Source organism: Betta splendens, chromosome 15 (assembly GCF_900634795.4).
Source record: "Betta splendens chromosome 15, fBetSpl5.4, whole genome shotgun sequence".
Taxonomy (NCBI): Eukaryota; Metazoa; Chordata; class Actinopteri; order Anabantiformes; family Osphronemidae; genus Betta; species Betta splendens.
In genome coordinates this window covers 17,052,551-17,113,498 of record NC_040895.2, presented here as the reverse complement: position 1 = coordinate 17,113,498, position 60,948 = coordinate 17,052,551, and the positions used below count along the sequence as shown (strand labels likewise).

The window sequence follows — 60,948 nt, the reverse complement described above, 5'->3', positions numbered from 1 at the left end:
ACACACACACACACACACACACACACACACACACACACATAAAATGCAAAATAAAAACATTCAAACATTTATACACACAAAAACCTTATTATTATCATTAATATTATTATTATCATTATCAATATTATTATTATTTCGTAAGAAGCCATTGTTTATATTTGTTGTGAGTATTTTTCTCATTGATCAGTCACATTCAATCTCAGGTCGTCGCTGTTCATTGGCCGCAGGCTGCACAAACGCGTCAGTAACAGAAAACGAAACGTTCTTTGCTACCTGAGCGAGTCATGGCCTAAAGTCTGTGAACACAGAGCTTGTATTTAATGATTTTATTACATGATTACGTATTGAACAATTTGAAATCTTAAAATGAATTCGTATTTTTATCTGAGCTCTCTGGGTTCAGTCAACCTGGAGCTTTCTTGTTGACGCTTATTTCCAATATTATTTTTTAGCCTCTTGGTTTGTCTGAGATAAAACAGAGAAATGGGTTCTACACAGTAAGACTTTGAAAAACGGCTCATGTCTGATGGAGTAAAACAAGCAAACTGTTTCTGTGTGGGTGTTTTTATCCAGACGCACAATTCACCTTACATCAGTGTAACGTTACAGATATGTAGAGCAGTGTGAAAAACACAATGGTAATTAAAAAAGGGTTAAATCAAAAAATGAAATGACAAACACACGCCTCTACGTTGAAGGCGGATTTATGTTTCATCGTGCGTGTTTGTGTGGAGCGAAGAACGATGTGGTAAAGCTTTCTCTCCTCTTGAGCGCAGCTGCCACAAATTCCAATATCTGCCTCTTCCACACACACACACACACACACACACACACACACACACACACACACACACACACACACACACACACACACACACACACACACGGGCCATAAAGCGGTTTTATGGGCCGGTGCCGCTCGCCATTGGCCGCTAACGTGTCATGTGTGCGCGCTCAGTGCAGCCTCACCCCGCGCGCTCTCGATGGAAGGACCGCTGCTCGGTACCCGCGCCTCCACCGACGGTAAACATATTTCTCTATGCGTTGCATGTATGATTAAGTTATATATTTCCATGCAAATGCAGATTGAAACATGATTTAGTCGTGCAATGTTTAAATGGAGTTGTAAAAATGTAGCAGGCCTCAAAATCCGCCTTTGACAGATGAGGCTTGAAAAAGAAGCAGCAGTCGTCACATTTTCTCCTTTGAATCTTAACTACATTTTCATTTTTTCCTGCTTCATCTGCTGTTGGTTCTGTTTCGTTCTTAGGGCTCAGCAGAGGGAAAGTGGAGCCTGCAGCCTGCTGCTCACACCAGGTACAACACTGACACGTAGCATCAAACCACAGACGTTACTAAGTGTTCCATGATTGTACATTATATAGACTGGGTTGATGAAATGGATGAGCTCTGATTGCAAACTGAGATTTACAGTGGAAACAGCACAAAAGGATGAATATGAAACCAGGATTTAGCTCCTTGCACAGGAACAGAACTGTTAATAGGAAATGACCTGAGCCGTTACAGTAGGACAAGACGGTGTTTCCACATGATCTGAGCAGAAAGAGCCACTAGAAGTGATGTAATGAGGGACAGCGTCATACGTCATTTAGCTGGAAGAGGCAGATGCCTTTGGTGACACAGGCCCCGTGCAGCAGACTCCATTTCAATGTCCATCCCACCTAATACCCTCAGTACATGTCTTAAACGCTGCGTTTGTAGCGTATGACATCACTTCGTCCTGTGAAGTCCGTTTGAGCTGGTTACATGGTTACACGGTGACACAGCGTGTCCAATTTGTCATGTGATATGAAAAACTAAATGAGTCTTTCCAGTGTAAACTAATCCCTGTAAACGGATCAACAAACAGGATCCGTCTCCTTCGCTCCTCTTTGCGTTTATACCTAAACATTGGAGGCCTGTGTGCAAAGACACACGTTCTCTTTCGTCCTCCATAAAACGTAGTGGCACAGATGGACGGAGCAGACAGAAGGAATCCTTTCTTCAGGGGTTTTGTTGTCAATGACATTCTTTTTTTACGAGGGCAGCCTGAGTGCCAGAGGGACAAAGACACTGAAAGACAGTGTATTCCCCCTTTTTGAATTTTATGATTTTTTTTCTAAGGGCAGCAGGCGGAGTGTGGGAGATAGAGAGAAACAAAGACAGTATTTCAGTCAAGCTCAGGTGGCACTGAGTATTTACAACCTACTGCAATGCGGCAGCGAATGTGTGTGTGTGTGTGTGTGTGTGTGTGTGTGTGTGTGTGTGTGTGTGTGTGTGTGTGTGTGTGAGGGGGAGAAGAACAAAGAAAAGCGCGATAGTGAAGACAGCGAGGCACAGAATGAGACAAACATTAAAGCCTGAGAGCGGCGGACGCACACACAGCCGTGTCCCGTGCTGCTTTATTCCACACACGTTGTCTCTGCAGGACGGAGCTCAGATCTCAGCTGGATGCTTACGAAGGAGACGGCAGCCCGCAGGTTCGTCCCGAGAGCACCATTTCACCGTTTGTATCAGATTCTGCACTGAACAAACATCAGCAGTGCAGATTTACAGCTACAAAATAAAAGTCCATAACGTGTAACTAGTGATGCACTGTTTGGGGCAACTGTGTCAATGCTGCAGGTGTTTCACATTTTTCATCCGTAATTCGTGTGTTTGACTTGTTATTGTTTCTTTCTCAGGATTGACTCAACAGGCCGCAGTCATCTACCACAGGTAAGAAAAAAGATTTGATTAATAGAAATATAAAAGATTTGATTCAATTATTATTGACTGTAAACTTCAAAGTGGTTAGGATCAGATTAAACACGCAGCTGGTGTCACACAGACACATTTAGATCGTCTGGCTTTGAATGGCTTTGCTTAAATTGTTAATGGACGTGGATTCGAGGCTGTGCCAGGATGCTATTGATTTTCCGAGCCGCCAGGGGGAGTAACAGCCAGGACACATGGGAAGATTCACAAGGAAAATGCGTCCATGACAGTGGCGCAGTTCTACAAATGGGGTGGTTAGATTGTTAAAAGAATTTAAAATCATTCATTTATTAGCTGCACTGTAATTCTGCTGTGCACGGTAACACACATAGCAATGAACCATAATGGAAAAAAAATTCAATTCAGTGTCATTGTCAAAATGCTAAAATCCCCCAACACTGCTGAAATGCATCTTATTCACTATAATCTACTGAGGCCACTGCACCAATCCGAACGCGTCTTCTTCCAGATCAGCGCTGCCGTTGTTTAGCCTGATTTCAACACTAGATGGCGCTGCAGACCAGAGAACTTTATTCTCAAACAACAGCGTCAGCACAGATTCCACTTCTGTGCATTTCATCAATATCAGTTCAGGTTTGGGTAACAACATCAACCCAAAATTGGAGGTGATGGGAAATTCCTTTCTCCCAGTTACCTTGAATGCACCTCAGACACAGCTGTCCCGGGACGTGTTCCTCAGCTCTGGATGCGGTTTTTATGTTACAGCAACTCGAGGCATTATTAGGCCCAGTCAGGGCTATAAATCACCGATTCAAGTGGGCCGCGGTTTAAAAACGGCAGTGATACAACGCAGTTGCTGAACACTGAAAAACGAGACCGCAGCAACCGAAGTATATAATGGGTCAAAACTAAAAGATGCAAAAAGACAAAATGTTGTTTAAATAAAAAAAATATCTGAACAATCAATATTAAACCTTAGTTTACATTTACTTTGGGCCTGATTGTGTCTTATGAAACCGATTAATTATTATTAGGACGTTTATTCCTAGCGTTTTTAACATGTGCAGTGTGAAGTCTTCGGCCAGAGCTGCTAAAGCAAGCAAAGCGGCGTCCAGTTTGACACAGACCCGCAGTGTGTTTTCACAGAGCCCGTTTATGGTTTTATTGCTCCCCATTTACGGAAATCAAAGCAGGAAACAAATGCTCCAAACAGCATTCCAGAAACATCCGGAAAAACAGCGTTAAGTCTCGGCTCGTTTGGGACGAAAGGAACGAACACAAGGGGCTTTTACGCACACGGTGTCGTTTTTACGCACGACTTTACGCAACCAAACGGCCACAAATCGATTGGAGAAAGTCACAAATTCTATTAAAATGTTGATGCAAACTATGAACATCACGTGTTTAGGCGTGAATTAGAATTAGAAGAAAAACGCACTAAAGAATGTGCTAGATAAAAAGTGTGCAAAGAGCAGCCTCTCCGTCCTCGTATTTAAGCTAAATGCGCCGAGGCAGCACAACCTCCCCCCAGAGATTAAAGGGGTTTTCTCTTCCTTTGGCGCCATTATCGAATAAAGTGGCTCTTGGTGCAGGGCCTAATAATTTATGAACCCGCGTGGGAGCAGAGGAAAAAAACTGAGCACGTGACGGTAATAAAGTGTGTTTTATTGCCCGCGGTTTGACAAGCCCCAAAATATAACTCAGAGAGAATAGCCGACAGGCGGCCAGATGGGATTGGGGGCCGATATTTGTCCGAAATCAACAGAATGCGCTTTGTGTCGCACAGAGAAACAAGGGAGACGAATCCAAACACCTTCGATCAGCTCCAATGGGATTTTACAGTAATGAATGCGCGTGTTTTAACGCGAGATCGGAACAGAACAAGTAAGTGTGTCTTGATTTCATAATTGGCACAGATATGAAGTTATGACTGTAACAGGAGGGGGCGGACAGAGGCACAGACCTGGGGGAGTGTTCCCTAAATTAAAACACTGGTCCGGGGCCCTCCAAGGGTCGCTGGCGGAGTAATCAGACGGCCCATATCCACCTGTAGTTCAGATTTATATAATCTAATTGACTCGCTCAAATTCTCTTTTACATTTGTAACTCAAACAAAATCATCTCCAAGGCATTAGTTCGACAGAGACCTAGTGAGGAGCATCACTGTTTACTGGCTGTCAGAGATCTTTATCTGGTCCTCTTTGTTTCTTAATCCTGGGGGAAAAATAATTTGTAAAATGCAGCTATTGGAGGTCAACGTGCAGAATTCGGGTATAATTTAAATTCTATTTTAGGATGTGACAATTTTATTTTTGTTTTATTACAAACTAAAAATGTAACATTACTTTTTAAGTTGTTAATGCTTTTCAAGGCGGTTTTATATACTTGAGACTGTCTACACTCACCTCAATGATATGAGAGATTTGTGACTGATTTGAGATTCTGTAAAGTATTTTATGCGTGTGTGCAGTCAGTCTGCAGCACGGTCAAAAACCTTATCCCATATGTGCAGGATTATCAGGCTCATGTAGAGGATTGTGACAGCATATTATTGATTTTAACGGTTGAATAATAATACAAGAAATAATACTACAAGTAATAATAATAATAACAATAGTAATATTAATAATAATATTTTTTAAATGAGGGATAGTATTTGTTTTGCCGTAGCAACAGTTGAACGTTTGTCTCTGGTTCTGTTAATTCATCATAAAAACGGCCACATCTTTACTTTAAAATAATTAATATTCAAAGCTGCAGTTTGTTGGTGGGAAGACATTCAACGTTATGCGCAAATGTGTGTTTCCTCCCCAAAATATATTGTGGTTGTGTGTGTGTTTTTAAAATAATTTAAACTGTTCTAAGTTTGGGCTTAAAACTGAGCCTACAGTAGTAATCTAATAAACAACAACAGTTATAGTTGCACATCATTTATATTCGTCCAGGACATTCAATACTTTTTTTAATTCCAGGTATAAATATGCAGGCTGACATAAAATATGTTAAAATATGTTACACTTGGAACTCTTATTAATATGCAAAGTCTTAGTTAACAAAACATAAAATAAAATCTTAGACTTTTTATATTTTTCTTTTATTATATTTTGGTTATACAAGTTCTTAGATCAAACGTAATATAAAATTAATTGTGAAAATTAGCTTTGGATATAGCAATTTCCACCATATCTGCAGCTGTGACTATTGGCTTCAGCGTTGTCCGCACTGGTCAGTTACAGTCCGAGAAGGTGCATGCGGGTTCCCATGCGGGGCTAGAGGTCGCAGTTAATGTCTAAACCGGGTTAAAGCTGCGCTCAGCTCGGCTTTGACCCGGCAGAGGGCCGGGGGCGGAGGGGTGAGCCGGCGGTCAGCCTGTCTAAGATGAAAAAGTGAAACGACCCCGAAAGAAAAGCCACATCTGAATGGCTCATAGCGCAGAACCAACCCGAACCGGGGCGAGAGCGGCCATTTCAGCATAAATGCAATAAAACGCTCATGTAAGATTGCGGTCGCGAGTCGCACATGGACGCGGGATTCATGGGAGGCGTGACGTGCGCGCAAAAAATAAAAACACACGGAGATGAAAAGCAAATGCCCGCAGCGCGAGCGCGCAGGTAGAGCTGGGCTGACGGTTCCAGTGGGAGCCGTCTAATGGACCTGGATGGAGGAGAAGATTCAATCACTGCCTTCGCGTAACGACCGCAGCGCTCGTTTTCTCACGTTAACCCTTTGATTACGCACTCGGTTTGTTTTCGCACAACAATAATCCACAGAGAGACAGTGAGAGGGAGCGCCCGTGGAACAATGGCCGCGTGAACTCTGGATGGTCCCCCGCCCGGGCCCCTGCGTGGCCCTGTCCAGCGCGGGGACTGATGAAACGGTGAACACGCGGTCAACGATTCCGAGTGACCCTCGGGCGACCTGACGGCAGCTAGGCTACACTCCCGCAGAAGAATGCCCTTTCAACAGCGGAGCATCGCTCGCCGTTGTTGTTCAGAGCTGCTCCATTCAGACTCCAGCTTCAAGCCTCTTTTAGCAAACCTCTTTGGAACGTGGGCTGGAATAATTGTGAGAAATGAAAGTTTTAGGTCAAAGTCCTTTTTACCGCAGGTCTGGGTTAATAGTCGCAGCTGAATGGATTTCTGACCGTTAGAGCGGCTCTAAACGCAGCAGTTTCATTTTTCAACCAAATCAATCTGAACTGTTAAGAATCAATAGATTCTCACTGTTTAATGTGAAACCAATCTTGCTTTATGTAAAGTTTAGCTTTGCCTCCCACTCCACGCAAGCCAGTCTTTTTGCTGTAGCAACAAATGGTTCAGGGCAGACTTTTCACCAAGCACTCACTCAAACGGACATGGGAATTTAGTAAATGTAAACAGCACAAAGGGCCGTCTGCCAGAGCTCAGGATATCGCCCGAGGCAATAATGGGAAACAGAAAATCTCTATGGTGCTTTGACCACAATTTACAGTACGTGCACTTGCACAACTTGAACACGTTGCAAGTAAAAGTAATCAATATCATTTCTGTGCACAAATAAAGGGATGTGTAATGTTGCCTTCAGTGATAAATAGGCCTGGATAACAATCAATGCATAATCTATAAATATTTAACAATAACGTCACAAATACCGATGGCTCCGTTTGAACTCATTTAAAGTCAAACATCGTAGCAGCGCGTGACGCCTCCGCTGAGCAGGAGCAGGAGCCCCGTGATAAATGCCGGGTGTCGGACGTGTTCCTGCCCCGGGGCTCCGACCCTCCTGCTGTTGTGATCTCCAACCTCTGGTCCAGGCCAAGTTCGGAAGCCGCCGTGGCCGCAGCTCGTTCGCCACCTTCATCCAGTGAGCTGTGACCTGGCCGCTCGTTGCACCCACTAAAAGGCCACGCTTAAAACGTCAACCAGCGCCGATACGTACGTGCAGCACCAGCAAAATGGAACGCGGCCCGACGCAGAATCGCAGCCATAACTGAGCGTGGGAGACATTGTGTGTGACGGCGTGATGCTGTCAGACAGATATTAAATCAGCTGTGTGTTTACTGTAGAGCCTGTAGTTTACAGCTGAGCCGCACTGTGTTGACACGCTCCAACCATTTACAAGCACGAGTGGAAGAACATTAGAGAGACGTTTCAAAGTAACACAGTCCAGTGCAAAACATATTTTGACATCAATAATGGACACACGGCTCCCAGTCTGCGTCAGAGTGAAGAGGGGCCTGAAGCGGCGCAGTGGATTTATGGCTCGCCCCGTCCCACGTGAACTAAAACACTCCTGCCCTCGTGCTGATGATGTAAAGTCACGTGTTCAGGTATCGGTGACGCGGTGAGACTCAGGTGAAGGTGACGCCTCTGATTCACAGCAGTTGGACTTTTCCAGCAGAGAAGCTGGATTTCCTGCTATTTTCTTTGTTGTGGGACACGTTCCATTTCCACGCGGTTCACGCGCATCGCTGGGGTCGCCAGGCTTCTCGACCGCGGTCTCGCTTGCTTACAGTGGCCTAATTACGCACATGTATCAAAATTAACATGCTACGCCCATAATGACTTATTGATGTTAGAAAGCTGCACGCTACAGCGGCATTAATGGTTCCAATAAATTATACCGTGACACTGATACATCACGCAGGAACATGCACCGGTTGGGCCCACTGCAATTACTTGTGTGTGCGCAGTGTTAGCGGATTCATTGTCTTCACAGTCAGAACATGTCAAGAACAAAACAAAGTCGTCAGCAGCCGGCTGTGGAGCAGACTTTGCCTATATATACCCTGTAGAACCGAATGTGTGTGGAGCTGCCTCAGTCACAGATTGGGTTCTAGGGGAGTCTATGGGCGACGACTAACCATCAGCCGAACTCCACGGAGGACAGGGAGGAACTGGCGAGCGTTCACTTTGCCAAAGGTGCATGTTCTTCCTTTCAGGTTCTGTTGAGGAGGTGGATAATGTTTGTACAGTGAGCCAGAAGTGACATCATCACGTCAGATATTTGCTGCGTGTGTCCAAGCATCTGATGCAGCAGCGAGGTGACGTCAGATTGGGGCCCTGGTCACTTAGTTGTCATTAAGAAATTTAAAGTACAGACTCACACGCTGAAGGTCAGTTACAACCTCCTCGACCTGGGCCCCGACGTAAATACTCATTAATGACTTGCTGCAAAGCTACTGGTGCAGAGTCGCGCTGTTGAGCCATGAAATATGACAGTGCAGCAACTAAGGAGAAAAGAGCATTTTCTAAAAAAATAAAAATAAAAAAAAATCACTAAATGGTTTAAGTTAACTCATCGAGCAACTCATTTTCAGGGTAATGCATGTTATCTGCATTACAAATATTTAATCTAATACATTTCAATTGATTAATTTAAAGCATCAATATGTTATAATGTTTTGGATGAGTCCGTTTTCTCTTCACATGGAGACACTGCATAGTTGAAGTGAGAACATTAGCAGTATTTTCGTTAGTTTTTATGATAGAATTCATAGAAATGTGTGCACTTTGTGAACAAATGACTGGCGAGACAAACGGTAAATCCTTCGTTGACCTGGACCTCTGCTTAACTCGTTAACTCTATTAGAGGCTCCGCAGCTGTGTCACTGACCCGTCCAGGAAACTACGTTTTCTTCTTCTTGTCTCTATTAGAGCGCTGCTACAGGCACAAGACAAGCATCAGAACCGCAGCCAGTGAAAAACTACTCGTGAAATCCTATAACGCTGATTTATTGTCCATTCCTCGGTGCAAAGGTGATTTTTTAAGAACTTGGCGTTTGTAATTTAGCACGTTTGACAGTGACGAGTTCGTTTTAGAAAGATAACATATTTACGCATGCGTGCGCAGGTCACTCTATATCTGTTCTTCGTGTGAGGGCTCACGTTTAGCATATTCTCACTTATCTCTTTCACCTTTTTCGATTTTGCATCCAGCATAATTCACTTTCCTTTCTTTCAGCTGTGACGCGTTTTTCTCTCGTGCAGCATCATTTTTTTAAGCAGCGCATTTTTCCTCCTCCTTTAAAAAGCCGAGCTGGTGAACGGGACACCTCGGGCTGACCTCGGTCCAACAAAGCCAACTACTAGTCACTGTCTGGGAACCTTTTATCCCATTCTTTTATTGGAGACCTCTCTGACCGGTCACGTTTTGTTGTCTCCCCTTTGACTCGCCACAAGGCCAAATATGTCCCCACCGTCCCCCAATATGGGCCAGATTAATTTTTCAGCTCCGGCCATCTGGGTGGGGGTAAGAGCCGGTCAGCGAAAAGTCATAAATCTACTGTCCGTGCGGCGATTTCAATGGGTGCAAGAGGGGGTGGGGGGAGGACCGATGAGGAGACAGGATGGGATGGATGGATGGATGGATGGATGGATGGATAGATAGATAGATAGATAGATAGATAGATAGATAGATAGATAGATAGATAGATAGATAGATAGATAGATAGATAGATAGATAGATAGATGGATAGATGGATAGATGGATAGATGGATAGATGGATAGATAGATGGATAGATGGATAGATAGAAAGATATAGATATTTACATCAGTGGCTTTCTGGATTGGTGTCGTTATTTTTTAAAGTCCACAAACACCTCGTCTTAACAATTTCCCCCTCGCCACCAAATCCTCATTAGCCTTATAATGAGCCCCCCCTTCAAATTACCCCATTACGTCTGACATAAACAAAACAACGTGCCGCCTCCCATTGGTTGGCCGCAGGGTCACGTGTCCCGCGTGGCCGTCCGTCTATTTGACAGCCGCAGGATGGCTTGATGCCAGAGGGGGAAAAAGAGACAGAGAGAGGGGAGAGAAAGAAAAATTAGTATTCTCCTACCAGCCTCGCTATAAATCAATCATGGAATCGTACGTGGTGAGCTGTAAATACGCTGAGCCGCAGTTCCCGCCTTGTGAAGAAGATTACAGTAATTTTAGTGACCAAGGGGGGTATTACAACAGCCCTCCGGACAGTGGCAGCTACGCAGGGGGCTTCCAGCAGCCCATGCAGCCCATGCAGCCCCATCCGCCTCCGTACGCACCCCCACAAACCTGCTACCCGCACTCGTTGCAGGGGCACCCCCGGGAGGACGCGGACGTGCACCCGCAGCGCCAGGGCGAGCCGTACCCCGGCTACAGGGAGGCGGACGCCGCCGGCAAGGAGCGCTTCCAGTGCCAGGCCTGGCTGACCTGCGCGAAGCCGCCTCAGGTGCAGAGGAAGGCGGCGTGCCAGGCCAGAGACAAGCCGCCCATCGTGGTCTACCCGTGGATGAAGAAGGTGCACGTCGCTCACGGTAAGACGACGAGGAGACGGGATTTACGTCCTTGCCTCTGCTCCACACTCTCCATTTACCTCTCCATCACTGCAGCTCGTCCACTTTCAGTGTGTAGAATTTGTGGCTCCCAGGCGCGTTGTCTTTCTGTCTTTCTTTTTTCTGTCTCTCTCTCTGTTTCTTTCTGTCTGTCTTCTTTTCCAGTGTTTTTCTCATCCATTGACACCGTTTTTGTTGTGGAGTTATTTATGAGCTCAGTGAGAGTCAGAGAGAATTACAGCCCCTATAAAGTTTTATGGCCCTGTCACAGTGTGTGTGTGTGTGTGTGTGTGTGTGTGTGTGTGTGTGTGTGTGTGTGCAGGCTAGTGTTAGCTGTGTTGCAGTATTTTAGCTGGTGTGCAACGCTGGCATGTTAAAATAAAAACCGATCGGTTACCAGTGAACCACAATTAAATATTGTATTTTGAGACACCACATGACAATGATAGTAAAATTATGATTTTTATTTAAATGCTTAGTGAATCTCTTGTTGATGAGCTATAGTTATTTAGAGTATCAATAATTGAAATATTAATATATTTACCGTTACAGACAATATAACAGACAAATGAACACTAATTAAATGCAATTCAGATGTTCCTAATCGCGCAGGTGTTTAATTGTTCTTTCTGCTTATCTGTAGTTAACCCGAACCACGTGGGTCCGGAGCCGAAGCGGTTGCGGACAGCCTACACTCGCCAGCAGGTTCTGGAGCTGGAGAAGGAGTTCCACTTCAGCCGGTACCTGACGCGCCGCCGCCGCGTGGAGGTGGCGCACACGCTGTGCCTGTCCGAGCGCCAGGTAAAGGTGTGGTTCCAGAACCGGCGCATGCGCTGGAAAAAGGACAACAAGCTGCCGAACACCAAGGGACGGAGCAAAAACAAGAAGGCGACGGACAACAACAACAACAGCAGCAGCAACAGCACCGAAAACACCGTGAAGGCGGTAATAACGGTCTGAAAACGTGGCGGCGGCGGCGGGTTGTCCTTCTGGCGCCACGTGCGCCTTTACTCTAAAACTGATCGGTTCATCGGGGAGACTGCGGCCCTGAAACTTCTTTAAACTGCTTTACAAACTTCTATTTACAGGCTTTAAGAACCCTGTGTATTTAAATTGCTTTTGAATATTTATGTTTATAACAGTTCCGTTCATTCCTGAAAATCTTTTACGTTTAGGGCTGCAACGACCAATTATTTCCGATTATTATTGAAAAATAATAGGAAGGACAGAACAATTTCTACACAGCATCTCAGATGAGTCCAACATGGGACATTCAAATAATTATTTTCTCCAACCAACAAACAAGCTTTATTTGATGTTTTCAACAGAATGATGTTTACAGCAACACTCTTATGACATTTTTTTGCATTAAAATTAACAATATTTTGCAGGTTATTGCTTTACTTTGGACGCAGATTTTCTATTTTATGTTGTTATACACGTACATTTCAGCACTGTGGATCTTTTTTCATCTCTTAGGAAATTAATCACATCCGATATTAAATGCGCAAAGGCGCGCTGGTTGTTGGGGTGAACGAGGAGAGACTGTGTGTTTTGGAGGAAACAGGGTTTTATTTCTACAGGGTAAACATAAAACAGGGTTTGATAGTAGCTACCTATAGGGTGAAATTCAGTAATTTATGAATATGCACATTACCAAAATGTCATTTCCATAAACTGGCGCTTAAAGGGAGAAAGACAAAGCTGCTCAGCTGTCGTCCTGCAGGACGGTCGGACTAATGACGTTTCAGCTTTTTATTTGTACACAGTGACGCATCCAAAAACCAATGATGACTTAGTAGGATGAGTAGCCATATTGTGCAGATATGTGATCTCTAAAAATGAATTAAACTTTCACTACTTCAGTGAAAGTGACACATTTTCACGCACGAGGAAATTAATTCCACACATTTCCTCGAGGTTACAGGGTTTTCAAGAAAAAAGTGTTTTTAGAGAGTTGAAATGGTCCTCTCCTAAACAGCGTGATGGTGCATTTTAATGTGTTTTCTCTTTGCTTCCAGTTTAATATGCTATTGATTTGTATTACAGCCTCGCCAGTACTTATTTGTATTTGTATCATTTAGAAACATATTTTATCCTTTGTAGCAGGAATCATCTCTGTTCTTTTGTAATAAACTGAAAGACTTGACTGTCAGATTTTTATATGTTGATGTGTTTTGATAAAATACTTAGATAACACCAATAAAAAAAAGTTTAAAACGTCAGCCTTTGTTTTCCTTAAACACACACACACACACACACACACACACACACACACACACACACACACACACACACACACACACACACACACACACACACACACACACACACAGATGAATGACAGATTCTGTTTTAGCTCAAAAGCTTCTTACATGTGGCGAGTTTCTCCCGTGGGAGGATTTAAAATGTGCTCTGAATTATTCTGCAGATCATCGGTAATCCTTAGTGTTTCCTTGACTGTAGTGGCGTAAAAGTCCCCGTGTTGGACGCAGATGTTTGTAACCTTCACCGAAAAGCTGATATTTAAAAATGTAAAAAATTTCTAAGTTGCTAAAATGTTACTAGTTTTTAGTATCACCTGATACTATTCTGGACTGTAAATACAGTCTATATTACACACAAGTGAACTTATTTTAAGATAAAAAGCATTAGCTTTTTGGAAAATCTGCGATCTTGTAGCCGCTCTGCGCTTTTACGCACAGTTTCCGCGGCGCACAGAAATACAGAAATGATCTGTCTGACTTTGCAAGGCCATTGAAACACAGGGGAAACGAGCTTAGAGGGACATTAATTGGTGGCTTCCGGTCGAGACGCAGTAAATGCAGGAAAGCGAGGCTCATGGATCAACCTGAAATATCAATCACATGCACATGAGCCGAGCACTTGAATGACACGCTTGCAGTGTGTGCGTGTTCTCACACAGACACTGAGAATTTATTCACTAACCCACAATGAAAACGGATTTATGCATTTTAGAATAGTCAAAAAAATAAACCCTTTTATAAATAAACTTTACCTTTTACAACACATTTGATTTTAAGATTGTGATATACTTTTTCTAATGAATGAGAGACTTTTTCTAATGAATGTAGTTTAGACTAAACTAGAAAGTAGTCTCCTTCTGAACTAAATAAATCACAATCTTTCTTATAGTGCCCGATATATATGTGTTTGTGCTTGGTTTACTTCATGTTTGCAAAATTACACCAACCTGCTTGAAATCTGCAGCTTCGGTTGTGGTGAAGCAGGGTCGCCACCTTGTGGTCAAAGTAGACACTGCAACCTGAGTGAAATAAGACTGGATGATGGCTGGACTGTGGTAACACAAACAAACGTGATGAAAACGACAAGATGAACACCGAATTTGTATGAGAAAGTGATGAATTAAACATCACACACTCATTTAGGGAAGGAGGATATTTTTAGGACACACAAATATTGTTAAGTATAACTGTTCAAATAAACAAATGCCAATGACATGTTTTAAGTAATTTTTTTTACAAGTTATAAGTTATTTATAACTTATCTGGAATCAAATGTGGTCATAAATACTGAATTAATGAAAAATAAAAAATCTTTGATTTGGAAGAAAAATAACGTGTCACCATTCATCAGACATTATGTTGTTTTTGTGTGCCTATGTGAACTGTATGTTTGTATATAAATGAGTGTTTTGTATCATGGTATTTTTACTTTAATACTTTAGTGTTTAGTGTGCGTGCATATGTTTGTATTGGTATAATACGGTGGCGTATTAAGACGGAATTTATTTAGACAGAGCGGAACTGACATTAACAGGACATTTACGCCCTCGGACAGTAATTACAGGCGGACCAGTTGGTGACAGTAGAACAAGTCCTTGCCCTTACGCCTCTTTGCAGTAGATTTGACCACAGTACGCTTATAAATTGCTACTTAATTACACGGTTATCATCACATCAACATGTCTCTTGCGGCAGAAGCTTTCGTGTCGCAGATGGCAGGTAATATGTTAACTTGTGTTTCTGTTTATTTTTGCTATCATTAGCTTGTTAGCTAACGCCTGCAACGTAGCAGTATCTTAACATCCGGCAATTTTATATTATTACCAACGGTTATTTAACGCAGTGTATTTGACCTTACCTGTAACCGTGGCCTTTTCGTCTACGTCTTCTTGTGTCAGGGAGGCTTCACTGTCACCAGCGACATGTCCTGGACAGGCACATAGACTTTAGAGAACATTTTACCAATACAACACTAATAAAGTTGGTTATCAGAAAAATAGAAAAAATCCAAATATACGAAATGAGAGCCAATAAAATCTCGCACGGTTCCGGATCGTTCCAGTCAATGAAAGTCGTGTGTGGAGTTAAAAAACGCGACTTATTTAACGAACAGCTACTAAAATAATTTAAGGAGAGATCAAAGATGGCGAATCACGTCTTGCTCGGCGTCTTTCTTGTCTTGAGCGCAGACCGGTGCAATGTGCTCCGTGCTGCCACTAGTGGCCACAGATTGTACTGCACCTACGAGATTATTATTTTACATTATTTTTTTACACTTTTGTGTGTCATTAAATTAGATTAGCGGAATTAATTATATTTAAATTCAATTCAATTTTGATTCATTGCACTTCTCAGCTGCAGAGCCATGGCCTGAAAATGCAACTTTGTACCAACCACTGAAGGGTAAGTCCGAGCTGGACAGTCTGATTAATCACCTGGTTTTCAGTGTAGTTGCTCACATCAGTTTGGTCTGTCTTTACAGAAGATCAGATTTTGCTGTCAGACTGTGCATCGTCTCTCGCTGTTCAGGTGAAGTCATGTGTGCTTTCAGAATGACTCTGATGGTTGGAGGTCACGCCATCTGGTTGTTTTGGATTTGTTGTTGTGCTGCAGAAACAATTCAGAGCTGATCAGAAGCCTGTGATAACTGAAGCGGTTAACGTAAAGTTCTTGTCCCATGTGCAGGCGTACCTCAGGATGTGCGGTTTACCGGTGCAGGTTGTTTGCAGAGCTAATGCTGAATACATGTCACCTTCTGGTGAGCGTCGCACTATAAATACGATAACTGTATGAGAGGCATGTCACATTTTTCATATTATTTTGTTGGAAGTGATTGAAATAATCTTTTCTTGCTTGTCTCATTGTAGGGAAGATTCCCTTTATTCATGTTGGGAACCAGGTAGTGTCAGAACTTGGGCCGATTGTGCAGTTCACCAAAGCAAAGGTGACTTAACACACGTTACTGCCCATTTAAAAATTGTCTAATGTCTTGTGAGTGTGTTTTTGTTTGCTAGACATTTTATTTATTTAAGATGATTGTGTTTTTGGGCTAAAGGGCCACTCACTGAGTGATGGCTTAGATGATGTTCAAAGAGCTGAAATGAAAGCTTACATGGAGCTGGTCAACAACATGCTGCTTACTGCTGAGGTTCGTACACAAGCAAATAACACCTACATTAAATAATATGAGAACTAGTGTAAGTAATACATCACCATTCATGTTTCCTCTTCTCTCTACAGTTGTATATCCAGTGGTGCGATGAAGCTACAGCTGCAGAGGTGTGAATACATGTCTTCAGTTTAAAAACTCCTCAGTGATTGATCTTTGCTTTCTAATCATTTGAATGTGTTCCTTTAGATCTCACGTCCCAGATACAGCAGTCCTTACTCGTGGCCTCTCAGCAGAATCCTATCCTATCAGAAGCAGTGGGAAGTTCGCAGGAAGATTAACGCTATCGGCTGGGGAGGAAAAACCTTGGAGCAGGTTGAAAACCACCAACCAGATTGTCTCATGCAACAAGTTCTACAGTATCAACATGATTCTAAATGTTGTCACCTCTCAAAAATATGATTTCAGATTTTTGTCTTTGTGTTCCAGGTTTATGAAGACGTGAGTCAGTGCTGCCAGGCGCTCTCCCAGAGACTAGGAACACAACCGTATTTCTTCAATAAGCAGTATGTATTCTGTCTGTGCTGGTCTTTAGTTAGGATCACATTGCTATTTAAACCAGAGAAAAATGATTAGTGGAGGCAATCAGCACAATGTTGAATTTTCCACCAGTAACAATGCTGTTTGTGTTTGTGTGCCTTTGTGTAGGCCTACGGAGTTGGATGCTTTGGTGTTCGGTCACCTCTTCACTATACTGACAACCAGACTGACAAACAGTGAGCTGGCAGAGAGGATCAAGAGCTACAGCAACCTGCTGTCTTTCTGCAGACGCATCGAACAGACCTACTTTGAAGATAAGAGCTCCTGAAGGACTGACTGTGCCATCGTCTTGTACATTCTGTCTTTCCGTCTCTCATTCCCTCTCTGTATCACTGCAGGAAGCCTGGTTCTGCCTTTCTCCCCTCTCTTTCTGCTTGTACATTGTTGCGTGCTCATATCTGCTGCTTTACAAAAGGCAAATGTTAAACTGAACATCAGGTATTCCGGAAAGGGTTTTTTTGTTTATACCGATCTGGGTAGTGTCAAAGTAGCTCAAAATCCAATAAATGATTATTTTTTTGTTTAACATTATCTATATTCCACAAACTTAAACCATTTACTATAAAACCCATTTTCCACTATTAAAGGCATTCAGTACTAAGGATGATAATGTAAATTTATTCTCTAAATACCCAAGCTACTGTCTGACTGAAGGACACCAGGAGGCTTAAGTTCAACATTTCTCCTAAACCGTAATTTTTTCTTTTTTTCTTTTCGTAAATTTTTCATTTCTGTTATTGTATTTACAAATAACCACAGATTCTGTAGTTTAGGGTGTGGATTTCACAGCAAAATGTAACATTCAAAAGATATATAAAAATACAAAAATATGCACCAAAAATACCATGTTATTTGTTCCTGGATGTGACTGTGTGAACTGTGCCTACAGTTCAATTCAACACAGTTTTGTTTTATTAAAAAGTTTGTTTTGTCTACATTTCTGATGTGGTTAAATGTGTTAATATTAAAAATGTGGTTCTTTTCAAGGCCACAGCAGTAAATATATTGACCAGATTCTACACTCACTGGATCACTAGAACTGGATTGACTGTAAATGTACAGGTGAACCTAATAAAGTGTCAGTAACAATTTAAAACAACAGGTAAAATGTGGGGAAAAAAGAGACTATCTTCACTTCCTGATGGAACTCTATTTGAGGATCTTCATTAGATGTCTCACTCCATTTCTGCCTCCTGGCCTCAGACGAGCGCAGTGGTCACATCTGATCGCCTCCTAACGCCCTCGGGTTCAGAAGTTTCCACGTCTGTCTCTCTGGTTTCCTGTGAGGTCACGGTTTGACCTTTGAACTTGTGAGCTGTGACATCATGAGTGATGACCTGCAGACTCGCAGGGGTCATGAGACAGACAGGCAGACAAGATAAATAAACAGAAAGTACATCTCCTTAGTGAAGATGTGGAGTGGATGTCTAGTTGACCTGAGGTCAACAAGGACCATGTGACCATGTGCTGACGTCAACAGAGCCAGGGTCAATGCTAGAAACAGACACATGATAACTGAAACAAGTGGTATAGAAAACCCCTGTTAATGCAAATAGGAAGATAAAAGCCAAATTTAAGAAGATTTTACAATGCAAAACTTCAAGACCTGTTTGAGGACCAGTCGGATCCGATGAGCAGAAATTCTCTGACCTGCTCATGTTCCACCATACACCTAAACACATTCATTGGAACAATCGAGAGTCAGCAGCTCGTATTTGCATACTGGATGCAAACTGGAATGACTGAAGCGCAGATTAACCAGCGTCAGGTCCACGTGTTGTAATGGAAGCCCTGCTCCAGGAGGGGGCAGTATGAGGCCAGTAAAGGATCACGACGTCAGCTGGTGATGGCGCTGTTGGTAAATAGTTACAAAACCGAAACAAATACAATAATGCATTTACATGGAAATAAAACATAACGCTTAATATATTAGCTTTTTCTTTCAACACTAGCAGGTTACAGTTGAGATGTCCTAAATGCAGGAAAGGCAGGAAGGCTTTTGTTTGCAACCACCTCTGACCATCTCAGATGCTGTCCTACTTATCAGGATTCCTGTTCATGATGCAACAAAATCATTATCCTATGATATTTCCTATGAAACTGACACGGCGGCAGGTGTTTCAACAAGTAATGACGACCAGGCGTAAATCTGGATGTGTCATTTTTTGCTCGGTGGGGAACTGACAGCCTTGGAAAAGAGCTGTAGACGGGCACCAAGCTGTTAGAGGTTACAAAGGAATTCAGAGCCTGGACTCCACTCCACTGTTGAACACATTGACAACAAATGGAAAACATTCAACACCATTGTTCTCCTCCCCAGGATCAGTCCACGGAGCGAGATCACACCCTGAGCAGCATGTGCAGAGTCTGGGAGGTCTCTCGTGCAGTGTCTGATATCAAAGATCATGTGTCCACCATCAGGAGGACTTTTAACAATGATGCTGAGCAGAGCCAAGAGGAGGAAACCAACTGCAAATTCATTTCTGCCACAAACATGCAAAACATTAGAAAAAATGACTCTAAAATAAGTCCTGATGTTAAAAGAATAAATACTGTGGAAGTCGAAAGCAGCTCAGAAAGTGACCAACATCCTGATTCTGTGAGGACGAACTGGCTGAAAGCATCATAAAGTGCAGGTCTAATGGTGTTATGTGGTTCGTATTGAGTGAGTGGGTGTTAACGTGTGTGTTCACCAGTGTTAGTGTGTGTTTGTATGTGTGTTGACAGATTAGACAATATGACCAGAGGCTGATAATTACACAGCTTGATTATCAGTGACTCACGATATAATCTGGACTTCCAGAGAGGAAACGCTGGGTCCTCTCTCTGGTGAGTGTGGGTGCGGAGGTTTAGGTGCATGTGTTCTGCACGTCTTCATCTGAACGGACCCGCGCCTCAGCTGCTTCGACCCGTTGGTGTAACCAGGATCAGCCTGACGTCCCTCTGTGGGTGTGTGTGAACTGGACAGATGTGCTTTAACGTGACTAAATGTGTGGACGCTGGGAGCTGCTCGCGTTAGGAACCGAGGCCGCTGCTTCCAGTGTCTGCACACGTCCCTTAAACCCTGCGAACGCGTGTTGTGGCGCTGGTTGCGGCCTGAGAAAACAGCCTGGTGATTTAATTAGGAAAGCAGCGATGCTATCGGTGGTTCGCTGTGCATTAAGGGGAATATGTGATCCAGAGGTTTCGGAGCTTTGCATGTACAGAGCAATAAAATGGCTCCATATCTGACAGTCCATCTGGTCTAAGTGCCATAACATGGAGGCTCTGCTGAAAGCCGCACTCCAACCTCTGAGTGAGGAGCTGGTGTTTACACAGAAGACGTGAGGTCTGAGCAGTTAACAGGTCAAAGATGTGTGAAAACATTCTGATGCTTGAATTAGCTTGAATTAACTGACTGCAGTGAAACCTCCACTAAGAACAGATCCGATGCTTTCAAACTTTAAGCGGTGTCTCTGTCGTGTGGGAAGACGAGCGCACGCACTTGTGTTTTTCTTTTTGAGGCGATGTAGATTTAAGTGGAATAACGAGATTAGCAGCGTGTCGATAATCCCCTCCTCTCCTCACAGTCCATCCTCTGCACTTCACGATTTAACTCACTCTCTCAGCTTCATTTTCGTGTCCCACCTAAATAAAGATGATGCTCAGCCTCATCCTTCGCTTTTTACTTTTATGCTGATGAACTTGTGACTTTATGTTGAAAATCAGTCTGATGTGTCTCAGGAAATGTTGCTGTTCACTTTAATAGGCTTAAACAATGGAAGGTCTCAGACTCTTAGTGTGAGCTTTATATGTTTACTGCTTAAACAAATCATGTAAAGGTAAAGTAATTCCTCTCAGAGCTCATGAATGTGTTAAGCCGGGGTTCCACCTCGTCGAGTCACACACAGGAAGAAATGTGAGCGTTTAGACTTCTTTAAACATAAAGAGTCAAACTGGTCCAGGCTGCATGTGGCGTCTCTCATTTATTATTTAAAAAATGCGTGTGTACAAATAAGTGAGACACGCTAACAAAGCCAAAAGTATTGGAATGGAGCCCAGAGTTGGTTTTGGACTTCTTCCATTAGCGCTAAAAGGCTTCTTTCCAAAATACTTACAAAATCCACTTTGGAAGTCGGTTATCTGATGATTCTCTGCCAGTTTGTTTGAGTTTTTAAACTCTAATTCCTGTTTTGTAATTCAGCCAGTAACTACACTGATGATTTATGATGAGTTTTGTGGTCAAGAAAGCAATTATGTTCCCTGTTTCCAAGAAGAATGGTGGTGTCATTCAGAGCATTGACTATGGCCCATTTACGTCTGTCTCTGCAGCGTTTACAGCTCAATCAGAGGCCGAGCTCCGGAGCGAGCGGGGAAAATGAGACGCAATTCTGGCAGAAGTACGAGTGGATGGAGCAGCTCATCGACCGACAGACTGAAACGCTGGATCCCTGCTGGAGCAGGAAACCAAATACACGGGAAACACAAGAAGTGGGAATCTGTGTGGAAGCAAAGACAAAGGAGCCGACGAAGGACCCAACCACTACAACTAAGAAACCAGGGCAGGTGATAAGACACTAACGCGTTGACCGGACGAGTCCTCAGAGCGCCGCTGGACTCACATTTCCTTCAACAGCTGCTCATTCAGACCAGCTCCACCACCGTCCTCCTGAACGCTGCCGTCGCTGCTTTGGAGCAGACGCCTTTCATGCTGGAGCTGACAATGAGGCGCCGCAGACAGCGCTGTGCTTTTAAAGCATCCGTTCTGGTGGGAACCGCTGTTGTTATGTTGGGTGAAAAACAGCCGGTAAAGACTAACTACATGCGTGAGCCGCTGTGCTTGAGACTCGATTTTAATATTAAACAGCAGCAGATGGCTCTTTTTTGGGGAAGAAGAAAAACGCCTTGATATCTGCCTCAGTGTCGAGTGTTGACGCGTGTGTGCGAAGTCTAACAGGAAGAATGTGAAGGAGAGGAGGAAAATGCGATGGGTGCCAATAATAGGAACAAAAACTGCGGCGCGTTCCCACAGAGCGCGGTTCCACTGACGGCCTCACACACAGACCCAGGTTTCAGTCAGAGGCGTGTGTGACAGGACGCGTGGTCAGAGGAGCTCGACCCTGTGGCTCCACTCGTCACAGTCTGACCTCCACCCGCTCCTGCAATCAGAGCCGTGCAGTGGGTTCAGGGTGGTGGGCGGCTCGACAAAGCCCAGGGCTGCGACACATGAGCTGCTTCTCCCAGGGTTGTTTGGGTTGGAGGACTTGTTGATTAGTTAATGTTGTTTAGCTGTAATCTGAGGTGTGTTTCATTTCCTGAAGCTGTCACTCTTTCTGCCATGACCTCACCCTGTGTGTGTGTGTGTGTGTGTGTGTGTGTGTGTGTGTGTGTGTGTGTGTGTGTGTGTGTGTGTGTGTGTGTGTGTGTGTGTGTGTGTGTGGGACCGAGCCTTAGTGGCCTCAGATCCAAGCACCATGTAATCGCACATACACACACACGTGCCTTGAAATTTAATGATCATGTGAAACATGTGTGTGCAGACTAAACACGGAGCTCTGCTGCTATTTTTACTGATTAGAGGTGGTTCATAATTACACCTATTAACACCACACACACACACCCACACACACACACACACACGCGCGCTGGTCTTTGGGCACCTCGGGATCTGTCTGCAGACTCCAGAACGCGCTCTTTGTCTGATAAGGCTGCTGCGGTTTCTTCCAAAGGTGAGTTTGTTCTGATTTTCTCAGCTGAATGTATTTGTTGTGTGTTCAAATATCTGATTTCCTTTTGCTTTGTCTGCTCAGCTCTCTGCTCCTCATTCATTCAGTCTCTCTGCTTTTAAGAAACGTGCCTGCACATAAATGTTCATTTCCCACTCTGGGTTTTTCTCGTGTTCCAGAGGAAATTAATGCGGCTCCTTTTGTGCGTTTGTGCTGTGAGTGTTGGTCTTTGTTGCTCCGGCCCGGCTGCATTCACCACAGCTGGAGCTGCAGCACACAACTGTGTGTGTGACAAACACATGTTTGCTGGAAGTCAAAGCGTATGTGGACGAGTCGCGTTCGTACGCTGTCGCCTGCTTTTTGGTGTGAGGAGCTTTTCACACAGAAACACAGTGAAGGTGGGCCATACTGGAGAAGTCAGGTCCAGTGTGGTTCAGTGAGGTCCGGTCAGTTCCAGTCAGGTCCAGTGAGGTCCAGTCAGGTCCAGTCAGGTCCAGCTTGGTGCAGTCAGTCTGTCCAAATGGACCTGTCATAAGCTCTGACGTTTACCCCCAGAAATCCCCAAACAAGCAAGGCAGGTAACCAGAACCAGAACAGTCCGACTGTGAGTGTGAACGTTGCTCTGACTGGTAGATGAGGTCCAGCTGCGCAGGCAGGTGACGCTCAGGTTACTGCGAAAAAGGAACGGGCCTGGTCCCAAACAACTGACAACACCCTGGTTCAAAGCCTCACACACAGAGGGGGCAGCGCTGTAGTAAAACCCACTGATGCTGATTACCTCCATCCTCTTAATGATGCTAATGTCATTATTTGTATGGAGGATTAATGAGCGCTATTTATAGCTCATTAATCCATAATGAGTAGGACTGTGGATTAATTTGTTAATCGCACATCAAAACACACAGGGGCCCTGGCAGCTCAGGCAGATTGGACACTTGTGGCTCAGCAGATTGGGCCGTGGCCGCTCCAGCAGATCGGGCCGTGGCCGCTCCAGCAGATCGGGTCGTGGCCGCTCCAGCAGATCGGGTCCTTTTGGCTCCAGCAGATCAGGCCGTGGCCGCTCCAGCAGATCGGGCCGTGGCCGCTCCAGCAGATTGGGTCCTTTTGGCTCCAGCAGATCGGGCCACGGCTCAATCTACTGGAGCGGCCACGGCCCGATCTGCTGGAGCGGCCGCAGTCGTGGCTCCAGTAGATCCCTCAGGGCGTGCGTTCGGGTCCAGGAACCTCACTCCCCTCTGCTTTCTCTCCCCCTTTCCTTCCTCCTGCATGTGCTCAGCCTCCAGCCCAGAACCTCTGGACCCTAGTTGTCGCCTCTGCTGTAGGCGGCCGCTCACGCGTTTGTTTGCTAAGTGCTTGGCGCCGCTCCTTCCCTTTGTGTAACTGTGCTGAGGTCGCTCAGGTTTAATGGTGTTTATTTCCATCTCCTGCCGTTACCTGGTTTGTGTGATCACCTGCAATTATGAACGACCAAGAATGCAGTGAATGCTGTTGACGGGTTGCAGGTTTATGGGCTCTGCAGCTCCTCTTAATGCGTGAGCTTTGGTCTGTGGGGTCACAGAGGGTCTGACACGCAGCCTCCATAGAAACAGAGCTCAGGATGTACAGTATGTGCTGTGATCTACACACACCAGAGGCTTAAACAAAAGCAAAGCTGAAATGTTTTTCTCCGCTCGTCGTATTTTATGAATCCCTCCTGTACGGATGATGAAAAACAGAGAGCAGGTTTTACGGCTCGGGCAGCACTTTGTGATAATCCCATTCCTTTGGAAGAGGAAAGCTGATTTTTTTTGGTAAAAATATTAGCACTGGTTTAAACCTATCACAATCAATTTTACGTTGCTTTCTGGGAAACGCTGCTTATCCTGCGTTACTACAGGAGAGAACGGGTGACGTGTGAGGGGAAGTCGCACAGAGAGAGACACAGAGGGATCTCCGTCCTCTTCCAGAGAATCTTCCTGTTCCTAAAAACAAGCTTAGACCCCCCCCCCCCCCCAGCGGAAATGAAGGCAGATGATCCTGCTCCGCTTCAAACACACACTCTCCTTAGATTAAAACACACACACACACACACACACACACACACACACACACACACACACACACACACACACACACACACACACTCCAGATGCTGTTGTTGCCTGGGGTGAAGCCAATCACAGGACCCCCCACGGCTCCTCTGCTCCCTGGACTCACTGTCTTCTACCTGCCGGCGCCTTCTGACCCTTTCACAGCGATGAAGGCGCACCTCGTGCTGCAAAACCAGCTCTGGAGGAGGAACATGACAACAGCTGACGGATGCGAGACGCTCATGACGTGAGCGGCTCTGTGCAGATGTTGAGCGTTGGGTGTTGGCCACGTTCACCCTGCTGGTTTGGGGTGACTTGTTGGGGCTGATGGGAGCATTAATCTCCTGCAGGGTCTGCTGTGATTAGTCATACCAGCAGCGTTCAGGCGCTGGGGTGACCATTTGTCACCCCTGCTTGTGCTGCATTTATGGTAAACAGATGTGAGTGGGAGGTGGAGGAGCTGGCTGTTACTGGGGCCATGAAGACGTCTGCTCTGCTCCAACTAAATCTGCAGCAAGTCGGCCGTACTTTGGCTGAATGCTAACGTCCATGGAGCAGGTAGCATGTTGCTTTACTGAGAGCTGGAGACGGGACTGGACAGATTCCATCCAAAGCACTGAGGCCGCAGTGTCTTTGTTGAGCCGTCCACCACGTGTTTGACCCTTTGACGTCCAGAAAGGCCGACGCGCTCGCGTGACTGCGACCTCTGACCTCCCACGCCTCCGTCTGGACGCACCGCGCTCTGACAGCGCCGGTCCGGCTCTGGTCGTGAGGACGCACTGGTGCTGTTTGTGACGAGGCTCTGGGGTTGTTGTGCTGCTATTTATGAAACACAGATGTTGTGAGGAGGTGGGAAGGATCGTGCATTCTTACTGGAACAGTGCGGACTTCTTTTGAACTACGCACATCTGGAACCTCTCAGAAGTTTCGTTTTCATATTAAACACTCTCCATTCTAAGACAAACACGTGATTTTTCCTTTTGTTTGCTGAAAACCCGCCTCTTGTCGACTAAAACTGAAATCAAACTGAAATCAAAAGGTCAACTGAACCGACACCTATTGAGAAGCTGCCAGTACAAACGTTTCCAGCTTCGCTTCCACCAGCGGGTCTTCATGCAAAGCCTCCATACAGTAACAAGCATTAGCAGAGGGGAGAGAGAGAATAGAGATAGAGGTGAGGATTTGTGTAAATGGGGAGGGAGGGAGAGAAAGAGGATTTGTAGCATGTTGAAGTTAGGCTTTAAAGCCGCCTCACTCCTCTCAGGCTGATTCGGATGGGAGCTGAACATAATGGGGTCTCAGCGCCGGGTATCAGAGGATCGGGAGCGGAGGAGTCGTTCACACAGACTGTGTGGAATGCGTCAGCCTGTAATTTAGTAGTTTTGGTGAACGGCTGTAATTCTTCCATGTTTGTGAGCTACAGCAGGAAACGCCATCCGCTGATGTTTGTGGCCCTGGAGCCCAGAAAGTGAGCGCTGCTGCAGCTTGTGCCAGAGGAACCCATAGGAAAATGTGAGTGAGGGAAAACAATAGTGTTCTTACAACAGGAAAAGGTGTAAAACAGGTGTAACTAATAATATTAATGTTGGCGAGGAGCCTCTACAGCAACTGGGGCAACGCTCATGTTGTTAGTCCTAAGTTATTAGTCTGCAGGATGTCTCACCAGAACCATGGACAGATGCTAGAACATCCATTTATTAGATAAAGTCTGGCTCTCGCTTGTTTCCAGTTTCATTTCTTTCAACTCAGCTGATCCACTGAAGCGAGTTTCTGACTTTGTTCACGAAGTTCAGTGTAGAGAAACTGCAAACGAGGGGAAAGAGCCATGTGGAGGCAGAGAGGGAGGGTCAGACAAGAGGGAGAATTAATAGCACAAAGTCACCGAAGGACGAGCGACAGAGAGAGAGAGAGAGAGAGAGAAAGGATACGAGATAAGCTTTTATGCACACAGCAGTTTCACCCCGACTTGTGTTTTAGGGGCATTTAAAAAAAAGTCACTTTCACAGTAATTTTATTTAATCACCAGATGATTCTAGGGCCGGATCATATCTGGGTAATTCACTTCTAATTTTACACTAATACAATATCAAACAAAGTTTCAGCCATAATATCCACATTTTATAATTAATCAACATTATGATGAACTCGGCGGCGTCTGAGGAGCCGCTCTGAGCCGTTGTTTCTCTTCTTATTCCTCCTCCAGTTCTTTCCTCTCGTCTCGGCTCCAGCCTGTGACGTCTCGCTGACGCGCTGGCTCCAGGCAGCAGCTCGGCTCTGATCAAAGGCTGCTGCGTTTCTCACCTACGGTTCGGTGAAATGAATGGCGCTCCTGGTTTCATGAATCACTGGTGTCGACTCAGCAGAGTGACGTGAGATGGACGAAGCTGCGCCCGCGACTCGTGCTCTTCAGCAGCTGTGAGCTGAGGATGCGCCTGCTGTGGAGGGTCACGACTTCCTCCCATTCAAACAGTAGCCGCCACTAACACAAATACATGGACAAAGCTCTGTGAAAGCTATGCGACCTCTGACTTCCTGTTGCGCTGATGGAAACTTCTGACCAGCTCACAGCTGGACATCAGTCAACTTCAGCTCTACGGACGAACGTGCACCGAAAGCTGACGTTGTTCATCGAGTTTTAAATGTTTTTCTATGGGAAACAAGACAAACATCACATGTCTGAGTCTAAGAAAAGCAACGGTTAGGAGCATGAAACGTAACCATGCTCACACACACGCACGCACGCACGCACGCACGCACACACACACACACACACACACACACACACACACACACACACACACACACACACACACACACACACACTTTTTACCAAAAAGATAGTACTAATTACACAGGCTTTAATAATAAAATATATAAAAATGGTAACAATGTTGTTGTGTTGGGAACAAACCTGATTTCATCCTATTTTGTAGAAGCAGTGCGTTTTGAATGCATAGGTGTCAGAGTTCCATTTGTTGGTGCGTGTTTGTGTGATTCGCTGCAGCTGCAGCGAGCTTGAAACACTGCTTATTTGCATGTTTCACACTCTTATCTCTTTCTTCTGCTCTGTGTGCATTTGTTGATTTGCGAGCAGACGCCTCAATAAATATTTTTCTGCTCTTTGCAAACAGGGAGCTTCCACTCGCCGCGTCTGGTGTTTGTCTTCGTCGCTGCTAATGGTTCCTCTGAACTGCGGCTGCCGGTGACGCGTTTCTGTGTGTTTGTCAGGAGGCAACAGGGCAGTGGAGCAGAGTGGGGCTCTATGATGAAACTAGGTGGCAATTTGAGGCCTCCAATCACTGAAGCAGAGTGAGAAAAGGAGGGAAAAGGGGAAAAGGAGAGGGCGAGAAGGCGGAAATAGGTGAGAGGAGAGGTAGCGAGAAAGGTGGAAAAATGAGAGCGCAAGAAAGAAGGAATGAGGCCGAGAAGAAAGGTGGAAAAAGACGAGAGGAGGAAGACAACTGATGGATTCCTCAGACGGAGGAGAGAGAGGACATGAAAGCATGGCCTCAGTCTGTTTACTCTGAAACAACAGCGTGTGTGTGTGTGCGTGTGTGTGTCTGATTGCCCTGTTGCATCTCTTGCGAGCGTTCTGTGTGCGTCTGCGTCTGTCAGTCAGTGTAATTACTCGCGTTCCCCTCCACACAACAGGCGTAGCTGCAGGTTTTGCCAAGTTGACATTCGAGAGCTCGCGATAAACAACTCAGTCAGATGTGTTTGTCTCGCGCACGCTTGGAGGGAGGGCATCGAAATCCCAAACAAACAGCACAAAAGACAAGCGACGCCAGCGAGGAGGAAGAGCAGGAAACGGCACGCGGGAGCAGGAGAGTCTGGGCGCTAGTTAGCAGCGTTTGGCAAGGAGTGAGGAGAGGTTGCATCAGGAGAGAGGGAGGGGCGAGCGAGGGAGATCACCTACGGAAACATCAAAACAGTTTAACCTTGATGCCGTCCGTATCACAGCCGCGTGAGGCCGCGTCAAAGGGAATCACACACTGTCATAACCTTGAAAATCAAACCATTTACATTTTCTGCCTTTGAACACGTTCAGCAGACGCTGGAGTCGCGCCGGCAGCACAATGCGGTTCTTAGAAAGGCCAACGTGCACGTTCCTGCTCCTGTGGACAAATTTTTAAAGGGAGAATGAAAAAAGAATGGAAAAGAGCAGGAAGCAGAGGCGCAGGTAGGCGTCACAAACAGCAGGACCAGTAGGTGTTAGCATAGACCAGATATATATATATATATATATATGTATATATATATGTTTGTGTGTTTATAAATCTAAAATAGCACACAACTGTGGATGCATTTCAAACCGCTGCTTTTCAAAGCAGAAGACAGGAGGGAATAGCAACCGTGAGCGTGCGCCGCATGTTTATTTCTCCCTTTCTGCCCGAGGCGCTTTAAACTGAACACATTTTCTGTTGCACCGCGAGTTCATTTGAATTCAGTCATTTGACAAGATAAAGTCTTCCTCCGTGGCTGCGTGTGCTTATTTATTTCAGCGCGCGCTGGTTCTGGCATCCTGATGCTCCGCGTCCTCCATTGTGTGTCTGTGTGTGTGTCTGTGTGTGTCTGTGGAGCGCCGCTGCTGGGACCAAAGGCTGGACGCGTGTGCACGTAGGACGGTCGCAGGCCCAGTGTCAGTGTGTGTGTGTGTGTGTGTGTGTGTGTGTGTGTGTGTGTGTCTGTTACTGTGTCTGTGTCTGTGTCTGTGTCAGTGCAGCAGACGTTCACAGGCTGCCGTGTGTGACAGGACGTGGACCTTCGTGGACGTGGCCTCCTTCTCTTCGCCGCAGGCGTCCTGGCTGCTCGTTGCCTGCGTCTGCGCTCACCTGGACGTTCTGCTGTCATCACTGCTCCGCGTGTGAACCCACACAGACGCGTGGGCACCCGCGGGTCAGAGCGGGTCGTTACAGTACGTACAGTCCTCTCCATTGTCTCCAGTTTGACGTGAATGAGGAGCGACTGCGTTTAAAGCATTAACATTTTCAAACCCCGAATCGCTAATCAGGATGTTGTTGGGGAGGAGAGGCATTCGGCGGAACGCTGCATTATTTAGCAGGATCCTCAAAGAAACACGCACGCACGCACGCACGCACGCACGCACGCACGCACGCACGCACGCACGCACGCACGCACGCACGCACGCACGCACGCACGCACGCGCTCCAATGTGTGTTTTCACAGTTTTTCACTGATGATCGTCGAGCGGCGCACGCTTAATCACACGCTCTCCCCCGACGAGGAAACGCGGCGCTGCCGCGCGCTCACATCCAGCGAGCGCACACGCAGAGACGCCGTCAGGCTCGGCTCAACGCCGATCCGGGCTTTGATTCGGCCACAGAGCGGTGGGAGTGATGAAAGACAGGTGCAATAAGAGACAGACAGGTGGGAGAGACGGGGAGGCAGGAGGACAGGGGCAGGCGGAGAGCCAGGTTGGGAGGAATTTGTAGCTTGTTATTTGTGGATTTAATCGGCTGTTGAATATAAATGGTGTCTCCCTCAGCACCTCCTCACGCCTCGCACCCGCGCAGCCTTTCTTTTCATCCTAATCGCTCCAGCTCCGTGCTTTTGCTGTGTTCTTTTCTAATCCGGAACCCAATCTGCCATTTAGACGGCGTGTCTCTGGTCCGCCGTCATCAGATGGACGTCCCAGTAAGTTTAAACAGGCACTGGTTTGATCCCCGGAGGCTGAATTCCTGTTGCTTCCTCCATCACTTGTCTGTTAAGTTCTCATCTGCCACAATCAGGTCATTTCACCCGGCGCAGCCTCCTGTTCCACGCGGAGCAGGAAGAAAACGTGTGTTTATCCGAATCCTCAGCTCCCATTCGAGATGTGAAAGCACGTCATGCCAAGTAGAGATGTAATTAGCAAGCATGCAAAACACCAGGGCACGGGAATTGGATTAGCTGAAGGAGCTGCAGCCTTCACCTGCACACATCATCTGATCCACAGCCGCCTTTTTAGAACAGCTCAACACAAGCCTTTGACTTTGCGTGTTTTTTATCCTGACAGCTTGTTGCACTTCCACGAGTCAGTAAATTCAGCTTCATTAGAGTCAGCGAAGCGCTGCACGTTATTATCATCTGACCCATTTCACAACAAGGAAACTGTGAAAAACCGCGTGCTCATTAAAACGCGTCTTCCAGCTGTGGGTTTAACTGACTGATGTAATTTTTCTGGGTGACATTACAGTCGCACTTTAACTAAACTACAGCGTCTGCGACCTTTAACCCGTCGCTCTGACATCTGCAGATCCCAGCACCGCGCAGTGTGTTGAGCCTGTGAATGTCAGGTCTGTGACGTCTGAAGGACCATAAAAAGCCTCACCGCTGGTTTCACGCTGCTGTTGTCTCCTCGACGTGCTCCGGCTCGCTCGCCCGCTCGCACGCTCTCTCGCTTTCCTTCCGCCTGTGTCGCCCTGAGGCAGTATTTCACATTACCACGTACACTGGTCGCAGGAGCTGTGGTTAAATGCACCTCGTAGCATCAACAGGGGCGCACACACGACATGCAGGGCTCAGCCACGCATGAGGGCAGACACACACACACACACACACACACACACACACACACACACACACACACACACACACACACACACACACACACACACACACACTGGCCAGCAGGAGCACATGTGGTTGCATACATGCTCACTAATGAACACATAGATCATAGTGACATGAAGGAGCATGTATATACACACACACACACACACACACAGACACACACAGAGACACACACACACACACACACACACACACACACCCTCATGAACAGCTAAGTCGAGTAATGTTGACAGCAACCCTGCTATTTTTAAAGGGCGCACTTCACAAGATATCATCTCCTCATCATTTGTCCTCAGGGATCTTTGTCTATTTACACATTACACACACACCGAGGCAGTCGCACACACGTCAGCCGGCGCCGTACAGTCACATACGTGTATTCACACACGCGTGCACACAGCGGGGGGACGTCCTGATGTCCTGACGTGACATTTTCTAGCTGAGGTCGCGGCGGGGCGACGACTTTCCCTTTGTTTGACGCTCACAACTCCGGCAACGCAAAAGACGCCCACAACCGGCTCATTTAAAGAGAGTGGTGCATAAGACGCAGAGCAGCACCTGCTGTTCCTGCCTTCATTCCACATAAACAAGCGCTCCTCCTGTTGGGCCCGTCCTGTTTAATTCAGTATTATTATGGAGGAATCCACTTTTGATTCCATTTTTCAAGGCACATAATCAAAAACACGTGGAAATCCTCGGCGGTAACTTGAACTCTGCTGACTGACACACAGGAAAAGCTGGATCTCGCAGCTTTTTCTGCTCGAATGCTAAATCCTACATCTGTGATGCGTTATAGATTGTTTGTGGTGATGAAGCAGGGCACCTTCAGCTTCGCCCGAGGCTGCCAGACACAAGAGCTGTTCCGTTGGGCTCACTTTCAGTGTGTGAGTCGACGCAGTGATGTTTTCCACTAGTGCTCGGTGGAACCTGGGGCCATAACATCTTAAAGGCATTTTGTGAAGCTTGCAAGTCCTGAGAAGAACACATTGATCAGGCTAATTGTGTGTTCTCTGTGATGTTAAGATGAATCTGAATTATCTTTATCTAAATTTTACTCCTACTGTAGATGTGTTCAGGGACAAAAAACACCCACAGAATTGTACAGGGATGCAAATAATTCTAACTTTTAACAAGGTTTCTAAAAGCGTCTGAACAGGAAGCCAGTGATGGTCAGACTGTGACAGGCTGGTGGATCCGGCAGAACTGGACCCAACGCTCTCAGAAGACGAGCCGGTAGCGAGTCCACAAGCTGCAGGTGTGCGAGGCTCAGGTGGAGCGGGCGTTTCATCCACATGAAGCTGAGGCACGTGGAGGATTCCAGCCTGACAGACCTTCAGCCCCGTCCCTGTGCGCGTGTCATATTATGACATGTCTTCATAAGCCGCTGTCTAAATCCTGCAGACAGGCTCTGTTCACCCCCCAAAAGCCAACACCTGATGATGCAAGCAGCCGCATAAGGCCAGCAAGACACAGCCCGGCCTGGAATCATCATATTTACCCACTCATCTTCAAAATGAAGCCCATTGGAAGTCAGTAAAAGTGCAGCAGCCTCGAGGATGTGCAGATATTTGTGTTCTTGTTAGCGCAGCTGTGCGACTTTGCATGAAGATACGGACATTCTGGTGACGGAGTCTCCATCCGTCTACACAGAAAGGACTAAACCAGTCAGGACATCAGCTCGTTGTCAGGCAGCTTCAGTTTCAACCCACTCATGACCTTTGTAGCGGCGCTATGGAGGCTTTACGTACATTTGTCTACACTCTGAACAGTCCTATGGCAAAATGACTGTAGGAGTTATTGATGAAAGCTGGTCCTCAGGGCAGACGGAGCAGCCGACGCCGTCTCACACACATTTGTCTCGCTCGTCTTGATCCTCTGCTCCCGGCGGCCTCTTCCAGTCAAACCACCGCTGGGGGTTTCATGCCACGTGTGAAGCGAGGGCGCAGTTTGGAGTGTTTTTTAGGAAAGTAGGCCAAGAGCACGAGGAGTTCTTTCCAAAATGACAGAATGACAGACAGACACGGATGGGAAGACGAGGAGAGACGTGTAAACGGCAGCGCTTCCATCGCGTCCGTGACGTTTGCTTTTGTTTGTTCGCGGACGAAGCGCCGCTCTGACGCGACAGAAGACACGGGACAAAACTCTCCTGCTTTTCTCCATGTTGCTCCTTTTGTCTACACACAAACATGCATCGGCGCCTCGGCTCTGTTCACACTAATACATATTTATACAAGGTTTCATCAACAAAGACAGATGTACATTTGATATAAATGCACATATGTTATCAAAGCGTTTTTGGTTCAGTGGATGATGAAAATGTTTCAGTCACTGTCCTTCAGGCGTTTTCCTTCTCTCTGGTGTGTAACTGTCATCTAAGTCAGTCGTCTCTCATGTTTGTCTGAAATGACAGCTTCAGAGGACAATAAATCAAGTCATATTCATTTCTCGCCGTCTTAGCATAACCTTAACGGCAGTTAGTTCTACGAATGTAAGTCAAAACTAAATGTAATAAACCTTCAAACGGCCCTTTGAAGTGAAAGTGAGCCGGTTCCCACAAAAACAGCCACATAGTGATACACACACGCAAAAAGAGGGAGCGATGAGAGTGAAAGAGTTCCCTTCAGTTGGATCTCAGTTCTTCGTCTTTGTCAGAGTGACGCTCAGTGGGGAAAACAAAAGCAGAATGTGAGGGAACAACAAAGGTTCCCCTAAAACGAGGAGCGGGTCTGTGGAAGGCGCCGCCGGCGTCTCTCTTCACGCCATGTGTTTAAAACCGTCCACAAACGCTGGTGTGAGACGAACCCGGAGGTGGAAGGTGCCGGAGGAGTCAAAGGTCATTCTGCACAACGCGATCGCGGCGCCAGCGCTTTATTTTGAAGGTGTTGGTGTTTGTCTGATCAAAGTGTGTGATGATAAAAACAGCGCCGATCATTCGCGTAAAGTCACATCCTCCCCCTCCGTCACGCGTTGCCTGCTCCAGTGTCTCTGGTGTGAAGCGCTGTCCTGCATCCAGGCACCTGCTGTCAAAAGCAGGTACAACATGAATCCATCCACTTTTGAGCAGCAGTGACAGCCTGTTTTTCTTAGCAGTTCAGCGCTGAGGCCAATGACGACACGCACACAGTGGCTGCAATTAGAGAAGCAGCCTACAGTTGATGCTGACACGGTTGATGCCGTGTTGATGCCGCTCGCCGCCGCAGTGAAAACACTGGCCGTGCAAACAGAGCGAGGGGGGGAGAGGGAGGGAAGGGGGAAGGAGCGACGTGGGAGCGGCTTCACCAAAACACACAGCCCACTCTCACGTCCAATTCGCCAAATTACTGCCCCTGAAGAGGAGGGGTGTGTGTGTGTGTGTGTGTGTGTGTGTGTGTGTGTGTGTGTGTGTGTGTGTGTGAAAATGTGTGTGTGTGTGTGTGTGTGTGTGTGTGTGTGTGTGTGTGTGTGTGTGTGTGTGTGTGTGTGTGTGTGGCATCTCATTTACCGGCTTAGACAAGATCTCTCTGTCAGATACACTCACACAAACAGTCACCAGCCCAAGTCAGCCCTCTGAAATATTTACTAGCCTCATGTGGGGAAATCTCCAAGGATTATCCCCAATAACCTGTTTAACTTAATCCTTATCTCACACACATGAATAATAAATCTCTTCCCCCCACTCTGCGTCTCTCTCTCTCTCCGCCGAACTGAGCGGGACTGAGAAGTAATGCCTCCCTCACCTTCCTCCCAATCAGACTCCCTCCCTCCCTTCCTCCCTCCCCTCACACACTCACTCCATCTGCTTCATGAACATGAGCCGACTGCTTTCTCTGCTTCCCCGAGCGTCTTTGAGCTGTTCTGACATATGCGCTCCCTCTCTGCTCCTCTCCCTTTTGCTTTTCATTCTGCCTTTTTGCACGAGCACCTCTCCACTGCTCCGCCGCTCTCTGCTCTCCCTCCAGGACGGGAAAAGGAGCGGTAGCAGGGAGCACCAGCGAAGAAGACTGACCACAATAACAGGAAAAGGAAGTGGGCTGTGACCTGTGTGAGATAGGACTGCGGTCAGACAGCGGTTTGTGGCAGCTGGTTGGGAAAACCACATCAGAGGCAGCAGAGAGAGACCTGACGGACTCTCACCTGCGGGAAAAACTTTTAGAAGCTGACGAAAACTGACAGGAGGATGGAAAAAACTTTTTAACCTTTTGAGAAAGAAAAAGCACAAAAGAGAAGTTATTCTTGTCAGAGACTGGTCCCGTACGCGGGAGATCGCCTCATCCTTCAGCATCACATACTTTATTATCTGGTCCACAATGAAGAGAAGGATTTGTACAGAAAGCTGAAAGTCAAGCAGCGTGAGAAAACCCCAGCGGCACACGGACACCTGCTGCTCAGAAAAACCAGCTGAAGAGAAGAGGACGGCGCAGGAAGAGGCAGACAGCGGCTCCGTAGGCGGCTTCACCCTCTGTTGAGCTCACGACCACCTACCGGCTTCTAATCTCCAGCACAACCTGCCAAATTAGTTGTGTAACCTCAGCTGGAGTGTGCAGGGAGGCGGCTTCAAGGACCCGGGCTTCATTCTGAGCCAGAACAAGGTGTCGTCACCTGCGTCGCCTTCGCTGGGAGCATCCGTCTGGGCGGTAGGTCTTCGAGTTTTATGTGGGAGCGGGAGCGACGGCACACGTGTACGAGTGCCTAGAAGACACGCACTGTATGTGAGCGAGTGGGGCAGCAGCAAACTGGTGCATCCAGAGCGTCTGCTCAGCAAACGGGGACGTGGTTTAACTTTTCCTTCCAAACGCTGCTGTAACGCAGATCCCTGAAAACGCTCCAGGCTCCTTTTCCCGTCACTCCGGGGTGAAAGGCTGATGAATACCGGCCAAAGTGCCTTGAAGTAGGTACATAAATAACTAGCAGTGATGCCTGTAACCGTGTTGAGGGCAGGCTGTCACCGCTCACATATGCTCCGCCTGTGATCAGACAGCTGAGTGCAGATTTGAATGCTGTAATTGAGCTCCGTCGCCCCCAGAGGGTGGACTGTCTTTGGCCGCGGCCATTAAGTCGATACGGGATGATCTGTGGAAACCAAACTGAAAGTAAATCTGTCAGGAGGCGTTTGCTCGTTGGAAACAGATCCACGTTGGGAAAGAAAGCACAGCTGTCGAGGTGACGCGTGCTTGTAAAGTACTGATGAGATAACGCCACTGTTTCTGCTAGAATCTAGTGAGGAACAATATCTGAACACAATTAACAGACGCTGGTTTATTGGTGTGGCTGCTGTGGTTTCTGTTAGTGTTTCTGTTCCAACTCGGTTCTGGGTCCGGATCCTTGATTTGATTTGGTTGTTTTGCCGGTGCAACTAAAGTCAGCGGTCTAATTCCTGGATAGGGACCTATCAGGGAAAATCCTTTGGGTGCCATCTGGGAGCCTTCACCCACACACACACAGCCTCATGATTAGAGCCGCTCATTCATTCAGATATATGTCAGCGTGGTTGACAAGCCGTCCAGCTGTGGCGATGTTAGCGCAGCTGAAGTCACTGATTACTACTGAAAGACCCAGTTTCCCTTTCAGTGACCATGGTTCAGGCTTCAACCAAACACATTCAGTTATATACAGTTAATGAACAATTTTTTTTGATTGGTTCTTACAGGATTTTGCAAAGGGACATGATTTTCAATTTTAATTGGCAGAAAAATATAAAAATGCTAAATGTCAGTTATTACACTAAGCTTTGTGTAAGAACAAGTGCAAAACAAGTATAACTGTGTTGCTTGGAGATTTCTCAGAACAAATACACAATAACTTGCTCTTATTTCTATTTTAACTGTGGAAGTGCCGTGTTTGAAACGTCTGCCTTCAGCGGGGACTGAGGCCGACAGCTGAGCCAGACAAACATGAGATGCTTTAAATTATTCTCAGATGGCTGTTGGTCATTACTGTCAGTCATGAAGCTTTCTGACGCTGTTCATAACCAGATCAATGTCAGAAATCTGTGGCGTTATTGTTAAAACAATAGAAATGAGCAGAAAGCGCATTAATAAACGATGTGACCCGACAACTGGCGTCAGTGAGGACAGTGTGTGTGTGTGTGCGTGTGTGTGTGTGTGTGCGCGCGCGCGTGTGTGTGTGTGTGTGTGTGTGTGTGTGTGTGTGTGTGTGTGTGTGTGTGTGTGTGTGTGTGTGTGTGTGTGTGTGTGTGTGTGTGTGTGAGGCGTAGCGCTTCCTGGTGTGACTCGCTGGTGGACAGATTGCTAGAAGCTGCTCTGTGATTAAACCTATTTTAATCTCACCAACAGACACAAACATCACAGCTTCGGAGCTGTAAAAATCACTGGTGGTGCCATTTGCGCATAAATAAACAAAGTGATTTTCGGGTAATGAAAGTAAAGCGAGCTGAACTGTGTCAAAAAAGCAAAGAAACATTGTGACACAGTTTTTTTTATGTGGCAAGATTAAAAGACGTTCCTCTGGTGCTCAGGGCCCGATGTGGAATTAACAGTAATAAATATCATGATCGTGATTCTGATGCTCTCGCCTTGTATTTACACAAATAGATGCACTGCTAAATTGTCAAATGTGACCTCTGGATGTCTTTGATGAAGGGGTTGCTAGAGAAAAAGGTTCAGAGGTAATTAATTAAATCACGGTTCATCCTCTGGGTGCCATGATTAGCCTTAACAAACGTTGCAGCCAGTGATTCATTGTTTCTTTGGACGAGTCATCCACTGAATGTGAACTCAGGCAGTTGATGGGAAATTTTGACCAACGTATGGAACTAAGATATAAACTATATTTCTCTTCATTCATCAGTCAGCTGGAATAAAAAAAGGAGTTCCTTTAGTTTCTACTGGTAGCGCTTTCTGGCTGAATATGTTTCATGACCAGCGTAAACATTATCATTGATTATGTGGAGTTTTTTTAAAGAAGCAGTAAATAGACATGAGGCTCCGATGAAGAGAGGCCTCCAGGTGACAGGACAGGATTAATAAAGTGGGGAAAGCAGGTTCCTGGTCCTTCAACAGACAGATCCTCCTTCAAGTCTACAACCTCTATCATTCCCACACAACTTCAACAACCCTTCAGCGGCGGCCAGGATTATAAAGTCTTGTTGACTCGTTTCTGTGCTTTAGCCTTTGGTAGGCGGAAACTAGGTCAGACCTGTCTGCCAGTCACAAAACATGACAAGTGTATCTGTGCGTCTGTCTGCTTCGGCTTCAGCGTCACAGTCACACACTCCGTTGCCTGAGGATATTGTACAGATGTAATTAGAGATATTCCTGGATGTTATTTATTCTTCATACCTCTGAAAGTTGCCTTTGACAAATGATACAGTGAATAACTTTGTACAAATCCTGAAAATCTGTTTGCAGGATGCTCGATAGTGGAGCGACAAATTTGAACTGTGATAATTATTTAAATCAGGAATAGTGGCCTAGATAAAAATGACGTACTGTTATAGACTTACATCTTTACTGTCTCAGTCGGTATAAAATCTGCTGGTGTAAAACACGATTTAAGTTGCGGCGTTAAGAGCTGTTCATGGTCGTTTATTGTGCTTGCCTTCCTTTAAGGTGCTAAACCTGCTTTTAAGGTGAAGAATAAAATGTGAGAAAAGCAAAAGAGGCGAATGATAGACAGGAGACGGAAATAGACTGTATGGAAAAACAAGATGCACTGTTCACCTTGAGAGATTTGAATTATCGACTGAAGAGCAGCACAGAAGTTTAAGAAGAGAAAGTCAATGTAAGAACAGGCAAGATGGAGAAAGGGGGAGAGAGATGTGAGGGAGGAACCACGAACAAACGAGACGTCTGAGGACAGAACGGGACCAAACGTAGAGCCGGTAGCGGCTGAATGGCAGGAAGGGTGTGTCCACCTACTAACGATGATTGCTCATTAGCAGACACGCCGGCATTTCCCAGAAGGCATTGTGTTTACGCTTCCTGTGGCCGATAAGAGCCGCTGTCCTTTGAAGGAGAAAACATGGTTTTAAAAAATGCCCCAGCGGCTTCGTCACAGCACACGTAACACACAGGACGGCGGCTGTTCTCTAGCGCTTTCTTTTCACAATACAAGTATCTCAACAGCAGCATCCCAGGACAGGCAGAACCCAAATTTGTCATAACATCATCCATTATTCAAGTAATAAGAGGGAAATTACTCCAGGAGTTTGGTTAAGTTCTGAGCTTTGTGAACATAATGTTTCTGAGATTTTCAGTCCTCGGAGGCTCTAAAGCTCTGATATCCCAACTCACTACATTCACCTTATCCTCAATAGATCTGGTAGAAATGTATTTGTACGCGTATTTATTTCTGTGGTGATGCCTTCAAATCAAACCTGAGCTTAGATTATTGCTTGATTTGCTTTTCCTCCGAGGCACTGTGGACCTTCTACGTAGACCCATCTTTGGAAACAATGTGTGAGAACACACTCGTGTAGTTTACAGTCATCGCTTTGTTTGTCCAGGACTCATTAAGAGGAAGGACGTGAGCTCACGCATTCTTACGCTTGGGCTTTTTGGGAAGACGAGGCCTTCAGATCCATTCTGATAAATGACACAGAGTCTGTGTCATACTCAGACTTTATTAAAGTTCCATGTAGGGTTGAAATGAACAAAATGCCTGACAGCTAAATTTATCCTACTGGACAGTGTGCACTAAAAAGCTACGCAGCTCCAAAAGACAAAGAGAGGAACTGGCTCTATTTTATGTCCGATGCTATTCCTTAAGTCTCCTTGGTTTTAGAGTTTCTCCAAATGTTAGAGAAGGTAAATAGTGAATAAGATTAAAGTATTAGGAAATGCAATAAAGTCTGTTTAAATCTTCATAATGAATGCGATAGAAAGGTCGTTTGGCACAGTTTAATTAATTTAATTTCAAAAGGAAACTCAAGCACCCAAATGGAGACCAAACAAAAGGACGCGATCTGAAGGCCAGAAAACGCTGTTGATTCTTTATTTGAGCTGATTTGAAGGCAGCCGTGTGAAGAGGTCGCACGGGGTCGGCAGAATATGAGATTAGGCCATTAGAGGGAGAAGACTTTGTGCGGGTGCGGTTTAATCCCTTCATCGTAATCTCTCCTTCTCCCTCCCTGCTGCTAATGGCTGCGAGACAATAAGATGCACTAATCTGTCAACGGGGACGGCACAGATATTTACTGGAGCACGTACGGACTAAAACCTTTTGGAGATTATTTCCTTGACATTTCTGCTTTATTAGATAGAGACCGGCAGAGTGAGACGGGGACACGGGGACCGGAGACGGAGGAGGACAGACTCAAGCCACCATGTGCTTTAAACAGGGCTTTTATTTTGGCTGAAGTGTACCAAGCTCACAGAAAGGAACAAATGATGCAAGACACTGAAATATTTCCCATCTTACAACCATAAATACGACAAGACGCCACTTTGGCTCAAATTTAGAGAGGAATTCCACCAAATTTCAGTTTAATGTGAGTTACTCCCTTGACCCAGTTCGCTGTGTTAGAGAACAGTGCTGCAGCCAAGAGAACAAACAGTGTTGTTGACACCCCATTATGACGTAACGCACCAGCGATGTGCGTCTGTTGAGCTCTTTTATTCTCTTCCATTGTTTGAGTAGTATTGAATTCACACCACGGTGGAGACATTTGTTTGATTTTTATGCAGTGTTGTGGCTTCAGCCCAAACGTAAATGTCCCAGGAAAATGTCACTTTTTTCTGCTTTATAATCTTTTAGTCGAGGTTCATGGTCTCCAGAGGAAGAACCCAACTGGCTTTGATGACGACACAACATTGATGACACAGCGCCACTAATTTGGCTGTAGATGGGTTTTCTCTGTGCCTATGAAGGCAGTTTGTGTGGATGAAAGGACAAAGCACATTTGAGTTTAGTAACTCGTCTGATCTTTACCTTGAGGACCTCCACAGAGCTATTGTGTGTTGGCACCGCTGGACCCGGCCCAGTCCAGTGCCACATCCTGTGCTGGTCCAGATTCAGGATGATTGTGTTTGCTTCTCCAGCTCTCTTTGTCTCGGCTCTTGACATTTAAAGCTGCAGGAGGCCATACAACTAGAAACACAACGCACTGCACAGTCCCAAGGCCAGGTTTTGACTGATGTCGTACTGGTTTCACCTGAATGTTTTTTTTTCTTTTCCTCAATGCTGCATTAAAGAGATAAAAAGAAATTCCAAATGTCAAACAGCCCTTTACGGAGAGTGCTCATAAATGCTGATAAACACAGACATCCTAAGTGGTTCTAATGTCAGCTCCTCTTCCCGTCGCTGCCTGTTCCTCCCTCACTGTCTCGCTGCCACGCTGCACCAGTGGGTCAGGACCTAAAATGGGTCACAGGCCTATGTTTAATAGATCCCCATACGGCCGCAGTAGTGATATGCTTTCAGCCCATGTCCCATGATGAGAGGCTAAATGTTTCATTTGGGTCCCAGGCTGAAAAGGTTTTAGAGCCCTGGTCCTCAATGATAGCTAGACCTCAGGCTCAGTAGCGAGCTGTAACGGGGCAGCGAGTCCTTGGCCTTCACTCTGAGTCTCACCCTGGCACCGAGAAGGGGTCTGTCCATAGCTGATAAGTGGTTTTAATGTGATCTCCCCGCTCCCATTTCTGCTCCCTCTCTCCCCTCGCCTCTGCTTTCCGACCCTATGCCTCCACACATCACTTATTCCTGCCTCGTCTATTCCGCCTCTCGCTCCTATTCCTCCCTTTCCCCTTGCTTTACTGACTCCTCCACCCTTTTCTGTTCTAGATGATGGCTCGGTGCCAGCTGTGGACCGCTGGGCTCATGGTCACGATGGTCTTCTCCATCTCCCTCACCGTCGCTCAGGACTCAGGCCTTCCTGACGCTGAAGCGAAGCAGCGAGGCTCTGGTGAGGTTGTGAGGAGGGAGTCAAATCCTTTGCTGTCCAGGAAGAAGAGACACTGGATCTGGAACTCTTTGTATGTGGAGGAGGAGAAACCTGTGTCGTCTCCCTACAAGATAGGACAAGTAAGTTTACGTCCGTGCTTTCACTTCAGTGTCCAGGTTCCACTGAAACTATTAGATGAGGATCAAATGTCCTCTCCTTCTTCTGTAGCTGAAGTCGAGCCATAAACTGGAGGTGATGAAATTTGAAATAGAAGGTGAAGGGGCAAACACCATCTTCTTGGTGGGTGACAATGGAGACCTGCTAGTAACCAGGGCGCTGGATAGAGAGGAGAAGAGCACGTACAATTTAACCGCCAAGCTGTACGATGGCAACCACAAGCTGATCGAGGACAGTGGGGAGTTTGTTGTTCGGGTCACTGACATCAATGACAACATCCCCATTTTTCCCAAAGAGTACAAAGGTTCCATCATGGAGAGGTCCCCAATAGGTGAGTAGTGTTTATTATTGGGTAACGGACAACACTGACAGGTTAGAACAGAGATAATTTATTACCCCCAAATTTATGTCATATGTTTGTGGTTGAGATTTATCTTTGTAGCATCAAATGCTGCAAAGATAAATCACAAACTTTTTGCGTGTTACATTGTGAAGACATTAAACATTTCAGGCAGATTTTTTCTGCTTGATACAAATGGCTTCATAGGGTCGGGTTAAAAATAGACGTGATTTAGAAAAGTCATGGAAATATTGCTCGTTAACACCTGTCTCGGTCATTAGCACGTTGGCGTCTTAAGTAACACGTTTTCATCGCTTAATCACAAAGCATCAATCAAAGGGTTTCTTTTCACACTAAAACTAAATGTATGAAAAACAGAAAACTTTGATACAAGACATTATCTTTTAATGATGCCAACAATTAAAATGAATTTATTACTTCGCCTTCATCAAGGGACCAAAGTGGTCGAGGTCACGGCAACCGATGCCGATGACCCCACCAGCCCTAATGGAGAGCTCAGGTATTCTTTGATCAACGATGGAGAAGGTGCCTTTGAAATCCAAACGATATCAGGTGGGTTGAACCTACGAAAAACGGGGTACAGGCTATTTTACCCGCATCAGAACCAGAGCAGATGACAGACGATGTCTCTCCGTCCCTCTGCAGGTTTGATCAGCTCCAAGATAAACACTCTGGACCGGGAAACCAAGAGTCAGTATGTGGTGGTGGTTAAAGCTCAGGACATGAGGGGTTTACCCTCCGGCAGCACAGCCACCACCTCCGTCACCATCACCATCACAGACGTTAACGACAACATGGCTTCTTTCAGTAAAGGTGAGGAGGAAGGTTCCAGTCACGGCCTCCAGCGCCGTGTGTGCAGCTCTACAGCTGATGGGCGTCTCTCCCTCTGCAGGTAAATACATGCTGCAGGTTCCAGAGGACCACAAGCTAAAAGAGAAGATCAGCACTCTGGAGCTGACGGACAGAGATCAGATCCAGAACAAGGAACCCATCGTCACCATCCTGGGGGACTACAGCAGGGTGTTCGGTGCTGAGCTCAACCCAGGGAAGAACGCCAACCTCATACTCAAGCAGGTGGGAGTTTGCTTTTTGAAGCTGCTGTTTTGTGATCATGTGTTATTAGCTGCCTGCATTTGGCAAAATGGAGCTGTGGTTTCACAGTATCTTGTCCTGGATCTGAGTCCAAAGTATTTCGGACATGAGAGAGCTGAAAGCGGATTCTCAGCACGCTCGCTCTCGTCTTCCTCTCTGGCTGTGTTTACATGTGGCGTGTAAGCCGGATATCGACCACACTACGGTTAAGGTCTTATTCTTGTTAAGCTGTTTACACGTGGCTTTGATACACTGTGAATATCCATGTTATCATGAATAATCCAGTTAACAGAATATTCCCGTCTACCTGTGGTTTCCCGCCCACAGATAAAAATGGTCCACCAGGCAAAAACCCCTTTAAGTTAACAGTAGGTTCTAATACGGGGAAGGGAAACCATAATCCCTGCAGCGGTGACAGTAAGCACTGCTCCATGCCATATATTTGTTGACATCAAAGCTGACTCGCAGCGCTGTGCAAGCCTCAATTTATGTACTAAGCAGTGAGAGAGTGAAGGGAATGAGGTAAGGTCTTAAAAGTTGTCACTTCACCGTGGGCCGAATCCAGAATGAGTCGTGCCACTTGGAGCCTTTTTACACCTGACGTCGACAGGTGTTGGTGACAAGGTGTGAATGGAGGAGGATGATGAGGAGGAAGGCAACAACAACGGTGCTAAGGCAACATGGTTCCAGTGCAAAGAGCACGAGCTGTTCTGAGCTTTGATGAATTTAATTAGTTAATAGGTAGCAGTGTAAGTTTGATACAGTGCTTTAGTTTTATGAACTATTGTAAATACAGTTCAGCTACAGATTAAAGTGTTCACATAAACGCAGTCCTGATTTTAACTAGTCTTCTTTCCACAGCCTCTGGACTATGAAACAATGAAGAGCTACACATTTACTGTCAAAGTCCAAGAAAACCTGAACCTGCGTTTACCTGCTGACAACGTGAACCAAGCCCTGACCACAGCCATGGTAAGAAGAGCACCTTAGGTCACACCACCAGGCCGGCGCCCAACACGAACCTGAACCTGAACCCGAAAGTAAACCCGAACCTGAACCCAAACACTAACCTTAACCTGAACCCCAACCTGAACCCGAACGTGAACTCTAATCTGAACCTGAACCCAAATCTGAACCCAAACTTGAACTCTAATCTGAACCTGAACCCAAACCTGAACCCGAACTAAACCCGAACCTGAACCCAAACCCTAACCTTAACCTGAACCCAAACCTGAACCCAAACTAAACCCGAACCTGAACCCAAACCCTAACCTGAACCCAAGCCTGAACCCAAACCCTAACCCGCACCATTTGAATCTCACAGGTAATCGTGGAAGTCCTAGACGTAGACGAGCCGCCGGTGTTCTCACAGCCCAACTACACTTTCCCCGTGATGGAGGAGCAGCTGGTAAACGCAGTGGGAGTGGTCACCGCCAGAGATCCTGACCAAGCCAACAAGAGAATACGGTGGGGAACCCGCTGAGAAGCCGCCAGCGGCAGCATTGGCGGTCACGCTGACGTTCTCCCCGCTTCGTGCAGGTACTCTGTGCTGCAGAAGGACTGCCCCGTCGACATCAACCCTCACACAGGGCAGCTGTTCTCCTTGAGGACGCTGGACAGGGAGGCGGAGAGCACACACCGGTGTCAAGTTAAAGCACAGGAGGAGCCAAGTGGTGCGTCACTCCCTCATTAATCCTGCTGAGAGCCTCCAACGTAAATGAGAGCCATGTGTGCAGAGGGAGGGAGCTGGTCCAGAGGAGACAGCGTGTTCTCCCATTGTTCACTCAGCAGCGCCTCTGGATTTACTGCGGGATGGAAGTGTAACACATTAACAGGGATTTTTATAGGTTTTCACTCTGCCATAACACCTGGTCGACCCACACAGGATAGAGAGAGTAGGCAGGAAAATCACATTAGTGCTTCTCTTTGTTCACTTGCAGCTTTCCACACAAAACTCAGTATTTTTAGCGCAGCAATGAATGAAATCCAGAGATCTATTTTAGTGGCTCGTCACGATGTTTAAGGAACACAATGATCCCCCGAGCTTGACAAGGTCCTGGATATACAGTACATGTACTGTACTAAAGATAGTTTCAATAGACTCAGAGAGACTCAAAAGATGAATTTTCAAAAAGAACATCAGTGATTTTAAGCAAATGTAAAAGCTGCTTTAATGTGCACAACAAACAGCTCACGAATAGAAATCTTCTCAGTCGCTTGACCTTAATCAGCTCCATCAAGAGCAGAGACGCTCACGCCTGATCTGCTTCGTTTCCAACTAGTCTCTGTCCATTATGTTGCGTGATTATGAAGCGGCGACGTTTGAATAGACCTCGAATGACAGAAAATGAGGGAACCAGCGTCCTGGTTACGACCCGGCTTCTCACACCGTGTCTCCCCTGCAGGTTTGGAGTCTTTTGTGGAGATTAACATTAAAGTTCAAGACATTAACGACAACAAGCCTGAACTGATGTCTGAGCAGGACATCTTTGTGTGTGAGAACGACATGAGCGACACGGTAAGAAGACGTTACACAGATACATCAGTGGATTCCTGCTATAAGTACAGTTATTGGGTGATTATTAAGAGATTTTACAGTCACCTCGTAAATACAGAGTTCATGCTGTCCTGCTGTTAAGCTCTTATTATTATGAGCTTAACTCCACAATATGTTACCATAAAGTAAACCTCATCCGTTTGGGTTCAGTGGCTTTAAATTAAACACGGATAAAATACGCACATAAAAATGCAGCTAGAATTAGCGGAAGCCAGAGGCAGGAGCATCAGCTGTTACTCATTCTTTATTTCAAATAGATTTTTTCTCAGCATAAATAATAGATACTGTGCACATTTGAATTTAATATAAATGCAATTGAATTAGCAGCTTTACATTTGAGTGATGTCCCTACTCAGGTCATAGGAACCTTGAAGGCCACGGATAAAGACGAGCAGCCGGCTTCCTTCGCCTTCAAACTGGCCACCAAGAGCTCCAACTTCTCCCTTTACGACCACGGCAGTAAGTGTTTGCATGCACGCAGCACATATTTGCCGTTTTCTCTGGCTTGTTGCTCTAAACAGGGCTCAGAGGAAGCTCTGGCCTCAGCACTTGTTGCTATGCAACAACTAGAACGCTATTTGAAGCTTAGCGCTTTGTTGCTGGAATTTGAAATTATTTTAACTTCCCAAAGCCGGCGTCGGTTTTCTCAGCCAGACGGGGTTTAGAGGGTCCGTCTGGGAGCAGAGGTGCCGTCTAGAATGCATTACAGTAAATAGTGAAGGTACTAGGAGCCAGAAGCATCCAAGCCAAGGATGTTAAAGGAGCTTGAGTGCAAGTGGGATGCACTTTACAATGACATGATGCTGATTGCATCATTCTACATATTTTTATTCTGTATGTTTTTTTGAAGCATCATGTCCAGGCCTGTGTGTCACAGCTTCAGGGACTCGACCTGAAATAATGCTTTGCCAATGGAGCGCAGTTAAAGAAACAATCAGACACTCAGTCTATGCACACGGAGCCTGGTCGTGTCATCATAGTCACAGGAACGTCGCTCCGTGACCAGAAGGTTTCTTCTTTGTATTCAGAGCATCTGGTGACATCTGGGATTAAAAATGTCTGAATACAAATGTACGAGGTAAAAACGTCAGCTCAAATAAACAAACTGCCAACGATGATGCTGTGAAACCTGCTGAGACACTTTCTTTGATCCAGGCGCTGATGTTTAGGCAAAGGTTGGTGCTCTCTTACATCATATTTAAGCTTATTTGGGTTATTCCGCTCAGGACACAAAGTGACACACGTAAAACAGTTTTCATCATTTTATATCAGCACAAACTCGTACATGAAAGCCTGGAGGGAAGTGTTAGCAACTGTTCTATTCAAATATTAAAAGTCTTAGTGGATGAAAGCCTCAGGTAGTCGAATGAAAGATTTAGGTGAGGTGTTACTATTTAATTTATCCTGAAACACGCTGACAGGAACATAAACAGAGGTGAAAAGGCATGAACCGGCCTCGTCCGTTTCCTTTCCACTCGTGCCTGGAGGGTCTGACATGTTGAACCAAAGGAGGAAAGGAAGAGGAGGACGTAGGACAGCAAAAGGAAAGACAGAGGATGCAGAGGTGGAAGAAAAGATGAAAGAACACAGAGGGAAGAGATTGGGATTAAGGGAGACAGGTGATATTAAAGCGAGACTGTGATAAAATGGAGGAGGCAAACATGAAGGAGGGAATAATGATGAGGGATAAACAAAGGGTTTGAAAGGAGAAGAAAGAGAAATGGAACTGAACGAAGATGGGAGAAGAATGACTAATATTTAAAAAAGACATAAAAAATAAAAACAGGTGAAAGAAAGATTAAAGGAAATGAGTGAGACGGGAGGAGACAAAGACAGAGACAAAATGTAGAACAGCCAAAAAAGAGAGAAGATGAGGGAGACGACGGGAAAAAGAGACAGAAGGACAATGAATGAAAGACGACATAACTGTAAACAAAGAGGTGACGGAGAGGTCAGGACGTGATGGATGAGGAGAAACGAAGGGACGGAGAAATAAACGAGTGAAGGACGAGGAGTGAAAATAAAAGTAGAGACGCCGGTTGAGATGAGGACGAAGAAAAGTATCAACAAGAAAGGAGGGAAGAAGAAACTGGAAGAAGTGAGACGGCGAAAAGGACGAGGAGGAGACGGGAGCAGAGGAGGTGGACGTCACCGTGACCTCCTCCTCCTCCCTGTGGTCCAAAAACACACACACACACACACACACACACACACACACACACACACACACACACACACACACACACACACACACACACACACACACACAAGCAGCAAAGTGAGGGCTGTAAAATATTTACTGCCAGTTTCATTACGGCTCACACACACTGGTGCAGAGACCAGGCAAGAGAGAGGATGCGGAAGGAAAACAAACAAAGAGATGAAGGAGCAACGGTCTAACGAGATGCTGAAGCAGAGGGATGGAGAGAACAAAAGAAAGGAGAGAAACACAGCAACCCAGAGACACGGGGAGGGGACGAATCAAACGAAGACCACGGAGACGAGGGACGAGATGAAGGTGGGACAGAAGCGGCTTCATGTCTTATTCAGTCGCCTCTGCCTTCGCGGGGCTCGTGTCCTCACACTCACCCACCGCCAGCTTCACTCAGAGGTCCAGGTGGAGCTTGGACGCTCACGTATCAGAGCCATTGACCTGTTCCCTCATCATTGTCCTCAAAAGCACAGAATACGACTGGAAAACATGGAAGACGTGTCAACAAGACAAAAACGAGGCTGTCGCCGTGACAACAGGTGTCAGATAACTTGAACCAACAAAGTGAATGTGGTCAAAAGTCATAACAAAGTCAATTTGTGCAACCGTCAGCAGCGCTGTGTTCATTTAAACACAGTCTGGGAGTTCAGAGGCTCCTTCCTGCTATTGTGTGGGACCTGCTGCAGGAAGGTTCTCCCTGTCGTCTTGGCAGGGACTCTGCTCTGACTGATGATGGCGTTGTTCAGGTGTTCAGTCCGTTTCCACGCGTGGACCTTCACCAGAGCTGCATCGCAGCAGACTCCACTCAGATGCTCAGGACTCTGGCTCACTCTCTCTGCAGACGGCTCCGCCAGCGTCCTGGTGTTACGGGGCCCGTTCAGCCTGGACGACCCCAAGGACTACAGCGTGGACGTGTCCATCAGCGACGGAGGCCGGCCGGCCCAGACCAGCGTCACCAAGCTGGTCATCAAGGTGAGTGGGGCCCACGCTGGGGGGGGGGGGGACCCGCGCAGGCCCGTGTCACGACCACGTCCTGTCCCTGCAGTCCTGCCGCTGCGACGCCAGGCGGAGGCCGACCCAGTGCAAAGCCGGCGCCCAGAAGGTGGGCGTCAGCGTCCACGCCCTCATCGCCATCCTGCTCTGCATCCTCACCATCCTGGGTAGGTTTCACTCCGCTTCCTGACCTTTGACCCTTACAGCTGAGGAACCTGCAGGCCTCCACTAGGCTGGAGACGAGTCTCCAACACATCCACAGGCGTCTCCTCACTTCTTTCTTCCAGAAATATAAGACAAGTGGTTTCCTGGAGGTCACGACCCCCACTTTTCCTTCTAACAGGTGTTTGGCCATGTGAACTAATTCCATCACATTATTACTAATGTAACACAGATGTTCTTGCAGATTGTTTTGAAGATTTATTTCATTGCAAAGTGGAGAGATTCGTCATCTTCTGTGTGTTTGTACAGCATGAAGTCACTGCAGGGTGCGGTTGTAGGCGCAGCTGAGTTTGGCTCTGACAGTGAGGCTGTAGTGAGAGGCTGCTGTGCTCAGGGCTTCGTGGAATAGAGCGTGGTCTTGTTTTACAGGTGAAAAGCTCCACTTTTTATTGTGTGGGTGGAATCACAGCCACGGCGCTGATGGACGCAAACAAGCCAGCGCAGCTTCACGGACCCTCGCTCTGTGATTGGTGGGGAACTTCTCCCCTCCTGGTGTTGTTGGTTTTATGAATAATGGAGCAGCGGATGTGGAAATAACGCCTGCAGTCGTGAGCTCCATATTCTCTTTGATACCTTCGCCCCCTGCTCCTTTTATTTCTGGGGGAAAAAGAGACACTTGTCACGTCGGATGCGAGGCGCGCCGGAGATAGCTGGTCGAACGAGAAGAACTAGGGATGAGGGAGAAGAAGTGAACGGGGGGAGGGAGAAGAGGTGAACGGGGGTGAGGGAGAAGAAGTGAACGGGGTGAGGGAGAAGAAGTGAACGGGGGTGAGGGAGAAGAAGTGAACGGGGTGAGGGAGAAGAAAAGAACGAGGGGTGAGGGAGAATAAAAGAACGGGGGGAGGGAGAAGAGGTGAGGGGGGAGAGGAAGAAGAAGTGAACGAGGGTGAGGGAGAAGAGGTGAGGGGGGTGAGGGAGAAGAAGTGAACGAGGGTGAGGGAGCGATGACAGACGGAGGACAGCTCACACTCAAACATGGAGGTGAAGCAGCAGACGGAGTGAGTGACAGCGAGACAGAAGGAGGTTAGAGAAGAGGAGGATTGTGGGAAAGGCGGCAGAAGGATGGAAGGGTAATGATGAGTTTATCAGCTCTTTAGGTGCCGTCTGCTTATCAAACACAGCCATTAACTATTAATGCACTCCTCCACTATCGGCTTCTGTCCTTCATCACGCTCTTCCTCTGTCTCTCTCCCTCCGGGTCTCTCTCTCTCTCTCTCTCTTCCCATTTCTGTCTCTCTTTCTCTTTATCAAACACCCAACACAAGACAGATGAACTATTTAATGCACTTGTCATTATCTGCCAGGGCCCAAAGCAATTTACGCCGCTCCCGGTTCACAGGCATTTTCTCAGAGAACGGGGTCTGACGCACCAAACGACATTTTTCTCAGCCTTCACAACGGAGAGGGCTTCTACTTTGTTTTGTCTTCCCTCGTCCCTCTAAGTCTGATATCTCCGGAGCTTATTAAACTGCAGAGCATATGTTGTAAAAGATTAATCTGTTGGTTTCCCATGCAAACTTAAATTAGTCCCGCTCGCCCTGCACTAAAAAGCATGGCTAATGCCGCTGCCGCTGAGAGGAGGGTTCATATCGGGACTGAGGCTCGGGGCCTGATCTAATGTCAAACGTATCCTTCCTCCCTCCTCCCTCCTCCCTCCTCTCCTCCTTCCTTGGTCTCCTCAGCCCAGACCTCTCCCGTTTCCTTTGCACTTCTTCCTTATTATTTGTTTCTTGTTTCCTTGTATTCTTTTTCTTCCTTTCTCGACCTCGTTCTGTAACAATGGTTAAAATGTGATGTGTGCAGGAAAAAAACCCCAGAAAGTTCTTCTCACCATAAAACATTAAAGTCTGTATTTTATCCTTCCTCGGTTTAGCACTAAATCAAATATTATCCCATCTCAAACTGCTGGTGACCGAGAGGCCGAGTGCTGCTGCTGGAGATAACAAAGCACTGGCTTCTGGTTCAGACAGCGCGTCGACCGGCTGGAATGACAGCATCCATCGTTTCTTCTCCGTCTTGTTTTCTCGCCTCCTCTCGTCTTATGTTCCGTCCCTGTTTCCCTCCTGACGGCGTGTCTCCATCTGAGGAGGTTCCTTTGAGCGCCGTCGACACCTTCAACCGTTCCTGCTCTAGTCTCAAACTTGCTGCTCCACTTTCCTCACTTGTTTCCTGCCCCCATTCGAATTCTGTTTTATGTTTTCTGGCCTAATTTTCTCTCCTGTTTTTAAATTCATTTCATGTTGGTCTAATATGAAAGGTGCCAGGATCATCTGAGCTCCACTATGTCTTTAGCTTTTACTTATTCATTCAATGAGGATTTAGAGCTTTCACATTCAACGTGAAGACATTAGTTTCGTTCTTCAGGTTGTTGGGATTTGAACAAATCCCAGCCCAATAAACGTGTGTGGTGTGTTTTAGTCATCGTGATCCTGTTCGTGATGAGGAAACGCTACCAGAAGGACTCTCTGGCCAATATGAAGAACAGCGGCGAGATCCACGAGCAGCTGGTCACGTACGACGAGGAGGGAGGAGGAGAGATGGACACCAACGGGTGCGTCTGCAGTCGAGATGCCGTCACTGTAAAAACTTAAAGAGACCAGTCTCATTCATATTTTAAGCAAAAGTCCAACTATTAACTTCATTCGATCAAAACGGATCTTTGTAAATAGTATTTTGCATTAATATTTCTGTTTATTTCGCTCATGGTGATATGATATATTTACAGATGAAATAATCTATATTTAATTATATTAATACGTCCTTTGCCTTGAGAGAAAAAACTCTGTCACCATCTACAACATTCATCTTTCTGTATCCTTCAATTTGCTGACCCACTTTTCCCAAATGAAATCATTAAACATTAATCTAATCTGACTCTAATCCATCCATATTTAAATAGTATTAAAATCACATATAATCATGTATACTATCTAAAACCACTTCGCCATATGCTGGCAGGAGGATTAGCTGGTGGTAACTTAAGACATTAAACACGTCCCTGTGATATTAAATATACACGGACTGCAGAAAACTCTTTGTTCTTATTGAGAACAATATTGTGCTTAACTGTAATAATAATAATTATAATTTAAATGTTTATATTTCTCAGCCTTTTTTCTGGATTTTTTGTATCTAGGACAAATTCTGACATGACATGAGTGATATGTTTTCAACTCTAAATATTCATGACCCCCTGGAAACAAGCGCTCAGATTTAAATACCTTGTAGACGCCTCGATTCTCAGAGGAGGAGTTTATCAGCTTCCACTTAATTAACAAGCGCTTGGTCCCGTTTCAGCTACGACGTCTCCATCCTCACCTCCGCCTGCCACGACGGCTCCCTGCTGCGCCACGCGGACCACCACCCCCACCCGTCGCTCTACGCCGTGGTCCAGAAGCCCCACCAGGCCCCGCCCACCGCCTGCAAGGGCGACATGGCCGCCATGATCGAGGTGAAGAAGGACGAGGCCGACCACGACAGGGACGGGATCCCGTACGACACGCTGCACGTCTACGGCTACGAGGGCCCCGAGTCGCTGGCCGGCAGCCTCAGCTCCCTGGACAGCTCCTCCACCGGCTCCAACTTGGATTACGACTTCCTGAGCGACTGGGGGCCGCGGTTCCGGACCCTGGCCGAGCTGTACGGGGTGGACGGATCCGACTACTACCATCAGTACTGAGGCCGAGCCGCCGACGACCGCACGATGCCAAACTACACACAAACACACAGATGTCACGAAAGCAGCCGTCAGCAGCGCATTCACGTGAAGCAGGACGGAGCCTGGAACTCCACAGAGCTTCTGAAAACACAGTCAGGCTCTGGTTTCCAGTGTAACGCTCCCAACGCTGCTTTGAGTCTCCCCAGACTCCAGGAACCTCCAAGTTAAACCCAGATGTCGTTGCTTTTGGAGATTTCTCATTCTTTTTGGTTTTTTTTGATGACATGGTGCCCTTTGAGTCTCCCCCACAGGGAGAGAGAGCAACTCCAGGACAGCACACGATAGCAGAGAGTAGGAACTACTACTGAGACTCCTTCACACACCAGGATTAATTGTATCCACCATCGTGTGGCTGCATTTTATTTCATCACCCAGTGTGATGTGTGACATCCTGTGAGTTCATCTCACATTAGTATTCAGATATCACATGTTTGCACTCGTCATCTCCGTCTGTTTGAGACACTGACTATGTCATTTTATATGTTCCTATAAATGGAGGTATTTCTATTACTAATGCACAGCGACCTCATGCATCAGTGTTTTCTTTTTGTGATAGAGCGTAAGAAGGCGACGAGGTGATTTTATTTTTGGTCAGAAGTTGATCAGTACATACGATCGTTAGATGGGTTCATTGTTTGAGGTGAAAGAAAAAAGGAAAAAACTGCGAGCAGCCAGGAATTCGAACTCAAAGAGGGTTGAAGTGTTTGATCACAGCGAGATGCCGGCTGTGCTTTATTCATCTGAAATACTAAAAAGGCTGATCTTTAAGGAAGGTTCAGCTTTGAAAGCCCTCAGCGTTCATCAGGCTGCGGCGTCCAGGCTCTCATTTTGAGATGCCCACATTCTCATAGCATGAACTAACTTATGTACTGTGTTTCCCTTGATGCAACCTTCAGCGAGAGTTCAAAAACTGCTGCATTAAACGTTCACCATTCGCTTTTTTCACCTCAAACCACCTTTTCCCTCTTTGTTTTCTGACACCGACCATCTGATATAAACGAGGAGTCATTTTATAGAGGAGTCATTTTGTCTCCTGCTCTTTTGAGGAAAAAGGACAATAGGCGGCCAGCGTGACACGCAGGAAACAGAGTTACTGCGCGTTCCCAGCTTTTATTTGACAGAAGCCATCATCACAGTTATTGTTGAGATGAAAGTCCAACTCTCAGCGGTCCACTAGACTCAGACAACTCAGGAAACGCAGAGTGGCCGAAGCCGCTCGTTGTGCAGCTGTGATGACTCCGCGGTGGCTCTGATAACTTTCACCCTCCGTCCTTTATGGCTTCTATCAGGTCACAATGTCTCTGATCCAAACTGCCACAGCCTCTGCATGATTCTCACCGTAGTTAAACAAGTGACGCAGTGACAGAAAGCAGCAGCTTCTATAGAAGCCTCATTATTGGGACGAGCAGGTGACAGACACCTTTAAGTATGAAGGTATGTGATGAACCCAGCAGACACAAGGTGAGGGGACGTGACATGATGCTGTCCTGAACAGCCCCCGTTTTTAAATGTGATTTAAGATTACGTATGAATAACATAGTTTATTTACTTTTTTGTTTATTCTGTTTTGTTTGGACCTGAACTTCTTTCCTCTTGATAAACAGCCGACACAATAGCTGGAAGCCTTCTCTGTGCTTTCCTGTTGGGGTCCTATATTTACTGAAGCAGCCGGTTCCTCCTCATCGCTCTCCTTTAAATCGCTCCTTGTTTGACTCGCCGTATTTCTCCCACACTGCATTTCTCTCCGTCCTTTAATCAGCTAAACCAAACAGTGGAGTCCACTTCCTGTCCATCTGGGCTTCGCCCGCCCCTTCCTGTCGCTGTTATCTCTCCCAGGAGCCAACACATTGTGCTTTCTTCCTGTTAGGCCGGTGCGGGAAAAAACCTCGGGAGCGGAAAAGGGAAAAGAGATGAGGTTAAGGGTTAAGACGCGAGAAGATGAAGAGAACAATGCCGAGCCCTGATGAGTTTTTAAGCTGCGCTGCGGCATCTTTATCGAACCCACAGAAAAGTCTGTGAAGAAAACCACCATTCCAGTTTGGTTTGCACTGGCGACGCCATTCGCATCACTTTCACTTTTGACTTGTTGTAATGCAGCCATTCCCTGACCTGCTTTTATTTCTCTTCTATGAGTGAAGGAAAGAGTTCAGTATTTCTGTAATTATCTGTGCATTTATTTTTAAAGCTTTGTCAAAAAAAAAGAGAACAGATCTTCAAAATCAGCAGCTTGTAGCAGACAGAGGTGCTCCATCACCACCCAACAGCAATAAGTGTGGAGTTAACGCTGGGCGGGAGACGTTTACTGGAACTGGAGTCCTTTATAGACCTTCATGATGCTTTTTACATCTAAGGGTTAATGTTGCATTTTCACAAGCATCATATCATAAAACCTATTGTTTGATTTGTATTTATTGCTGCTTGGTGGTTGTGTGAGACCAATACCTTTATCTAATTTCCCAGCTAAGAAACAGTTGTTTCCGCCCGACTGGGTAAAATGGACGTCACAGTGATTTAACTATAGTTTCAGGTGTGTTTCCTATTTGCTGCGGAGGCAGTCGTCTTGAAATCAAATGTAAATAAGAAACGTGCCTAAGAGGGATTATTTCTGGCCTCAGTGATTATGTTTCCCCTAAACTGTGTTGGGGACTTTATATCTTTTTATTTCTGTACAAAGTAAAACTAGGTTCACTTTTGAAGACAGAAGCTGATGCATGAATGAAGATGTTCACATGTCTGTGTGTGTGTGCATGCTGGGTGGTGGTCATACCCATGTACAGACATACAACCATAAGAGACAACATGCATAAACGCTTTTCTAGTATAAATACACTAAAAAGAAGGAACATGTGCCTTTACGCTTTAAAAAAAATACTGTAATTCATTTTTGATGGTCAACACAATGTTTTTTAAATTGTTTTTATGGTGTATAGCAACCATTTTCTATTACCTGACCTTTTTGTAAGAGTAGAATAAAAATAAACACTCCAAGACGTTTGTTCATTCTCCGTGTGGTGTTTTGAGGCCAAGAAAGGAAAATGAATCCATTTGGAAAGCACTCAGGTGCCTTTGCATGTACGACCGTGGCTTCAGGCTGCACATCGTGACCACAGACTGAACGTGTGGCTCCACTGCAGCTCAGTGTGTTGTTTTCAGTCCTGCCTGCACTGTTCACGCGCAGAAAACACAAAGAACTAAAACACATTAAAGAAGATGAAACTAGACGTGGTTCCGACTGAAAGAAGCCAGAACCTGAGCTCCTCTGGCATCATGTGGTTCATGTGTAGGTTTGGTGGAGCCGCTCCAGACGTGTCTTCCTTCAGATCGTCTTGTTTCATATGCAGATTGATGACAGATCTGCATCTAAACGACACACAAAGCAAACTGACCACAACATTTTTCACTTGGATGTAAATTTTGCGAAATGATGATGAAACGTTTTTTTTCTCCATTACAAGATACAATGAAAGGGTTTGAATACTACAGAAACATCAGTTTGGGTCAGGATATTTTATATATCATATTCCATGTGGTGTAAATCAGCTCTGGCCCTTTGTGTAAAATGAGCCTTTATGGCAAATGTTACACATGAGGCTGAGAAAAGCTCTGATCTCCTTCACTTTGATCTTTGACATGCGATCAGATGTGAGTCGGAGGAGATCCTCTTTCGTCCTGTTTTTTAACCCAAGTGTAAATTCACCGCAGGCTCATGCAGTTTTATTATTGTGCGGCTCAACGGATTTCGGATTGAAACATCCACATGTGATTATGTCCATATGAGACACGAGCGAGTGGACGAGATCCATTACGCTCACTGGGAGCGGCGACGGAGACGCGGCGGGAAATGCCAAAGCCATGACGACGCAAACATCCCGCCCGGACACCTACACCAGCTCACGGTCGGACCCGCAGCGTGACCCGGCCTCCTGGACACTGTTAGAGCCCCAGAAACAGGCCCAAATGCAGCTGTTAAGACCAAAACAAAAGAGGAAACGTGTTCGCTCACCGATGCACACACAGATTAGCCTTTAGAATGGGACCAGATGTCTACACACCGTGTGTGTGTGTGTGTGTGTGTGTGTGTGTGTGTGTGTGTGTGTGTGTGTGTGTGTGTGTGTGTGTGTGTGTGTGTGTGTGTGTGTGTGTGTGTGTGTGTGTGTGTGGACACGTTTTTCCTTCGACGTGGGGACCATAAACCATGTTTTTTCTATCAAGGTGAGGACACTGCGACAACGTGGGGACACTTGGCAGGTCCGAAGGCTTTTTTGAGGGTCAAGATGTGATTTTAGGGCTGAGGTTAGAATTGAGTTTTGGTTCAGATTAGAGCAAAGATTAGACGTCTGCCTTTATTTGTGATGGTGAGGGTGAGGCGCTAGGGAGGCATTATGTCAATGGGTGTGTGTGTGAGGTCACTCACGTTCAGCAGGTCCTAATCAGTCCTCTCAAACGCACACATAATCAACACAACAAACCAATGAACACAGCTTGGCTCCTAAATGCTACAAAATCTCTGACAAACAAGTTCAGAAAACTAGTTACAGTAATAACAAGTTCTGAGAAAAGACTGATGGAACTAATGACGTGTTCAAACTAAACCAGGAACTTGGAGTCACTGCAGTCTGAGAAAAGACTAGAAATCACATTCACTGCTCAGCAGCAGCAAACAGACACACACAAACAAAGACACTGCAGGAAAACGACGGAACCACAGCGACGACAGGAACGCTGTTCATTAAAACTGATAACGGAGAATCCTCAAAGACAAACAACCCAACATCAACTAATATATAAATACAATAAATGAAGTAACCCTCAGTGCTCATGAGACCAGTGTCTGTGGATCAACTGGACAGATTCACACTAGACTCTTTTAATGTGACCTGTGAATGGTGATAAATGTCTAAACCATGAATCTAGATTTCTAGCATTTCTGACTCAGAATCAAACCTTTGATACTTTGTGTCTAATACAAGCTAATCAGGACCAGAAGAGGCTTCTAAAAGCTCTCGCTGAGGCTTTCGAGCTGCACGTCCCTAAATTCACTCCGTCATCAGTTATTCAGGCGAGTGGGAACGCTGGGAGCTGTGACGGATGTCTGCGGGAAGAGAGAAAGTTTGGGGAAAGTGAGACGGAGGACGGTGAGGGAGGAGGAAGGGGGGGAGGGAGGAGGGCCAGGGAGGAGGGAGGAGCGGGGAGGCTGAGAGAGGAGGGAGGAGGGGGGAGAGAGAAGGAGGAGGGGGGAGAGAGAAGGGAGGAGAGAGGAGGGAGGAGGGAGGAGAGAGGAGGGGGGAGAGAGGAGGGAGGAGGGAGGCTCTTTTCCTTCTTTCTTTTCTGCTCTTTTCTCCTGGGTCCTCGAGACGTGTAGCAGTTCCTGAATGCGGGTTCCGTTTTGCCCTCTCTTTTTTCTCTCTTCTTCTTCTCTCTTTTTTTCCTCGGGTATGATCTTTTCGAGGGGGGAGGGGGGTTATTCTAGTTAGTGTTAGTCTAGGGCGAGGGGGATGGACTACCCCTCTGCTCGTGCGCGGAATCCCCCCATCCTCACTTCTTCAACCTCAGCTTAACTTTGGTCCAGTTGCAGCGGCCGAGCAGCTGGCGGCAGCTGCTAAACACTGCGTTACGGTCAAACTGCACATCCTTGAATATGATTTCATGGCGTCTGTGAATGGATAATCCTTTGAAGCCTGATCAAAGAATGTCTGCATTTTGAAGGGGGCTCCAGTTTGTGTTTACACGCGAAATGAGTTGATTTGGAGAGCTGTTTACATGAGCACAGCATGTAATCCAGTTAGAGAACACGCAGCGCCGTTACATGTTTGGCTCCGTTAGCATGACAAAAGCAGCAAGGGGAGGCAACACAACAATGCGAGAGGCAACACAACACAACAATGAGAGAGGCAACACAACAATGGGAGGAACAAAAAGTGCAAAAAAGAGAGAGCAAAAAAATGGGATGCAACACAACAATGAAGAGCAACACAACAGGGAGGCAACAAAACAATAAGATGCAAACAACATGGGGGCAACAAAACAATGAGAAGCAACACAACAGCAATAAGAGAGGCAACAAAAAATGAGAGAGGCAACACAACAATGGGAGCAACACACAATGAGAATATGCAACACAACAATGGGAGGCAACACAACACAACAATGAGAGAGGCAACACAACACAAGGGAGGCAACACAACAATGGGAGGCAACACAACAACGGGAGGCAACACAACAATGAGAGAGGCAACACAACAATGGGAGGCAACACAACAATGAAAGATGCAACACAACAATGGGAGGCAACAAAACAATGAGAGATGCAACACAACAGCAATAAGAGAGGCAACACAACAATGAGAGAGGCAACACAACAATGGGAGGCAACACAACAATGAGAGATGCAACACAACAATGGGAGGCAACACAACAATGAGAGATGCAACACAACAATGGGAGGAAACACAACAATGAGAGATGCAACACAACAGCAATGAGAGAGGCAACACAACAACGGGAGGCAACACAACAATGGGAGGCAACACAACAACGGGAGGCAACACAACAATGAGAGAGGCAACACAACAATGGGAGGCAACACAACAATGAGAGATGCAACACAACAATGGGAGGCAACACAACAATGAGAGATGCAACACAACAATGGGAGGCAACAAAACAATGAGAGATGCAACACAACAGCAATAAGAGAGGCAACACAACAATGAGAGAGGCAACACAACAATGGGAGGCAACACAACAATGAGAGATGCAACACAACAATGGGAGGCAACACAACAATGAGAGATGCAACACAACAATGGGAGGAAACACAACAATGAGAGATGCAACACAACAGCAATAAGAGAGGCAACACAACAATGGGAGAGGCAACACAACAACGAGAGGCAACACAACAACGAGAGGCAACACAAAAATGAGAGGGGCAACACAACAATGGGAGAGGCAACACAACAATGGGAGAGGCAACACAAGAACGGGAGGCAACACACTGCTTTGCATGATGCAATGAGCAGCAGGTAATTTATCGCTGGCTGTGTCATTCCCCAAGTTGGTCGTGTGTGTGTGTGTGTGTGTGTGTGTGTGTGTGTGTGTGTGTGTGTGTGTGTGTGTGTGTGTGTGTGTGTGTGTGTGCGTGTGTGTGTGTGTGCGTAGCACGTCAACCCACAAATGAAGTCATACACACCATCAGTTATTTATTATATGTCATAAGTCCATAGTCTGTGTGTTGACAGTAAAACAGATGTTTTCCTGCACATTGACAGAAAATAATCGATTCCTGCACTTTATTATTTCAACCCCTCAGACCATTTGGCAGCTTGTTACAGATGCAGTTTATGAACCAAAGCAACGCACAAACTCTGTGAATCCTTCAGAATCGGCAGTATGAAAAAGAGCGTTCCTCACATCTGAAACAGTGGCGGCAGACGCAGGAAAACGCTGGAGTCATCATGAG

General features: G+C 46.2%; 3 protein-coding genes and 1 long non-coding RNA gene across 4 annotated transcripts; 3 read left to right on the top strand and 1 right to left on the bottom strand.

Moving 5' to 3' along the window:
- The first annotated feature begins 885 nt into the window (after positions 1 to 885).
- Positions 886 to 13,237, top strand: LOC114870641 (homeobox protein Hox-D4b-like). Its single transcript, XM_029175560.3, has 6 exons — positions 886 to 1,023; positions 1,271 to 1,317; positions 2,429 to 2,480; positions 2,685 to 2,718; positions 10,775 to 10,994; positions 11,656 to 13,237. The coding sequence occupies exons 1-6, from the start codon at positions 905 to 907 to the stop codon at positions 11,970 to 11,972; spliced, it is 789 nt and encodes a 262-aa protein (XP_029031393.1). The 5' UTR covers positions 886 to 904; the 3' UTR covers positions 11,973 to 13,237.
- Positions 13,238 to 13,253: 16 nt separating this feature from the next.
- On the bottom strand, positions 13,254 to 15,449 carry LOC129603051 (uncharacterized). The gene is made up of 2 exons (XR_008692607.1): positions 15,138 to 15,449; positions 13,254 to 14,298 (listed from the first exon to the last, which is right to left on the bottom strand). It is a non-coding gene; the product is annotated as an uncharacterized LOC129603051 (long non-coding RNA).
- On the top strand, positions 14,827 to 17,925 carry mtx2 (metaxin 2). Its single transcript, XM_029175561.3, has 10 exons — positions 14,827 to 14,998; positions 15,635 to 15,682; positions 15,762 to 15,808; positions 15,965 to 16,037; positions 16,147 to 16,223; positions 16,335 to 16,427; positions 16,520 to 16,558; positions 16,638 to 16,763; positions 16,878 to 16,954; positions 17,097 to 17,925. The coding sequence occupies exons 1-10, from the start codon at positions 14,959 to 14,961 to the stop codon at positions 17,254 to 17,256; spliced, it is 780 nt and encodes a 259-aa protein (XP_029031394.1). The 5' UTR covers positions 14,827 to 14,958; the 3' UTR covers positions 17,257 to 17,925.
- A 17,181-nt stretch (positions 17,926 to 35,106) lies between these two features.
- cdh5 (cadherin 5) lies at positions 35,107 to 56,486 on the top strand. The gene is made up of 15 exons (XM_029175554.3): positions 35,107 to 35,948; positions 42,055 to 42,294; positions 42,383 to 42,662; positions 43,125 to 43,244; positions 43,338 to 43,505; positions 43,585 to 43,766; positions 44,646 to 44,756; positions 45,109 to 45,251; positions 45,324 to 45,457; positions 46,190 to 46,302; positions 46,698 to 46,800; positions 49,395 to 49,525; positions 49,599 to 49,713; positions 52,187 to 52,319; positions 53,066 to 56,486. The coding sequence occupies exons 2-15, from the start codon at positions 42,055 to 42,057 to the stop codon at positions 53,445 to 53,447; spliced, it is 2,355 nt and encodes a 784-aa protein (XP_029031387.1). The 5' UTR covers positions 35,107 to 35,948; the 3' UTR covers positions 53,448 to 56,486.
- The last annotated feature ends 4,462 nt before the right edge of the window (positions 56,487 to 60,948 follow it).

Excerpts from the sequence above, each read along its gene's own strand:
- LOC114870641 (XM_029175560.3), top strand. The coding sequence starts at position 905 with ATGGGCCGGTGCCGCTCGCCATTGGCCGCTAACGTGTCATGTGTGCGC. Across the intron at positions 1,024-1,270 it reads TACCCGCGCCTCCACCGACG|GGCTCAGCAGAGGGAAAGTG; the intron begins GTAAACATATTT and ends TTTCGTTCTTAG. Across the intron at positions 2,719-10,774 it reads GCCGCAGTCATCTACCACAG|GGGCACCCCCGGGAGGACGC; the intron begins GTAAGAAAAAAG and ends CACTCGTTGCAG.
- mtx2 (XM_029175561.3), top strand. The coding sequence starts at position 14,959 with ATGTCTCTTGCGGCAGAAGCTTTCGTGTCGCAGATGGCAG. Across the intron at positions 16,428-16,519 it reads ACATGCTGCTTACTGCTGAG|TTGTATATCCAGTGGTGCGA; the intron begins GTTCGTACACAA and ends TTCTCTCTACAG. Across the intron at positions 16,764-16,877 it reads GAGGAAAAACCTTGGAGCAG|GTTTATGAAGACGTGAGTCA; the intron begins GTTGAAAACCAC and ends TTTGTGTTCCAG.
- cdh5 (XM_029175554.3), top strand. The coding sequence starts at position 42,055 with ATGATGGCTCGGTGCCAGCTGTGGACCGCTGGGCTCATGGTCACGATG. Across the intron at positions 45,458-46,189 it reads AGCACAGGAGGAGCCAAGTG|GTTTGGAGTCTTTTGTGGAG; the intron begins GTGCGTCACTCC and ends TCTCCCCTGCAG. Across the intron at positions 46,801-49,394 it reads CTCCCTTTACGACCACGGCA|ACGGCTCCGCCAGCGTCCTG; the intron begins GTAAGTGTTTGC and ends CTCTCTCTGCAG.